Below are 60,948 nucleotides of genomic sequence, written 5' to 3'. Positions count from 1 at the left end.
CAGATCTAAGAGAACACTGGCTGTTAAGAGATGCAAGCATTGCATCTTATCTGGGAGAAGAGAAGAAGACAAAGGGCCAAGTGATCTAGTTCTAAGCTTTACATTTTATTTCATAATGTGACAATAAAATCTTGAGGATAGGTTTGCTTGCTTCAAAAGAAAAAAAACTTACTTTAGGGCCTGGGGTTGTGTCTGAGTAGTTGTTTCTAAGGGCAGAAAAAAAGTTGCCATCTGTATCTCTCAGTAGATTCCAGAATCTTCCACTCTTCAGACCATGCTGAGACCCAGGAGGAGACTGGCTGGGGCTGCTGGGCCAGACAAAAAGGGAGCAGCAGGAAAGCACAGCAAGACTAAGAACTCAGATTAGGCATAACTAAAGTGGAGAACTCCGGCCCTTAGAAGACTTTAGGCTCTAAAAAATGTGGGAGGATCTAAGCAGCTACTGGTTGATGAAGTCAGAGCCAGAGAGCTGACTAGAGAAAGAAGTTCAACATTGAGGATCTCAAAGCAGAGCCCAAACAGACAGCATGCTGGGATGGGTTCGAAATTCTCAGGCCTGGAACCTCCTTAGAGCCATGAAGCGGGAGGAGGAAACCTTCTACCATAGCAACTGCAAAGAGCCAGGCATTGTAGGACTTATGAAGATTGTGAAGGAGGCTTACCCAGACCACACACAGTTTGAGAAAAGCAATCCCAATTATGATCCATCCAGCAAAAACAACCACCACAAATGGTCCAGGGTGGATGAACAGTTTGCTTGGATGATGAAGTTTCATTCCCCTGGCTGAGCTCAAAACCCATCACCAAGCTCACAAAGCCATTGGGGGCCCTTTGAAAAATATGGTGCCCTGCCCAGTCAGTGTGACCCAGTGGTTGAGTGTCAACCTATAAACCAGGAGGTCAGGGTTCGATTCCCCGTCAGGGCACATGCCAAGTTGTGGGCTCGATCCCCAGTGTGGGGCATGCAGGAGGCAGCCAATCAATGATTCTCCCTCATCACTGATGTTTCTATCTCTCCCTCCCTCTCCTTTCCTCCCTGAAATCAAATGTATTTAAATACACACACACACACACACACACACACACACACACACACAGCTCTTCACTCTCCTGGCTCTCTCAAGTTCCACCCCTGATCCAAGAGCAGTTTAATTTTTATTTTGAGCCTGGACGAAAAGGAAACAAGTTAACTGAGATACTTGCTGGAATAGGCAAAGTATTACTCCAAAGAAATGAAGCTTTTAGGAGGCTTGCTTGTTATGTTCAGATGAACATAACACAGGTGGGTTTTCTGTACTTTTCAATAAAACATTAATATTAAAACACACACACACACACACCTAAGTTTATAGGTTAAGGCATGGATGCAAAGAATCTCTTGTGCTTTAGAGACCACATCTACCAATTTTGGCCTTAGAAAAAAAGGAGACCTTAAGGACAGAGCAATAGGTGCTAATCAGCTAAACCTCGAAGACTTGAATCTTACAGGGACTTTAAGTATAATCTAGTCCAAGGCCCTAGTTTTAAATGTGAGAAACCAAAGCTGGGAGGAAAAAGTGGCTTGCTAGAGAGAATTCTTGCTGAGGTTCGAGTTTGGCAGAAAAGACTAGGATTGATGAATGCTGCACCACACAAGTATCTGGCCCTATCAAGTTCATGCTTGTTTAATCCTCAATCTGGGGGGGTACATATTTTAGCTCCATTTAACACAGTGGTTCTCAACCTTCTGGCCCTTTAAATACAGTTCCTCATGTTGTGACCCAACCATAAAATTATTTTCGTTGCTACTTCATAACTGTAATGTTGCTACTGTTATGAATCGTAATGTAAATATCTGATATGCAGGATGGTCTTAGGCGATCCCTGTGAAAGGGTTGTTCGACCGCCAAAGGGGTCGTGACCCACAGGTTGAGAACCGCTGATTTAACAGCTGATGAAATTGAGACCAAAGAGGATAAATGACCTGTGTCACACAGCTAACATGGAACAGAGCTGAGCCTCATATACAAGCCTAAGTCCTTTTTATTTCCTATGTTACCTTTAGATGGAAAAAATAATTATGAGGCAGGACATAGAAGTAAGTGGGACTTAGCAGTGATATCAATCCTTCATAAATATGATGTCAGTGCCTGAGAGCATCTGGGAAAAGTCAAGGAGAGGACTTCAATAAAGGGCAAAACCTAGTTTAAATTACTAAATGAACCAACCCCTTAAACCTCCATATCCCAGCTGCCTTCTAAAAATTTAGGAAGTTGAAATAAATGGTCTCAAAATAAATTTGCAAAATAGAACAGGCAAAAGGAATTGAGTAGTGAGTGGCCCAGAATCCTAGAGGTCTAAACTCCTTTCCCACTTCCCTGCCCTGACCATTCCCTTCCCTGAGGTTTGGGTAGAGAGCAGCTGCGACAGGGGAACTCTCAGGCATGTGAATATGTCACTGATTTTATGAGTCATTTGACAACTGCCTGTATAATGCTCATCTACTGGCCCCTCCCTGAGTCAGAAGCATGAGAACCCTAATCATTAGGAGACTCTAAAACCCAAAGCCCATTCTCTGGTAGGAGAGTTTGACTGTTTGCTTTAAAAAAAAAAAAAAAGTTAACAGATTAAAATATAAATATCTGATTACTCCAATTCAGAGTCCAATGGACTTTGAGAGGCCTTTTCTCCAGCTCTGACTTAAGATCTGTTCTCCATGCTCTCATAAAAAGCATTCACTTGCTCAGTTTCAGGTTCCAGTTCAGCTCTGGCTGTCACATTGTATCTACTTACTTTTACAGCAACAGAACTCAATAAATTTGCCTTCTTAGCTAGAGTTAAAGTAACCATCCATATTCAACAGCTTTATTTTAATAAAACTGCTGCCTTGCCTGGCTATGATGGGACCAAGATAAAAGAGGATACTCCCTAATGGAGGAAATACTACAACCTGGCATCACAAATGTGATTTACATGTTTTTGGTCAATGATAAATCTGAATTACATAAGCAAAGAAAGGTAATTTTTTCTGGTAATAATGTCAACAATAGCCCACCTGGGAGAGGGGATGGCATGGGGCCTATCTACCTCAATACCTCACATCCTTTTTCTGGCCCCTCCAAGTCATTATTTACATTTGTTCTTCTAAAAGAGCTATTATTCAAGGTCACTGAGTAGCCTGGCTGAACAAAGAATGTAGGGGTGGTCACTCACTCTTCCAAATTTTCCTTCATTACATCTCACATATTATTACACTGTCTGTGGTACTATACACACGCTCACTAAGAAACCATTGTAGCATCTTGTTTATTTGTGAAAGAGTGACGTCAAATGTGGTCTCTATGGATTGAAATTTTCTCTCTCCAGAGAGGTTATTGTTAGGGTGGGCTTGTGTGTGTGTGTGTGTGTGTGTGTGTGTGTGTGTGTGTGTTATTTTGTCCCAATAAACTCAATAACCAAAATAATTATATCCCCAAGCAGATCAACATTCAATCAAGAAACATCAGATTTCCCTTTACCTTTAGTTCTGTTACCCAAATTTCATCCCACTGTTCTATCCAAATTCGTTCTAAGGCAGGGGTGGGCAACCCCTGGCACGCGTGCCAAACATGGCACGCCAGTAACTTTTGCTGGCACGCGAAATCTTCTCTTATAATCTTCCATTTACAATTTTTTTCTTAATATCGACTTTTTTATTTTTCAGATAAACTCAGTGTAGGTGCATCTTAGGTAAATAATTTTACATAACAAGTTATCTTAAAGACCATAGACATGGATTGACGAGAGAGGGGAAGAGCAATTTCTATGACTCTGCCTTAACTCTCCCTGCCTTTCTAGATCCGACCAGTGTTTTGGTTTCATCCACATACCCTTGTGAATCTTTGTTCTCAGTGATGAATTTTGTTAAGTCTCGTAATAGGAGTAGCCTGACGGATGAAAGTAGTAGATCGTGCATATCTCTGAAGGTCAAGAAATATAAACCTGATGTAAAATCTCTGTCATCAGTGATGCAGCAGCAAAAGTCCCACTGGTAATATCAAACGGAGTCATAAAGTTTTCTGTCAGACTATCAGTGTACATGTATACATTTAAAAATAAATGTATTTTTCATCATCATATACTGTGTTTTTGTCGCTCGAATGAATTTTATTATTTCTTCAAGGTTCTTCACATACATACACCTTAAGAGATATCAAGTAGGTGTAACATGCTCTCAAAAAATTAGGGTTGGCACGCAGAAGCATTTTGAGTCAGAGATTTTGCTGGTTTTGGCACGCACTCACAAAAAGGTTGCCCACCCCTGTTCTAAGGGGAAAATGACGCTATTGGGTTCTATGCAACTTTTTCATTAACCAACTATCTTTTCATGTATCAGAAATTACTTTGTGACTGTTAGCTAAACTGTTAGTTTCAACTACCTAGGAGAGATGCCTCAAACAAATGAACTTTATTTTCAAACAGATTCAAGCAGGCCAGCAAGAAGACTTGCTCACTGAACTGTGATGAACATATGGCTGAGTATTTCCTCACCATCCAGGAGCACCTGATACTAGAAGAAAGCCCCATCCCTCCACCCACTCACCTAGCCTGTTTGCTCAGAGTGAAGGAGAACTTAGGAGATAGACTTCCTGAGAAGGCAGTATTTGGGTGGTTTGGGATAGAAAAATATGAAAGGGACAGAAGAATCTAAGCCTCTCCATGAAGAAGGGAAAGAGAAAGAATATTACAGAACAGATTAAGATCAGAGAACAAATACAGCATAGGAAATATAATCAGTAATATTGTAATAACTGATGGTGCCAGCTGAGTACTGGAAATATCAGGGGGAACACTGTAAAGTATATGATTGTCTAACCACTATGCTGTATGCCTGAAAGTAATACAAAATAATATTGGAAGTAAAATGCAATTGAAAAAAATTTTTTAATTAAAAAAGATCAGAGAACTAAACCAATCAATGCCTTCAGGATATACAAGAGACCCCTCCAGCTGGTCTGAAGAAAGGGCACCTCGTGCCTCCGGGAGGGAGGATAAGTATAAGGAACAGAAACATACTGGTATTATCTGCCCTCTACTTCCATATCCTGCATTAGATCAGTCTGAACATGGCTTTGCTCCCATTAGAGCTGATGTGGGTCCTGGAGATAGTGGTCAGGCCTATCCCGGCCACCCTCGCCCAACCAGAGAACACATCCATGACAAACCCAAATTCCTAATTCCTGACCTATTTTGAGTCACCCCACATTTTGTCACTCAAGAATAGAACAAAATTTGTTTAAAAAAAAAAAAAAAGCCTGTATTTTTAATTTAAGAAATAAGTAAAAGTTCACAGGCAATCCAGAACAGGTGCCAGGAGTCTGCTCTAAACAATCACCATACTTGCTGCAGAAGTTCAGGTTCCACACAATCACTTGGGCCAGTGCTTCCTGAGATGCTCTTTCAGCTGAGGAATGGAAGGCAGCAGCTGCTGGCACTCATGACAACGCAGGGGCAGCTTCAAGAGCTCTGGCATACCATCTCGGACAGTCACTCTGCCTGCCTCTTGTATCATCTTGATCACATCTGCAAGCAAGGAAAAAAAGTTCAGAGCCCAGATACTCTGGAAAGCCAATACAAAGAAAAAAAAATGTGACCCCAAATAAATATATGCCAGGTATCCTGTAAATTTGAGGTTAGACTCATCGCTGGGGAAAGGGGCTTGATCAAATTCTCAATCTGAGCAACCTATTTTGGATATTACATTCCGTTGAGATACATTCTAAGCAATCCCTGTTACTATGTCAAAGCCTTATACAGTGCTTACCACTGAATGACCTTGGTCGATGGCAGCTGTCACTGTTAATCCCCCAGCATACTGAAGTTCCACAGAATGTACACTGGGAAATGTTCCTCTGCACACACGCCCTTCCCCTGTTAATTAACCACTCCTAACACAAGGTAGACCCATGTTCCTGCTCAGCTGATGGCAGAATAGACATAGAACTGTACAGAGCTTTCATATCTATGATCTCCAATAATTCTCAGAACAATTTTTAAGTACCCTGGTATTATAATAAAACACCTTTCTGACCCCGATATAACAGCTTTCTAGGTCCCCAAAGTTGGCTGCTCACAGCAAAGTGACAATCCCACTACAATTAAAATAATCCAGTTTCTTTTAGTGGGGCCCTCTTTATAGGGAATATAAAGTTAAATAGGGGTTTTTGAGACCAGATTGTTATTAAGGAAATAACTGAGTCAAGTATAAGAATAGCTGAGAAAATGAAACAATTGTGAAAACCAAAGAATACTGTTTACCTTGAGATTCTAGGAAGTATTCTGTATTAAAAGAATTCCAATGTTTTTTGTTTTTAAGGCACGGAGAATCAAAATCCTGGCTGATCACATGAAGGTGTACATGGCTAGTTGAGAGAGGGGGAGGGAAATAGACGATTAAATCCATGAAAGACTATGGTTAAATTAAAAGGACAAACAGTAAAAGTATGGGTATGTAAACTATTGACTGTTTCCATTTAATTCAATTCATTCATTCACTTAAGAATATTTAATGCTCATTATCTACCTACTAGGGCCACACACTGTTCTAGCACTGGGAATTTAGCAGTGAACAAAATGGGAAAGACCTCTGTCCTTACAGAAATTATATTATCATGAGGGGAGACAAATAAAGTATAAGTAAACCAATAAACAAGAAGATTCAAATAACATTGCTTAGAAAATAATAAAACAGAGAAATGTGATAGAGAGTGCCAAGGGGGTAGAGGTTGCCTCTTTAACTAGCTTAGGGTGTTCAGGGAAGGTCTCTCCCAGGCAGTGATTGAGCTGAGAAAGCAGTCAGGCAAGCAAAGAATTTTGAGGGAAAGAGTATTTCAGAGAGTGGGGAGGCTAAGTGCAAAAGGCCCTGAGATGAGAAAGAGCTTAGTACAACCAAGGAACAGAAAGGCAATATGGCCAGGCCCTAACTGGTTTGGCTCAATGTATAGAGCGTCGGCCTGGGGACTCAAGGGTCCCAGGTTCGATTCCGGTCAAGGGCATGTACCTTGGTTGCAGGCACATACCCAGTAGGGGGTGTGCAGGAGGCAGCTGATCGATGTTTCTCTCTCATCGATGTTTCTAACTCTCTATCCCTTTCCCTTCCTCTCTGTAAGAAATCAATAAAATATATTTTTTAAAAAAAGGTAATATGGCCAGAATGACTGGAGCCTTGGAGCAGAGATTAGGTAGGAGCCAGATCATAAGGGTCTTATAGGTCAGCAAGGGGTTTGCACTATATTCTGATTATATTGGGGAGCCATTAAGGATTTTAAGCAGAGGAGTGCTACTATCTGAGTTATACTTTTTAAAGATGATTCTTGCTGCTGGGAGAAAGGACTATGAAGTGGGTATGGATGGATACAGAGAGACCTAGCAGTCCAAGTCAGAAATAATCATGTCTTAGACTAGAGCTATAATAGTGGAGATGACAAGAAGCAATTCAATTTTTAAAATATTTTGGAACAGGACTTATTAATGGATTGGATGTGGGTTTGGGGAGGTGTCACCTACTGAGATAGAGAAGCTTATGGGGAAAGCAGATTTGAGAACGAAATCAAGAGTTTGCTGTTCAACTTGTTAAACCAAGTAGGATGCCTTTTTGTATAGCACTGACTTTTAGACTCAATAATACTTCACATTCCCCCAATAAATAATCAAAACCAACCAGTAGCCCAGACAGTGTGGCTCAGTGGTTGAACATAGACCTATGAACCAAGAGATCATGGTTCGATTCCAAGTCAGGGCACATGCCTGGCTTGTGGGCTCAATCCTAGTAGGGAGCATGCAGGAGGCAGCCAATCAATGATTCTCTCTCATCATTGATGTTTCTATCTCTCTCCCTCTCACTTCCTCTCTGAAGTCAATAAAAATATTAAAAAACAAAACAAAACAAAACAAAACAAAAACCAGTATGTGCGGAATCCAAAATGGAATATAAGCAGTAACAAACCTAACTATAAATAAAAGACCTTCTAAAGGGGGTCAGGAAGAAAATAACTAACCTAATTAACTTTGGAAAGCAATATTTTCACTGGATAGTAGAAAAAGAAAAAGAACTGTATACAGCCCTAACTGGTTTGGCTCAGTGGACAGAGCGTTGGCCTGCGAATGAAGGGTCCCAGGTTCAATTCCGGTCAAGGGCATGTACCTTGGTTGTGGGCACATCCCCAGTAGGGGGTGTGCAGGAGGCAGCTGATCGATGTTTCTCTCTCATCGATGTTTCTAACTCTCTATCCTTTTCCCTTCCTCTCTGTAAAAAATCAATAAAATATATTTTTAAAAAAACAAACAAACTGTATACAGCCCTGGACAGGTAGCTCAGTTGGTTAGAGTGTCATCCCAATACATCAAGGTTGCAGGTTCGATCCCCAGTGAGAACACATACAAAAATCGACCAATGAAAGCATAAATAAGTGAAACAACAAATCAATGTTTCTTTCTTTCTCTCTCCCCCACTTCCCTTCTCTAAAATCAATTTTTTAAATAAGAACTGTATACAAATACTGTGCTATTGTGAGTAAAAGTATTTTTCACAGGGGTATGGAATAGCAATTCTGTAACTATTTTATATGTAAAAAGTTGACCCTTAAACAATACAGGGGTTAGAGATGCTGAGCTCCATGCAGTTGAAAATCTGTAACTTTTTTTTTTTTAACTGATTTCAGAGAGGAAGGGAGAGGGAAAGATAGATAGAAATATCAATGATGAGAGAGAATCACTGATCAGCTGCCTCCTGCATGCCCCCCACTGGGGATCGAGCCCACAACCGGGGCATGTGTCCTGAGTGGGAATCAAACCTTGACCTCCTGGTTCATAAGTCGATGCTCAACCACTGAGGTACACCAGCTGGGCAAAAATGTTTAACTTCTGACTCCCCAAAAGACTAACTACTACTAGCCTACTGCTAAACAGAAGACTTACCAATAACATAAATAGTCAATTGACATATATTTTGTATGCTATATATATTATATACAGTATTCTTACAATGAAGTCAGCTAGAAAAATGTTAAGAAAATCATAAGAAAAATACGTTTACAGTACTGCACGTATTTATTTTTTAGAAATACGCATATAAGTGGACCAGCACAATTCAAACCCGTGTTGTTCAAGGGTCAACTGTACTAGGATTGAGCAAATAAGTAAATTTAGTGTAGTTAATGAGAGCCAAATTTCTCACTGTTGGAGAAAGAAGTTACAATAATGGAAATAAGAAGAATGAACCTTGTGGGGTTGGACTGGAATGAGAGGTATCACTATGAATTATGGTTTTCATATAACATACAGGTAAATAAAGAGAGAGGTATGTGTTACCAGTGCAGGTTAGGATTCATGCATTTATTTCCTAGCTCTATCTACTGAGAGGATCTAGGAGCAAAAACACCCTAGGGTCAACATCACAGAAACCTAGTACCCAAGTCTTGGTTTATAAATATCCAATAAAAGGAACAAGGGCTCTTGGCAGAAGTGGCTCATTCCAGGGCTATAATGAGCCTGGAACATCTTATTCCAGAAAATAAGTGCTCAAAACATGTTGGAGGTATGTCAAAGTGCTACAGGGGCCAGCCAAAAGGAGCGTCCAATGATCAAAGCTGGAATGACTTGAGCAACAAAATAAATAATGATAGACTGAGTTAAAACTTATAGAATAAAATAAATATCCATGAATCTGTACTGATAATTGAATAAATATATAATTGGGGCAGGGATTGGGGGGGCGCTCTTCCACATGGAAGAAATCTAATTAATAAATTAGAAGGGCCCTAGCCGGTTGCTCAGGTGTTAGAGTGCCAGTACTTGGACTGAAGGGTCTCGTGTTCGATTCCAGTCAAGGGCAGTACCTCAGTTGCAGGCTCCATCCCCGGCCCTGGTCAGGGCGCATGTGGGAGGCAACCAATCGATGTGTCTCTCTCACATAGATGTTTCTCTCTCTGTGTCTCTCCCCCTCCCTTCCACTCTCTTTAAAAATCAATAGAAAAATATTCTTGGGTGAGTATTAATAAAACACAAAAAATAAATTAGAAGGAATGAGGGAAACATAAAGTCACCATTAGGTAAACACCATAGTAATAACTATTGCAGGCCAGATCCACCAATAGAGACGCTAAAAGTACTAGGCAAAAGTTTGAACAGAAATAGGATAGTAGCATAGTCTCAAAATATTCAATAGTAACTGAGTAGAGAAACCTGGCAGACACCACCTTAACAAAGTAATCAAGGTTAACATCATGAGTAATAAACCATCTTGACTTCATGCACTCCTTGATATGAGGCACTGAAATGGACACATCACTTCTGTGGCATGTTGACAAAAAAAGAAAAAAGGATAATCTCAATCTAATTATGAAAAATCATCAGACAAACCCAAACTGAGAGATATCCTATAAGATAACTAGCCAGTACTCATCAAAAGTGTCAAGGTCATGAAAACCAGAAAAGGCCATAACCGGTTTGGCTCGGTGGATAGAGCGTCGGCCTGCAGACTCAAGAATCCCAGATTTGATTCTCGTCAAGTGCATGTACCTTGGTTGTGGGCACATACCCCGTAGGGGGTGTGCAGGAGGCAGCTGATCGATGTTTCTCTCTCATCGATGTTTCTAACTCTCTATTCCTCTCCCTTCCTCCCTAAAAAAATCAATAAAATATATTAAAAAAAGAAAACCAGAAAAGGAAGAGGAAGTATCACAGGTTAGGGGAGACTAAGGAGAGATAATAAATTCAATTGCAGAATCTTGGATCAAATCCTGGAGCAGAAAAGGATTTAAGAAAAATGGGTGAAATTCAAATAAGGTCTACAGTTTAATTAGTGGTGATGTTATGAAAGATTTTTGTCCTGCTTCACACTTTCTTTTTTTATATTTTCTAAATTTAAAATATATTACTTTTACAATAGACAAAATTATTTGTTACCTTTTCCTTTCTATAAACTTTATTCAAAATTATATCATAAAGAGTGGTCATAAAAGGATATGTAAGTGGCAACTTTACTTACTGCTCACTTTGTTTCCCACCCACACCTGCCACAGCTCTTGCTTTTATAATTCTCCTTAGCACAACAGTATTCATTATATGAAAAAGGCACGGACACCATGGTTACTATGTGAAAAGGGCTCTTTAATCATTAGCTGTTAGTCATAGGCTCTGAAGCATTAGGGAAATAGGACTATGGGTGACATGCAAGAATCTCAAAATCATTATGCTGACCAAAGAAAGCCAGAATGAAAAAGAATACACATTACATGGTTCCATTTACATGAGAACAGACAAAACCAATTATGCTGAAAGAAATTATAACAATGCTTGCGGAGGATTAACTGTAAAGAGCACAAAGGTGCTTCCTGGGATGAGATGAGAGAAATGTTCTGTATCTTGATCAGAGTGATAGTTGCATGGCACGTACATCTGTCAAAACTGATCAAACTATAAATCTTATTATGCATTTTATTCTAGATAAGTTATGCGTCCTTTTAAAAGAAAGAATATTGATGGGAAGAAATATGTGGCACAAAAATTTCATTAGGTTAAAGTAGCCAGTAATCTAAGTCATAATTACTCACCCAAAAAAAAACGTGAAAAATAATGGGTGTTTATTAAAAATAGCCTTAAGATATTCTGATACAGGAATCGAAGATGGCGGCATAGGTAAACACCGGAGACTGCTGCCGCAAACAACCACTTCAAAAATACAACTAAAAGACGGAACGGACATCAACCAGAACCACAGGAAGGCTGGCTGAGGAGAGACTCTTCAACTAGAAGGAAAAACAACAGCATTACGAGGCTCAGAGGAGGTGCAGTGTGGAAAATTTAAAGGTACGGTGGTGCGGTGGTGCGCGCGCAAAGCGGGCTGGTGGCTGAGGGCGCGGTTGTCGTTTTCAATCAGGAGGGAGTCTCAGACTCTGGGCTACAGATCCGGGCGAGTCTCTAGGGACCCAGACTCAAACGGGAGAAGCGGGACTGTCTGGCTACGATCCCTCCGAGGTTTGCAGCCGTTGCTGGGACAGAGAGGCAGAGCCCCTGGGGACGGACTGAGAGCAGCCATAGCTGCTCCCTCCCCCCGCCCTGTTGATCCCGCCCCGCCCAAGCCCTGCGCAGAGCCATTTGCCTGATCGCCTCAGGCAAAGGCTAGATTAGCACCTCCCCAGAGGACAGAAGTTTTCCCACAGCTGATTCCCACAGCGAGTCGGCCTGGTGGTCAAATCCCTCTAGTATTAACTACAACAATTAAGGCTTAACTAGAACAAGACTGCGCACAAAAGACCACAAGGGGGTGCACCAAGAAAGCATAAAAGATGCAGAGACAAAAAAACATGACAGAAATGGAGGATATGGAGCTAAAAATCGCAATTTTGAGGGCTTGCAATAAACTTGAGCAGAGCCTCACGAAAACTAATGAGACCCTCGATGCTACGATAAAGAAATTAGAAAGTAAGCATACACGGACTGAAATAAAGAATATTATACCCAATAGCAGACCAGAGGAGTGCAAGAATCAAACCAAAGATTTGAAATTCGAAGAAGCAAAAAACACCCAACTGGAAAAGCAAAATGAAAAAGAATCCGAAAGTGTGAAGATAGTGTAAGGAGCCTCTGGGACAGCTTCAAGCGGACTAATATCAGAATTATAGGAGTGCCAGAAGATGAGAGACAGCAAGATATTGAAAACCTATTTGAAGAAATAATGGCAGAAAACTTCCCCCACCTGGTGAAAGAAATGGACTTACAGGTCCAAGAAGCGCAGAGAACCCCAAACAAAAGGAATCCAAAGAGGCCCACACCAAGACACATCATAATTAAAATGCCAAGAGCAAAAGACAAAGAGAGAATCTTAAAAGCAGCAAGAGAAAGAGACTCAGTTACCTACAAGGGAATACCCATACGACTGTCAGCTGATTTCTCAACAGAAACTTTGCAGGCCAGAAGGGAGTGGCAAGAAATATTCAAAGTGCTGAATACCAAGAACCTACAACCAAGATTACTTTATCCAGCAAAGCTATCATTCAGAATTGAAGGTCAGATAAAGAGCTTCACAGATAAGGAAAAGCTAAAGGAGTTCATCACCACTAAACCAGTATTACACGAAATACTGAAAGGTATCCTTTAAGAAGAGGAAGAAGAAAAAGGTAAAGATACAAATTGTGAACAACAAACATGCCTCTATCAACAAATGAATCTAAGAATCAAGTGAATAAATAATCTGATGTACAGAATGAACTGGTGATTATAATGAATCAGGGACATAGAAAGGGAATGGACTGACTATTCTTGGGGGGGAAAGGGGAATGGGAGATTCGGGAAGAGATTGGACAAAAATCGTGCACCTATGGATGAGGACAGTGGGTGGGGAGTGAGGGCGGAGGGTGGGGCAGGAACTGGAAGGAGGGGAGTTATGGGGGGGGGGGGGGAGAGGAACAAATGTAATCTGAACAATAAAAATTTAATAAAAAAAAATAAAAAATAAAGATATTCTGATACAGCCCTAGCCAGCTTGGCTCAGTGGACAGAGCGTCGGCCTGCGGACTCAAGGGTCCCAGGTTCGATTCCGGTCGAAGGCATGTACCTTGGTTGGGGACACATACCAGTAGGGAGTGTGCAGGAGGCAGCTGATCGGTGTTTCTCTCTCATCGATGTTTCTAACTCTCTATCCCTCTCCCTTCTTCTCTGTCAAAAAATCAATAAAATATATTTTTTTTAAAAAAGATATTCTGATACATGGTACAACACGGATGAACTTTGAAGAATTACCTTAAGTGAAATAAGCCAGTCACAAAAAGACAGATCCTATATAATTCCACTTATATGAGGTACCTAAAGTAGTTAAATTCATAGAGACAGAAAGTAAATGGTGATTTTGAGGGGTTGAGGGAGGAAGGAAGATGGTAGTGTGGGAAGGAAGTTCTAGAAATAGTGGTGATGGTTGCACAATGTAAATGTACTTAATGCCATTAAACTGGACACTTGAAAATGGTTAAAGTGGTAAATTTTATGCTATATATATTTTATTACACAAAAAAAAGCAAAAAAATAAAATAACTCAAAAAACCCAAGATAAAACTCTGAAATCCATTACTCTGCTTATCTCGTTTAGGTGTAAAGACCTGTGGAGCACTGCCTTGGATGCATTTTTTGAAAAGAATCAATCATTCCTTTCTCAGTCCTTCTGGGTATGAGCCAAAAGAAAACTGGCTCTGCACTTTTCTCTCATTTTATCTTACATCTTAGATCTACTAAGCTGTTAGGACAGAAGTCAGTGATGTTTGTGTCCTTCAGAGCAATGGTCCTTAATCACTTAGGAGTTTCTGAACAGTCACTGACTACAATTCTTTAATTCTTCATCCTGGTGTAACAAAGCTACTTCGTCTAGTTCATAAATTAGGTCCTCAGAGGTTTACACTTTGAGAGGAACAAAAAAAAAAGTATGTAATTGAATTACAAGCAGAAGTAGGAACTCAAGGCTTACAGAAAAGTCAGACAGAACAGAAGTTTCAGCTCACCTGCCTTGGAAACCCCTCTGGGCCTTGCAGCTATCAGCACACTCTGCAGACCCAGGCTCATCCATCTCCACCTACACATAATCAGAATGCACCAGCATTCCCCACAGGGCTTACCTCATGCTGGGAATGGCGTGGTAGCCCAATCGGAAGCGGAGTTTGCTGGGCCCAGCAGCATCTGCAATCACCTTTTCCCCCACAGCATGCATATGTTTGAGGAGCTCAAGATGTTCCCTGGTCACAGCCTTCAGACTGGAAATTGAGGCCCATGGTAAGACCAGCCAGTGGTGACGAGCCTTGGGGTATTTATCCTTAATCACCACCACCTGCTCATCTTTGTAAACCTAGAAGAGGGGCAAAGGAGAAGGAAACAGACATTTTCCATGCATCTTCTGTGCCAGGTGCTGTTATATTCATTAACTCACTTAATCCCACTATAATCTTCTGTAAAAGTTTTTAGTATCCCAATTTTGACAGATGAAAGCACAGAGACTCAGATAAGCTGAGTGTCTTATGCAAAGTCACAGTTACAAAGTAGGAAACTAGGATTGCAACCCAACTTCAGTCTGTGTTTTAATCACCACACTACACAGAAGATGCACAATATGAAGTACAGTAGTTGCTAAGGATCTGATGAGAGATCCATCCAGGCATCAATTAAATGCTCCCTTCTCCACTCTACCACAGCAGACCATATGACATCTGCCCGTGTGTTCCAAGACACCCTATCAGATCTGGCCCCTTGTCATCCCAGTAGATAATTTAAGAACTCAAAGACCCCTCTTAGGGTGATACCGGACTATTAATCCCAGGATAAGCCAGTAACCACAGTCGTTATTATCTGATGCTCCCTTGAAAGGGACCACAGTAAGGTTAACTCAACTTCCCTTAATAGTATGCAGAAGTTTAAGAGGAACAAGGCAGAGGGGATATTCATTTGAAGAACTTAGTTTCTCTCCAAAGAATTTCAGGTGCTAACTTATTGGCAATGGGAAAAGCTACATGTTCTCACAAATAGCCCAATAAAACAAATCTCATTTGAAACACTGATCGCCTTTAATTTCATTTATAGTTATAAACTCTGCCGATTATTTCAATGCCAAAATTTTATTCTGACCTGCATTTTGGGATCCTGCATAGAAATCTTCAAGCCTTGACTCCAGTGGCCCAATGATTCCTAAAACAATAAAGAGCAATGAAAATCTCAAATGCCAATAATTAAATTTGGCATTAGTTAACACTGAATGTCAGCAAAATCCAACCAAACTTGGAAATAAAGTTAATTTTTAAGAATTAAACTATATCCTCTTTATATCAATCTTTTGCCTTTGTAATCATAAGCCATCCCCATTTTCTCCCTATATCCAGAGCTACATGTCTAGACAGAGGCTGGAAATGCCAGAGTATGAACCACATCTTTGTCCTCTCCCACTCCATCTAAGCCTGACTAGGTCTCCACTTTGACATCAGGATGTGAATCACATGATCTATGAAAAGTGTTCCGCCGAAACCGGTTTGGCTCAGTGGATAGAGCATCGGCCTGCGGACTGAAAGGTCCCAGGTTCGATTCTGGTCAAGGGCATGTGCCTGGGTTGCGGGCACATCCCCAATAGGAGATGTGCAGGAGGCAGCTGATCGATGTTTCTCTCTCATCGATGTTTCTAGCTTTCTATCTCTCTCCCTTCCTCTCTGTAAAAAATCAATAAAATATATTAAAAAAAAAAAAAAAAGAAAAAAAAAAAAGAAAAGTGTTCCAATGCTAACCTTCTAGAAATACAAATGACTGACACATTTTAGTAGCTCAGTGTTAAGTATATTCCATTATCGCCCTACCTTCAAGTGGCTTACCTCAGGACTGCAAGAGAAAAGCACATAAAGGGACATTCACCCAAGTGACTGGTGACACAGACAAGTGACTCTTTCATCTTGGTTAATAACCCCTATCATGGTTAATAACCCCTCACGTGTGCCTGGCTTTAGAGTGACAAAACATTTAAGCCGTCATTATATCCTTTAATCTCCACATCATCTATCAAGCAAAATACCCTCACCTTTTTGGTTGACTCATCTGTCCCCTTGTTTGGGGGCACAAAGCGTTGGCTAGGGTCACTCCCAGGTACCAGTCCTGTACTGGGCTCAGCTTCCTGGGCAGCATCCCTTTCTAAGGAATCGCTGTTGCCTGACCTCTTTCTCTTCCTGTGTGTTTCCAGGCCAGGGCTCTTTGCCTCTTCCTCAAACTCTACAATATATGGATAAAGTTCATTCACAATGTGGAGAACCTGGCCAGGCTGCAGCTTCACCTCTTGGTCCTTCCCAATTATGACTGAGTCAATGCTGCTGGGATTGACCCCTACCTATGAAATAATCAGAAGGTAATTACAAAAAAGCAACAATCCCATCACTAATATAGTTACTGTTATGTTAACCACTTACTATGTGCCAGGAACTATGCTTAATGTTCACTTATATTACTCCATCACTTCCACACATGACAGAGAAGACTTACTGGCTGGCACTGACACTCTAAAGTCAACAGCATAAGAAAATCGTCAAGTATAAAAATGGAAATTCAAGTCACAAACAGACATACCTGCTTTACCTTGACATATCCTTTGTTACACTCTGCTTTCAACTGCACTGAAAGAGATTGAGAAAAGTCAAACCCAAATGCCATGAAGAACCAGGCACTTGCTCCTATTCTCTCTACAGGACAATGAAGCCTCATGAAGGCAACTTGACATGGGTTTCTTCAAAGGCCTATGAGCAAAACTGCCCATTATACAGGTGACTGGGGCTCCAAATCCTTCCATAAAATGTCCAACAGGTCATCATAAATTAAAATTTGATTTTCTTCACTCAGAGAATATTAGGGTGATGGGGCTATCTGTTTATTCTCTGATATTTGTGGAATCAAACACTTAAAAATAAAAGAAGTCCAACAGTGTACATACTCCCTTAGCTACTGCTAATATCCCTCAGAGGCAGCTTCACTAAGTCCCCACAAGTCTCCCTATTCCAGAGCCCTTGGCCACCTGGGATCACAAACTCTGCAATCAGGGAAGGGGACCCACTTCTCTTACAAGCTCTTCACTCAAGATTAAATCAGGCTCCCGCTATTACATAAAACTATCAGATGCCTTTACCAGAGAAAGGGGCAAATGATACATTCCTGGAAAACAGAAGTTCAGCTGGCCTTGGGTAGGAGGAGTGGAGAGAATAATCTAGAACAGCGGTTCTCAACCTGTGGGTCGCGACCCCTTTGGCGGTCAAACGACCCTTTCACAGGGATCGCCTAAGACCATCCTGCATATCAGATATTTACATTACGATTCATAACAGTAGCAACATTACAGTTATGAAGTAGCAACGAAAATAATTTTATGGTTGGGTCACAACGTGAGAAACTGTATTTAAAGGGCCAGAGGTTGAGAACCACTGGTCTAGAAAGAGGAACAGTCAGAACAATCTGAGCATGTGTGGGAAGAAGTAACATTTATCACTCATGCTCAGGTAAGTGAGACAGGGAACAAAGAGGAGAGACACCACAGCTGCTCTCCAGAGAGGACAGGCGGACACACACCTATTGTGACCAGGGGGACAGAGAGTGAGAAGCAGCGTCTGTTTCTGTATCTTGGGCCTAGCCAGGTCAAGCATGACTTTTTTTCACCCATTTAGATTAACTCATGTGGCAAAACCAATAATCAGGGCTATAACTCCAAGCCTCGGGAAACCCTGCTATGGGGAATGTACTGCACTGGGAGGCCTGGTAGCAATGAGCATGTCCAGAAGTTTACGGGCAAAAAAATGAGGTATATGGTAAGGCTTTTTCCTAAGGACTTTCATTTCATTAAATCCCAGGGATGGTACTTCAAGAGCTAGATACTATCATCTTATAAAGATACCACCCTCTGGGAAAGATAGAGGTGGGAAGGTAGATGGGGGAGATTAACTGGGAAACTTATACGCATATATGCATAACCCATGGACACAGACAATGGTGTGGTGAATGCCTGGGAAGGGTGGGTGCCGGGTAGAGGGGGTCAGTGAGGAAAAAAACAAAGGGGACATCTGTAATACTTTCAACAATAAAGATAAATTTTTAAAATAAATTTTAAAAGCACCCTCTGTATGAGGCAATATGTAAAGGATGGAACCATCCCATCACTTCTCAGACACAGCTTCAGCCTGGAGATCCTAGAATTCAACTGTCTCACTCCCAACTCGGACCCTTCCTAGACAAAGCAGGGTACAGAACTCCACCACCAATAGTGACAGGAAGGACCCGTTGTTGCCAACACTGAATAGTTACTGCTTTCGGAGGGTGGAGTCAGGAGTGAATAGGGCCTGGTGTTGGCTAAAAGAGCCCTGTTCCTGAGTTTTGTTTATGGCAGACCAAAGGTTTTCCATCATGACCACCCAGAAAATGCGCACCTTTGGTTATCACTACTCTAAGGCTCTCCACATTCTTGTGACCAGTTAGTTACCTTGCTGTCGAGAACATTTCTTATCAGTGATCTTGGTCTCTGGGCCACGCCCAACCACCACTGCTTCCAAATGTGGAAGTTTGATTCGCTGGTGCCTGTTGTCCTGTCTCACCAACCAGCACACCCGCATCATTACTCTGAGAGACAAAACAGAAGAGAATCATGGAAAAACTAGCACAAGTCCTCCAGGGCCACACCCCGGATACCACACATGCCATATACCATCTGTTCACCTTGAGGCAAGTGACTTCACCTCCCTAGTCTCAATTTCCTCACATGTAAAATGTGACAATGACAGGATTCATAAGGCTGTTGTGGGAATTAACTAAGAAAATGTGGGTAAAGTATTCACCTCTGTGCCTGAATCATGCCAAGCAATCAAATATTTGTTATATTTATTGACATGCTTTATGTGCTGGTCATTAGGCAACAGGTTGAGGATCAAAGAATGATTATACATTGTCCCTATTCTTCTGGGGCCTGGAGTACAGTGGGACAGATAGACTCATATACCATTTATTAAAATATAATGTGATAAGCATTGTAAGAGGGAAGTAACCAAATACGGCATTAGCTCAGGCAAAGGAATGACTGACTCTTGCAGAGAGTATCAAAAAAGACTTTATGTATAATGGGTTTTAAAGGACCGAAAAGGAGTTTGCCTGGCAGAAAACTAAGAACATAAAAACAGAAGATATTCTTCAGTCTACAGGCACTTTTTGTGTATTTGAAGGTTTCCCTTCTTTAACTGTCATTAACATACTGATGTTAGAATGATGTTTTGCTGCCATCTGCCAGAAGACTGTCATAATAAATTGCAAACATGCAATTTCCAAAGTATGACTGCAGCACCTTTGTGCAATACACAACCTGCACAATAGTGGAGGTGCTGGCATTCTTTTGAAAAACAGCCCTTAAGACCATGTAGAGTTTCAGCAGAAGAAAAAGAGACAAAAAATTCTGCCTGAGCAAAGGCAGAACAAAGGGGAGGGAGAGGAAGAACAGCCAGAAGAAATCATGAAGGTAGACTTAATTACTGACTGCATTTGGGGAATGACAAAGGAGGAAAGGGAGATAACCAGGATTCCTAATTTGGAAATATCCATTAACCAAAAGGAAGAATATACAAAGAGACATAATTTGGGGATAAGCAGTAGGTAAAGAAGAGATGATTTAAGATTAAAACACAATTAGATTAAGTTGCCTATGAAAGATCCAAGGGTCAAGGTGGGATGGATGGATACAGATGATAATTAAATCTCCTTGTATATAGACTGCATCACTGTCCATCCATTCAGAAAATTTGGAGGAAGGGTCTTTGGAGATCATTGCCCTGGGTTAGGCCTGGTTTTCAGCATACTTTTCTTCTATTGCCCCTGGTGTTCAGCATGCTTTTATCAAGTGCATACTATGTGCTAGGCATTTGCTAAATATCTTACTTATATCATCTCATTTAATCTTCACAACAACTCTCATTGCAAGGAAGCAAAAATTTAAGGCTTAGAGAAGATAAGTAATGTGTTCAAGTCATACAGCCAATGTGTGCCAGAGACAGGATTTGAGTTAATTCCAAATAACAGGCTCTTTTTTTAAAATATATTTTTTATTGATTTCAGAGAGGGAGAGAGATAGATAGAAACATCAATGATGAGAGAGAATCACTGATCGGCTGCCTTATGCACACCCCCTACTGGGGATCGAGCTCACAACCCGGGTATATGCCCTTGACCGGAATCAAACCAGGGACCCTTCCGTTCACATGCCAACACTCTATCCACTGAGCCGAACCATCTAGGGCTAAAGAACAGGTTCTTAATCTGCACCATATACCTTTTGTCTTCACTTATTTGATCATTCAGTCAAAATTACTGCATGCCCACTATGTTCCTTGTGCCAAACTAGTGCTGGGAGTAAAAACATAATACATTTCACTTGCATTGTATGATACAGGTATAATACATCATACCTGCCGTCACAAAGATAGGGCACAAAGGTGAAGTACCCAACCCAGAGTTGGAGAAAGGTGTCAAGAAAGGTTTCCTATAAGAGCTGAGCCCACAATGAGTCCTATATATATAAAAACCTGGTTAATTAGGTGAAAGGGAACAGCCTAACTAAGTGAGGAGAAGTGGAGAAAGAGCCTGGCTGGTGTGGCTTGGTGGTTGAGCTTCGACCTATGAACCAGGTCACAGTTCGATTCCTGGTCAGAGCACATGCCCAAGTTTCGGGTTCAATCCCCAGTAGGGGGCATGCATGAGGCAGATCAAGGATTCTCTCTCATCATTGTTTCTATCTCTCTCTACCTTCCTCTCTGAAATCAATAAAAAGATATTTTTAAAAAAAAAGAAGAAAGAAATCTGGGAGAAGACTCCAATAAAAGTGAACAGCAAGGGCAAGTGCACAAAGGAGCAGCACTGTACATATGAAGAAGCAGTTCAGTGTTGCTGCAACCCAAAGTATGAGGCAGAAAAGAGGCTGAAGATTCAAGCAGGTCCAATTGAAGCAGGGCCCTGGATGACTGGCTGAGAAGCTCATATTTTAGAAGTTCCAATGAATTTTGCAATTCAGTAAACAATAAGTATGTGCTGAATGAAAGAGCAAACAGATGAAAGAACAGAAAGCACTTTAAAGATTATTAAGCAGGTCTTTGACACAGATTTGTTTTCAAAGATCATTTGGGGGAGGAGGTAGGTAGTGTGGACAAAAGATATGTGGAGAACAGAACTAGAGGCAGGGAAACCAGTTAGAAGCCCATTGTATTTCAGGTGAGAGATGATGAGGCCTGAAGTAGGACAATGGAGAGATAAAGTAGAGAGCACAGACTTGAGAAACATTTAGGGGGTAAAATCATCAGGATTTAGTGATGGGTGTGATAAAGTAAGTTCAGGGAAGATGCCAAGTTCAGTTTTGGGCCTCTGAATTTGAACTGCCTGTGGGAGTTGCAGGCAGAGCTGTCCAGCAGGGTAGTCAGAAGTGAGGGTGAAACTCAGAAAAGAGTCTAATATGACAACTTCTATTTGAAAGCATGTAGGGAGTTAAAACCAAGCCAGTTGATGTGTTCACTCAGGCATTAGGTACAGAATGAAAAGAACGGCCTGGCCAGCATGGCTTAAGTGGTTGAGTGTCGACCTATGAACCAGGGAGGTCATGGTTCGACTCCCAGTCAGGGCACATGCCTAGGTTGGGGGCTCTATCTCCAGTAGGGAGCGTGCAGTAGGCAGCCGATCAATGATTCTCTCTCATTACTTATGTTTCTATCTCTCTCCACCTCTCCTTTTCTCTCTGAAATAAATAAAAATATTTTTTTAAAAAAAGTACAGCGGCCCAAAGTGGCAAGCATTGGAAATACCCAACGTTTTGGGTGGAGGAAAAAAGACTATCCACAGGAGAAATGACTGGTGAGAGAGGAACATGGAGAAACAGCTAGAATATAAGCTCCTTAAGGAAAGGCACATTGTTTTGCTCATCTCTGTATCACAATAAATGTTCACTGAATAAATCAACTGAGTGTATTATGGGAGTGAGCCCTAGCCAGTTTAGCATCAGCCTGTGGACTGAAGGGTCCCAGGTTCAATTCCAGTCAAGGGCATGTACCTAGGTTGCAAGCTCGATCCCTGGCCCTGGTCAGGACGCGTGTGGGAGGCAACCAACCAGTGTGTCTCTCTCACATCAAGGTTTCACTCTCTCTCTCTGTCCCCCTCTCTTCCACTCTCTCTAAAAAATCAATGGAGCCATGACCGGTTTGGCTCAGTGGATATGGCGTCGGCCTGCGGACTGAAGGGTCCCAGGTTTGATTCCGGTCAAGGGCATGTACCTTGGTTGTGGGCACATCCCCAGTGGGGGGTGTGCAGGGGCAGCTGATCAATGTTTCTCTCTTATAGATGTTTCTAACTCTCTATCCCTCTCCCTTCCTCTCTGTAAAAAAACAATAAAATATATTTTAAAAAATCAATGGAAAAATATCCTCGGGTGAGGATTAACAAAAATAAAAATAAAAAAGGGAGTGAGAGGTATCAAGTCTCAAAAGCAGCAAGGGAATCAAGTGATGATTTTTAAATGACTATCTGGTTTGAGGAACAATCACTGGTGACCTAAGGGTAAGATTTCAGAGGAATAATAGGTCTGAAAGCAGACTGCATGAAGGGAATGGGAGTTGAGAAAATGGAGACAGAATTTAGAATACCCTTTAAAACAGTTTGGATAAGAAGGGGGAAGAGTCACTGGATGACAGCTAAAGGAAGATGATCACCAAGAACTTTTTTCTTTCTAGCTTGCATAGTGGAAGTGGGGATAAGAGATGGCCAGGGATCTGAGAAACCTGGCCTTGTTTATACATGACAGGGACAGGGGCAGAAACGACAAATGAAAACAAGCTCTCATAGGTGAGTGTATAAAAGATCAGGAACACAGGTAAAGGGATTTGCTTTGATCAGAGGATACAGCTCATCCTCATCCTCTGAGACTTAAGATCAACATGAATGTAAATCTAGATGGTTTTGTAAATGGGAAAGCAAAAGCAGAAATGTGAGGAAAGGCACCTCTGATGACCTCAATTTTCTCCATAAAATAGTAGATAACAGCAGAGTGAGGTGCTCGAGCACTTGGCGAACAGTTGGACAAAATCAGCATAGAATAGTGGGCAACACCCAGGCCTCTAAAGTCCAAATGCTGGAGTTCAAATCGTGGCGCCACAACCTCCTCACTGTGTGACTTGAGGTCAGTTATTTGACGTCAGCCTTTATTTCTTCGGCTGTAAAACAATATTAATAACTGCTCTATACTACACGGGCTAAATGAGTTAGTATGTAAAGATCAGTGTCTGGCCAAAAGTAAGCATTATCACTCTTGTTAATAGTACGGGCAGGATGAAAGCAGGAGCTCAGGGTCATCGACAGCAGACCGTGCAGCTAACGTGAAAAGGCACCAATCTGCACTGTCTCCCCCCATGGAGAGGCCTGTCCCGTGTTCTAACGATCCCCAATACGTCAAATGCCCAGAAGGCCCCAAACCTGGGCCACATTATTCCCAATGAAATTAGACCTCGCTGTGTGGAACGGCTATCGCTGGTCCGCGTGGGAATAGCCTTGCTTCTGGCCTTCCCACCGGCCTGTTGAGGACGCTGTGAGGCCCTCAAGCTCCTTTCAGGGAGCGTTTGCGAAGGAACAATGTCCTACCTGACAGCCCACGGGCTGGACAGTGCCCACGCTCTAATAGTTTCTCTGCTTGTGTTGCGACCAAGCTGGGCACGGGTGTCAGGGGCACAGGTGAACGGACGCCAACTGGGGCGAAGACCAACGTGAGCGCCGCCAAACACGGTCCAAGGGGGCCGGAGGCAGCCGAGAGCCCCGGAGCCCGAGGAAGGAGCAACGCCGGCCGGGAAAGAAGCCGTGAGAGCGTTTTTCAAGGCACGTCACTCAAAGACAGAAGCGAGCCGGCATGAGGTCCACGCCCACGGCTTCCATCACGGACAACACAGGAGGTAGGCCCAAACTGCCTTACCTCAAACAGCCGTGACGGATGAGTTCGCGGTACTCCTTTGACACGCTACTTCCGGCGCTGTGGGATGACGTCACCAGACAAACTGGCGAGCAACGATGTTCGTCACCACCGCCTGCCATCAGATTGGCTGAGTGTCTCGCCTAACGCCCGCCCCTATTGGTCCCTCATGGGGCGTGGTCCAAGCGTGGTTCCTGGGAATTCCCCAGCTTCTCTCTCCTCTGAGTCGGGAGACGTCGGGCTGCTACCCCTGTGGCCTTTTCCAGGCAGCGTGCGCCTCTGGACACTCCCTTCATAAGGAGAAACTCACAACCTTTATTAAGGCTAAATATTCAAATATAATGTTTTAAATTTTTCATGAGGAACTTGAGCATGTTTCTGTGAATATTACTTTTTTGACATTAGGTTTCATGATTAAATAGATATATAATTTCTGATTTAATTTTTCATTTTTTAAATTTTATTTATTTAATTCTTCATTGTTGAAAGTATTACATGTCATTTTCCCCCCATTGACCTCTCCCAGTCTGCTCCTCCCCAATCCCCCACCCAAGCACAGGTCCTTAACCCCCTATTGTCTGTGCCCACCTTCCCCTGCCTTCCCTCTGAGGTTTGAGCATCTGATCGATGCTTCTATGTCTCTGGATCTATTTTTGTTCATCAATTTATGTTGTTCATTATATTCCACAAATGAGTGAGATCATGTGATATTTATCTTTCTCCGAATGGCTTATTTCACTTAGCATAATGCTCTCCAGGTCCATCCATCCTTTTGCAAATGGTAGGAGTTCTTTTTTACAGGAACGTAGTATTCCATTGCATAGATGTGCCACAGGTGTTTTTTTTAATATTTTATTGATTTTTTTTTACAGAGAGGAAGGGAGAGGGACAGAGAGCTAGAAACATCGATGAGAGAGAAACATCGATCAGCTGCCTCCTGCACACCCACCACTGTGGTTGTGCCTGCAGCCAAGGTACATGCCCTTGACCGGAATCAAACCCGGGACCCTTCAGTCCGCAGGCCGACGCTCTATCCACTGAGCCAAACTGGTCAGGGCCACAGGTGTTTAATCCACTCATCTGCTGATGGGCACTTAGGCTGTTTCCAAATCTTAGCTATTGTAAATTGTGCTGCTATGAACATAGAGATGCATATATTCTTTCTGATTGGTGTTTCTGATTTCTTGGGATATATTCCTAGAAGTGGGATTACTGGGTCAAATGGGAGTTCCATTTTTAATTTTTTGAGGAAACTTCATACTCTTTTCCACAGTGGCTGCACCAGTCTGCCTTCCCACCAGCAGTGTACGAGGATTCCTTTTTTAAAAAAATATATTTTTATTTATTTCCAAAAGAAAGGGAGAGTGGAGAGATAGAAACATCAATGATGAGAATCATAGATTGGCTGCCTCCTGCACACCCCCTACTGGGAATCGAGCCCACAACCTGGACATGTGCCCTTGACTGGAATCAAACCCAGGACTCTTCAGTCCGTAGGCCGACATTCTATCCACTGAGCCAAACCAGCTAGGGCCCTTTTTCTCCACATCCTCGCCAGCACTTGTCATTTGTTGATTTTGATGATAGCCATTCTGACTGATTAAAAATTTTTAATAATCTTTTCAAATTCTTGATAGTCGTATCTATAATTGGTACACCAGTAGAGTTCCACATCATAGTATAAACATGCTAATGTATCAACTATAACCTATAATTTAAAAGCTTCCATCTATAATTTACACATTATTGTTTTCAACTCCTGCTATTAGGTTAATTTCTCCATAACCATAGCTGGTTAATCAACTATGTGTTGATTTCATAGCTTAACTCTCTCAAGATTCTAAATTTTTAAGAGTTTAGGAGATTGTCACAATAATCCCAAGTACTGGCATTTATACCATTGATGGTTCAAGTTAGACTTTATTTCAATTTAGTTCTTCTTATTTGTGTAAATCATGGATGTTGTGGTGGTCTCTCCTGAAAGTTCTTATAAACATTAAAAAGAAAGTCACAGAAAGCCCTTCTAACTTATCCTGCCCTACCTCCCACCTCTCTTCATTCCCAGGCTTGTACCAGCAATAGTCTTCAAACTCCTTCTCCCCCGTACTGTAGTGAGATAAATGAAAGATCTTTGCTAAGCCCTGGCCCAACTGCAATACTCTATTGTGTTCCTTGATGTTCATGCTACTTCCTCTGAAATGTTATTTTTTCCATAATTCACTCTGACCTCCTCCAATCCATTCACACTTCAGCTAGAGAAAATATTTCTTTTTTTATTATTATTAATATTGATTTTAGAGAGAGAGGAAGGGAGAGGGATAGAGAGATAAAAATATCAATTGGCTGCCTCCTGCACGCCCCCTACTGGGGATCAAGCCCGCAACCTGGCATGTACCCTGACCAGGAATTAAACCAGCGACCTCTTGATTCAGGGGTCGACGCGCAATCCATGAGCCACACTGTCTGGGCAAGACAATATTTCAAAACACAAATCTGACCATATCATTCCCCTGCTTAAATTCTTTCATGGGTTTCCACTCCTCATCCACTTCATACTAAACACATTTGTTTAGTCTTACTTTTATTAGAGAGGTCCTATCTATTTCTATGTATCATTCTCTCCTTGTCTATCCTCATACCCAAACACAGGGCCTTTCTTTCAATTTCTTGAACCTATTCAGTCAAGGTTTTTGGATTGGAAGCCAGAAAACTACTCTAGCTAACTTTAAGATTGATGGGACTGCCCTCTGTACCATTCCCAAACTAAATGAATCCTGTACTATCTAGGCCCTCAACCTTACAATTACAGATCGTTAACAGTAACTCCCAGGGGGGCTTGGGTTCTTGGCATTGTCAGCTCTTCCCATTAGTCTAGTAGGAGAGACACAGCTATAGGAGTCCATGTGGACACCTTCATTACACATTCTCCAGTGTTTTGGCCTCTAGCCAGATGAACCAAAAAAGTTCTAGCTCTCCATTGGTTGGTACATTTATTCATTCAGTCAATAAGTGTTTTTGAGTACCTTCTACATGTCAGGCATTGTTTTAGGTGCTGGGGCTACCACAGTGAACAAAACAAAGTTCCCGCTTTCAAGGAGTTTACAATCTAGTGGGGAGAGGCAGACAATAAACAAAGAAATATACAGGTTATGTGGGGATAAATTCTATTTAAAAAAAGCAGAGTAGAAAGTGATGTGGAGCCTGGGTTGGGCCGTCAGATGGGTGGAAAAGGGTGGCCACTGAGGCAGGATGGCAGCAGCAAGGCATGTGAGGGCACAGGAGGTGGCAATGCTATGCCTGCAGTGCTGAGTGCCAGCAGCACTATAGTCAACAAGGTGATCCTGAGCACCTTCTCATTCCCTGTAACCCTGTGGCTGTGCCACATCCTGGTGCTGTCACAGGCCACCCACTGCTGCTGCATGCTTGGCACGTGTCTCCCCCAAACCCCAGCCACCCATCATGTGAATCAGCAAAAGCACCTCCTGCCCATCGTGACAGGAGACCCTCCTATTCCTGGAAGATGCCAAAGCCAAGCATGGAGGAGGCTTTTTAAGACAAGACAACTTTGTCTTGCCAAAAGACAAATCATCTACTTTCCTCTATGAGGCAGATAGCAACTTCAAGCCCTGGATGGATTGAGACCTGCACAGGCCTCCATCAAAATCCATATTCTTAACCACTATACTCCCTCTCCCAGTTTCCTATCCCAGGTCTGGCAGTGACACTGCTGTTGAAACAAGAACAAGGTAAAGTTATACACCAGAAGACAAGCATCTTCATCATCATTGTGACTGCAGGTAGAAAGCTGCACATAGGGTCCACGTTCCTACTCTGAAGCATCTTTACAATGTCAATGACAACAGGAAGATAACAGTCAGAACTGAGAGGTGGTGACACCCACCCGGAAGAAAAACCCTTACACCAAGCCCTACTCCCAAGCCTCTAACTCCACCAACTGAAATGACTAAACCTTAACCTGCGAACTCAACTCAACCCCAGTTCCCCTACAGGACTGTAAAGAGCCCTGGGTCAGTAGCTACTAGCTCAGCACTCAGTCTCTTGTAATGCCAGTGATACCATTACCTGTGACTGGGTCTTTCTGTTGCTCAGCAGAGACCCATGGCAAAAGGCCCACGGTGGCACCGTGACCCACCCTGCTTCAGCTCTGAAGGACAGCCTGGATGTGGGAGTCTGGGTCTAAGTCAATAGTACTCTCAAGGTGACCTGCAAACTGGTCTTCCAATTTGATGAGTACAGTACTTTCTAGACCTAACACTTCCACCACCACCACCAACAACAACAACTATGTGCACACACATACAAATATCCCTGGCCTCATTCCCATATTTGGGGAAGACATGAGAAATTTAATGTCAAAATATTGAAATGGCAGTTTAACCCAACAGTAGGAGAAACATTGCATAACTGTATTTATTGCTTGATAGCTACAAAAGGGGTGCAAAGTTGGGGAGCAGGATTTTAGGTCTTGGTAATTGGAAGACCTTTCTAGAGGGAGTCTTCGAACTGGTCTTCTTCAATTGACATTCACTCAGAAATACTTCTTGATACCTGCTATATGCCAGTAACTGCAGTCCAGGAGGTAAAAACATTGTGCAGCCATGACCACTGAGCCAGTCCTCTGCCTCAGAAGTATTGCTTTAACCCATGGACTCGCTTTCTGGTGTGTAGCCATCAGGCTCTAAGAGGCATCCTTGTGAACTGGTCACCCTGTCAGGGATGCTGTCAAGGACACTGCCGCTCATATAACACAATGTTCTCTCTCTGAGTGTCCCTGGGAGACAGTCCAATCTGATCTCAGTTCCGGGAATAGTTTTACTTCTCCAGAGTAACGGGTTTGTTTTTTATCCATAGATATCATGAATTGTGGGACCAATGAAACTGTCAGCTTAGAGACAAATTCATGGCCCAGCTGTAGCAAATGTGAAGGTCATTCCTATATTCATTTTTAGCTTTGCCTCCATTTTGTCTCTACCCATGTTTTTATTTCTTCATTCTCTGCAGTTCTTTTTTTTTTTCATTCTCTAATTCAGGGGTCCTCAAACTTTTTAAACAGGGGGCCAGTTCACTGTCCCTCAGACCGTTGGAGGGCCGAACTATAGTTTAAAAAAAAACTATGAACAAATTCCTATGCACACTGCACATATCTTATTTTGAAGTAAAAAAACAAAACGGGAACAAATACAATATTTGTATTTGCATGTGGCCCGCGGGCCGTAGTTTGAGGACCCCTGCTCTAATTTATGGCATCTTGGAGTGTATGTGAGTGAGTCTTGCTTTGGGGGGTTTTCTTGTACCTTTGGAAATGGCTATGAATCCTTTCTGGAAGAAGGTGTATCACCATCAGTGTTTATAATGTATATACCTATTTACATAAATACTAGGACAGAGATGTGTCCACAGGTCAATGTGAGCACTCTAAAGGGCTCATAAATCAGTCAAGAGCATTACAAGAGACTTTACATAGAGCTCATCACTTGAGTTTTTCTTTTGTTCTTTGTTTTATTGAGGATGTTTTAGAGTTTACTCACAATGCAACAATTGTTACACAAACTTAAGTTGTTACCAAGTGCAAGAAGATGCTAAAAATAATCTTGCAGAGTAGATTTTTATATCATATCATGGGTGTATGGGACATCATAGAAACTGTTCACAATAAATTGAGGCTACAGTCCCAAGAGTTTCCTTTATCAATATTTTTTCTGACAAAAGGATTATGGGGCAAAACAATTCATACCTGCAGAATTAAAATAATTATTTAGAAAATATATCTACACAAAATGTTATCAACTGGATTATTCAAATAAATGAGGACAAACGGGATTTAGGAATTTAAATTATCAAGATCAAAAGTCTCAGATTTGGAAGGGATATTAAAAATCATTTAGTTCAGCTGCATACCTGTGAGCAACGTTCTTCCTTAATTCTTCATCCCGTCTTACAGAGTTTCCCTGGATTGCGTTGTGTTTCCCTGGTTGCCTATGTGAGAACACAGTGAGAGAAAGAACAGTTGCTGACATATAGTTTTAAGTGTGCCGGATCAGCAGATTATTTTTAAATATACTCAATTTAATCTTTTGTTTTCTCTTTTCTTAAGAAAGAGTTCTAGCAATATAAAAACTCCTATTGACAAACTGCATTGAGAGGACCTCAAGAAACAGGTCAGGATCTCATGAATGAAGCATTCCAAAATTTTTCAAAAACACAGCAATAAACATGTTTATTGCACATCCTCTCATTCTTCAATAATATGAAAAATTACAGCCATCTTCCTTCAGATGAAAGAAGAGGGGTGGCGAGAGAAAGAAAAAAAAAAAAAAGAAGGAAGGGAGGGAGGGAAGGAGAAAGGGAGGGAGGGAAAACAAGTTAAACCAGATATACCCCCATGACCTCTTTCAGCTACCTGCAAGGCCCAGCACTTTAAAGGAAATACTTGTATTCTTCTTTGCATTCGGGAAAATTCTTGACTTTTAACTTAGAATAACTAAATAGAATGCATTACTCTCTTCCTGTCCTTCTATTGTAATTTTTTTTAACCTAAAAGCAAAACTATCTGAAAATTGCTCACCGCTAAGAGGAAAGGCCACTCTGAACTCAGCTATTAGTCACTCTGACGTTTCCCAGAGGAGGACAGCCCAGGCGGGCAGAAAAACCACCAGACAATAATGCCAGGCTGGATGTTCCATGAGGGCTGAAACCAGCTCTTCTTTTCACAACTGCATACCCAGAGCCTGGCTAAAAGTCTGGCACAATGCATATTCATTCATTTGTTCAATAAATGCCCCTGGTTCAGTTCCTACTCTGTACCAGGCAGTGTTCTACATGCCTGGGATACATCATAAAACAAAACAAAGATCCCTGCCCAAATGACATTTAAATTCTAGTGGGAAGGGGGTGTGGAGAGAAGAGACAATAGGTAAATATTGTGTTACATCATAAGTGTAGTGGAGGAAAAGGAGAGCAGGTGAAGGAGGACTAGCCGTGCTGAGCAGCAGCAGGTTGCAACTTGGAATAGGGCAGACATTGTAGACCTCACTGAGAAGGTAACATTTAAACAAAGACTTGAGGGAAGTGAGGTGCTCGATAAACATTTGTTGATTAAATAAATGAATCAGAGCAGTATTAAGGAGGCAGGAGAGTACAAGGCACATTCTGGGGATGGTGAGAAAACGAGTTTAAGAAGGGAGGAGATGATTCTGGGAAGGAGGTGAGGTGGGAAGCTCACTAAGAAAGGTCCTGGGTACAAAACTAAAAAAGGTATGAATTTATAAAATTTAGAGTTTACAAACAACTTTCATTTATAGTCTCATTTAATTTTCACATCTCTAATAAGGTTATCTTCATCTCCATTTACCAATAAGGAAAGCATGCTCAGAGAAGCTGGGTAATTTTCCCAAGATCACACAGCCAACAAGAGGCAGAGGCAGAACTCCAATGTGAGCTTCGGACTTCTATCTTCAGGCTTTCCCTATCACCTCCCCAAAGAAAAAATACACAGGTAATGTAATCCAAAGAAAAAAGCATTATACAATATACTACTAAAATATGGAAATGCTCCTATGTCAGTTATCAAAAAGCATAAAGATACAAGGTAAAACTAAAGTTTAATGTAATTTTTCAAAGTTATACAACCTGTAGAGGAACCAATTGATTGTGGATACTCAATAACAGTTTAAAAAGTAAACTAAGAGTCTATTTTGAGACACATGTAGTGTGGTATTGGCAACAGAAAATATGTGGTTGCAAATCTATTTCTATCATAAATGCCTTTCGTATTACTATAAACTTTTGAAACTTTTACTTTCAGATTGACTCTATTTCTCTTACAAAGTACAATAATATGTTGTGACTTGATTTCCATTTAAAAGTTATTTCTCAGTTATACAAGAAATACATGAATACTTTCTTTAAAAGATGGAAGTCCTCAACCAATTATCCCCCTTCATCTTGGTCCTCAACCTCAGAATAAGTAAGCAGCACTATCATTTTGGAGAGTATACCCCAGCTTTTTCTATGGCTACTTATATATCCAAGTGCTTCCTGAATATCTACACTTGGATGTTAATGTTTAAAACTGAACTCATCATTTTCCCCTCAAGGCCAGTCTGGTCCTCTTTGATTTCCTGTGCCAGTGAATGGCCTCACCCAATCAGAAACTTTACATTCCATATTTTATCGGCCCACTCACTCATCACAACTAATCATCAATCAATTCCTATAGATTTACCTCTTGAATATACTGTGTAACCACCCTCCATTCTCCATTCCCACTTCCACTGCTTTAATATTGGCCCTCTTTACCTCCTACTTCTACTACTGCAGGGCCAACTTCATGGACATGTGACCTGTACCCTCACACAGGTCTCATGCTTAGAAGGGCCTCCTGTTTGGTATAATGCTCTGCTGTCAATGTATTGGAATTCTTATTAATCCTCACCCGAGGATATTGTTTTTCCCCATTGATTTTAGAGAGAGTGGAAGGGAGGGGGAGAGAGACAGAGAGAAATATCGATGTGCGGGAGACACATCGATTGACTGCTTCCTGCACATGCCCGGACCAGGACCGGGGATGGAGCCTGCAACCGAGGTACATACCCTTGACCAGAATTGAACTCGAGACCCTTCTATCCAAGGACTGATGCTCTAACACCTAAGCAAAACCCACTACAGCTGGAATTTTTAATGATTTCTGAACAAGGGGCACTGTTTTCATTTTGCACTGCCTCACAAAATATAAAAACAGTCCTATACTACTGTAACATCTGAACTGTACCCACTTTCCCAGGAAGGCCCTGCTGTAACCCACTCTTCATAACTCTATAGAGAATTAAAGAGAAGATATTATATTAAAATTGGATCGAGCAATACTGAGCACAGAGATCTGCCCAATTCAAGACTGAGAGTTCTAAGGTATAACTTTAAACTGAAAGGAGGAATTAAATTTCCATATAACGAGTCTAACCGCATTATCTATGGACAATTTTGCATAATAAGTACTTAGGGAAGATGGCCAAAGTAAATACAACCCTCTGTAAAGCCAAATGGTGCAGGCCAAGACCACAGGCTTTGTATTCAGAAGGACTGGGTTCAAATTCCAATTTGACTACTTACTGTGCTACTTTGAGCAAGTTACTCAAATTCTCTAATTTTTATTTTCCTATTGATAAAATAGAAAAAAATATCTGGCAGAACTTCTGTGAGACAAAATAATAGGGACCCAGTTCAGTTCAGCAAATACTACTCTGTGCCTTCAAGCCTATGACATCAAGATAAGTAAGACTTCCTTCTAAAGGGTATAGTATGGAAAAGCAGAGAGCAGAGGAATAACTTCACAATGGAGAAACTTGACAAAAACTACCTCAGCCAGGTGGGTGATCAAGGTCAACATTGATAGTAATAAGTTATGTTCATAGCATGTAGCTGGGATACATGATGAAACTAGCACTTTACCTCTGTAGTGTTCCTCCCTAAAACCCGTAAACCCACTCAAACCATGAGAAAAATACACTAGATAACCCAAACTGAAGGGCAGTCTACAAAACACCTGGCCAGCACTCCTTAAAACTGCCAAGGTCATCAAAAACAAGGCAAATCTAAGAAATTGTCACAGTCAAGAGGAGCCTAAGGAGACATGACGACTAAAAGTAATGTGATATCCTGCCCTGGCCAGCCAGCTCGGTTGCTTGGAGCACCATCCTGTATACCAAAAGGTTTTGGATTTGATTTCTGGTCCCTGGATTGCAGGTTTGAGCCCAATAAATGTTTCTGTCTTACATCAATGATTCATTCTCTCCCCCTCCCCCCGCTTCCCCTCTCTAAACACATCCTCTGGTAAGGATTAAAAGAAAAAAGATAAAAGTAATGTGATATCCTGGATAGGGTCCAGGGACAGAAAAGAGACAATAAGTAAAAACTAAGGAAATTCAAATAAAGAACGGGCTCTAGTTATTAATAATGTATCAAAATTGGTTGATTAGTAGTGACAACTGTATCACTTTAACACAAGATGCTAATAATACAGAAAACTGGGTGCCAGTTATATGGGAATTCTCTGTACTATCCTTGCAACATTTCTGTAAATCTAAAACTACTCTAAAATTAAAAGTTTAATTTAAAAATAACAATTGGGCCAAACCGGTTTGGCTCAGTGGATAGAGCATCGGCCTGCGGACTGAAGGGTCCCAGGTTCGATTCCGGTCAGGGGCGTGTACCTTGGTTGCGGGCACATCCCCAGTGGGAGGTGTGCAGGAGGCAGCTGGTCGATGTTTCTCTCTCATTGATGTTTCTGGCTCTCTGTCCCTCTCCCTTCCTCTCTGTAAAAAAATCAATAAAATATATTTTAAAAAAAAAATAACAATTGGGGGTTGGGGGTTGGAAGGAAGGAGAACAGCTCATAGAGGAGACTGAAACCGTGGGCATTCACAGTGATAAGAGGAGCACCAGCACAAACTGGTGACACTGAAAACAATTTCCAGCCCTACTAGGCCTCACAGTCAATTAAAACCTAAATGCTGCAAGAAATTTAATTTATACAAGCATAAAAATAGCACTGTGACTACAATTTACTTCCCATTTTGTATTTGCCAATAAAATGTTTTTCTTTTTTAAATTAAAGAAAAAAGGATAGCAGTAATTCTACATATCCAAAACTGGATTCATCTTGCCCCCTTTTCCAATTCTGCCCCCACCACAGCCTCCTCTTCCTCCTCTTTCTAGGTCAGTGATGGCGAACCTATGACACGCATTACAGAGGTGACACGCGAACTCATTTTTTTGGTTGATTTTTCTTTGTTAAATGGCATTTAAATATATAAAATAAATATCAAAAATATACATCTTTGTTTTACTATGGTTGCAAATATCAAAAAATTTCTATATGTGACACGGCACCAGAGTTAAGTTAGGGTTTTTCAAAATGCTGACACGCCGAGCTCAAAAGGTTCACCATCACTATTCTAGGTTGTCCGTATCAGGAAGGGCATCTGCAACTATCCTACTGCTCAGTCCAGAAAGGGGGATGTCAGTGATGACACCCTTTCCCGCATCTCTGCATTCAGTCACCAAGACCTGAAGACTTCACCTTTGTATTTATACTTCCCTCCCTTTCCATTTCTCCTGTTTTGGCCTTATCACTTACTAATCTCATCCTCATCATAAAAGATTTCTAAGAATCCATCCTTCACATTAGCACCCAAATGACTGTTCTAAAAAGTACGTATGATCAAATCATCTGTAAAACAGAGCTGTGAGGATTAAAATATGACACTTATAGAGTTTAGCGCAGTGCCTGATAGGAGCTAAAAAAACAACAACAAAAAAATCAGCTGTTAGAGGTTATATTACCCCATCCTTAAAGTCTTCCAGTATCTCTTAAGAGCTCTCAAGGTAAAATTCAAACTAATAACATAATGCTCAAGCCCCTATGACTTGGCTCTGGCCATGCCTCCAGCCATCTCCAGCTACCTGCATGGACATCTGTGACCTGGTCACATGGTTACTGAGAGTGCACCGAGCACAGGCACTGAAATAAAATACAATGGTAAGAAAAGAGGCCATTTGTGAAAGCAACGCGAAGACAATGCCTAGTGACATCTTTAAGAAGAAATAAGCAGGACCTAAATTTTTTAAAAGCATAAACACAATAAAGAAAGTGAACACACAGTTATATGCACTATATACCTTTTTCATGGGTAGGAAGATTCAATACCATAAGCATTTTTATTCTCCCCAAACTGACTGATATTTAAAAGCACTATAATCACAATCAAAATGACAGTGGGAATGGGGGAAATCTTCTAGAAATATTTTTACATTTACCTGAAAGAATAAAAATCCTAGAAAGTGCCAGGAAAATTGTAAAAAGAAGGAGCAATAAGGGGAACTACCAGAAATTAAAATGTATTTTAGTGGGAGTTTAGTATACAGTAAAAGTGGCATTTCACATTAGTCATGAAAAAAAATAAAGTACTAAAATAGTGTTAGATAAACTAGCCCTCCATTTGGACAAAAATAAATCTCAATTACTTAAAAATAATCCTCAGCCCTTACACCAAAATAAATTTCAGGTGGATTAAAATTTTTAATGTAAAAAATGGAACCATAAAAGTACTAGAGAAAAACCTGGGAGAATATATTTATAATGGATTTGTGAAGGCTTTCTATGTGTAACAAATAAAGTTAAAGGAGAAGGGGAAAAGAAGGGAGAAGAAACGCAAAAGCCAAAAAGAAAGTGTTGCAACTTATCTAACCTAGTCATTGCATAGCTAAGCTGGATAGAGCATTGTTCCAGTACCTGAAGATTTCAGGTTCAATCAAGAATCAAGGGGGGAAAAAAAGAATCAAGGGCACATATAAGAATCAACCAACGAATCATAACTAAGTGGAACAACGAATAGATGTTTCTCTTCCTCTCTCTCTCTCTCTCTCTCTCTCTCTCTCAAAACCAATAAATTTAAAAAAAAGAAAATTTAGCCCTGGCGGGGTAGCTCAGTTAGTAAGAGCATTATCCTCATATGCCAAGGTTGTGAGTTTAATTCCCCGGTCAGGGCACATACAATAAGCAACCAATAAATCAATTAAAAAAATTTTTTTAAATGTATCTACATAAAAATTAAAACCTTCATATGGCATACACACACACACACGTATTTATATATGCACACACTATCTCTAATATAAAGGTGCTATTATATCACATTAAAATAGTGGAGTTACACTACAGAAAAATGATCAAATAACAAGAAGGACCATTGACAGACGAAGAGTTGATAAATACTATTTAGAAGATGCTTAACCACACTATTAAAGAAATTCAAATTGAAACAATAGATACCACTTTTTAATCTCCATGGTTAGCAAAGACTAAAAAAAGGTAAAATCCCCCATATTGGCAAGGCCCACTCACACTGCTGGCAGCAATACAAACTGTTATAGAAAATTATTTATTACAATTTAAAATCTGCATTTACGTTGGCTCAACTATTTCAATTCTAGATGTCTGTCTTACAGAAATACTTGCATTAATGCCCAAAGATGGATTTGAGAACTTCTCAACAATAAACGATATTTGCTATTTAACACTGTTTGTAAAACATCGGCAATTGTCAAAATGTTCATCAATAGGACAATGGTTAAATTATAGTGCCTGCATCCTACATTCTATGAAGTCGTTAAAAATAGGGTAGGTTTATTTATCCGAACATGATAAGATGACAATAAATTAAAAGGGCAAGGAACAAGCAGCATGTATATGATCCCATTTCTTAAAAAAAAAAAAAATCACGTAATTATTGTTACTCTTTTTGTTTTATGTAAATAAGAATGCGCCTTAAAAATGTTAAGCCAGAATATTCATCAGTACATATTTTCAGCATCATTGACATAAATTTCTATGAAGAAAAAAATGACAAACAGATCATATGATGTTTTTTAATGTTCAAATAAGTGCTACATTCAAATGGGTTAAATATTCCAAAGTCACAAAAGGTTATTTTGTAATACTGTATGCCTTCCTTCCATCTGCCTCTCTCCAATACCCAGCTCTCTCACACAGGCAACCATATTACAAGTTTTGGGTATCCTTCTGAAATATTTTATGCACATACAAGCAAATAAATGGTTTTCCTTTTTTAAAAAATCAACTTATATACCCCTTATCTTTATTCTTAATAAAGAATTAAGCTCACTTAGTGAGCTTGCAGATTTTTAAAGTATTTTCAATATCATATTTCATGGCCTTATATTGATGGTCTCAAGAAGGTATCTTCATGTTTGTATCATACCTCCATCTTTCTAAAAGCTGTGGGAATTTCAATTGGGTCCCTCAGGCAAAAAGAAACACTAAACATGGTTATATTTAAGAAACACGAGGCATGGTAATATGCATTGTGGAAACTCTTGAAGTGTTTTGTTATACTGAAGTGTTTTGCTTAACCAGTGTTAGATTCACTAACGTTTTAAAGCCAAGTATAGACTTTAGAACGATAATGCCTACATAACACATGAACAGTGTGTGTGGTTCTTTTCTCTTAACTGTTCATGCTTTCACAGCTGCTGGTCTCTCGACCTGGGATATTTATTTAGATGGTGCAGATTTTCCCTACTGAGCACCTCAATATACTCTTTCTTGTTGGGGTATATTCCTCAACTTCTTCTTCTTTATATGGTGAACTCCTTGAGGACAGGGGCCATGACTTGCGTGATTTTTATGTTACCAAACCCTAGTGCCTTCCAGGAAGTATTAGACTTTCAGTAACTGATCAGAAGAAGAAGGAGAAAAAAACAACAACTTTATACCAGGGGTAGTATTTGAGAAGGTAACATGTAAGACTGGGAAAATTAGGTGTTTGTCAGCCAGAGTACAGCACAGAGAGGTGAAAACGTGCATTTGGGAAACTGAAAATAGTTCGGTGCAACTGGTGCACACAATTTAAGAGATAAGGCTGAAGAGATACACATGGGGGTACCTCCAGGGTAAAGTTCAGAATCCTTAGTTTAGCAAGATATACCCCAATTGGCTCTGTAGCCTCACCTCCTGCTATTTCAGATCCCTTAGGTCTGGCTATATCCAATTGCTTGCAATTTCCTAAAAACACCATATTCTTCCACACCTTCCCCTTGTCCTTTGTCCTTTACTGCGAAAGCTCTTCTCCCTTCAAAACTCAGCTCCACTACCACTTTCCCAGGGAAGCTTTCCCTGTTCCATCAGATTAATATACAGGGGCCTCTCTCCTGCTAACCTCTGTATCGGGGTTCACGTACAGTACGGCCGCCTACTAAAATCTAAGCCATGTGAACCGGCCTTTTTTTTTTTCAATTTCAGTTTCCTTGGAGCCAGATAGTACTCCTGAGTTTGTTGTGTTAATGAATAAGAAAAAACGGCCCCCTCTTCCCAATATGTCCCCCTCCCAACATTTGAAAGCCCAGAGACTCACTTTGCAGACAGTAGATCCAGGTTCAGAGACTGGTGGTACTTAAAACATCAAATAAAACAACCTGTCAGTCACTCTTGGTGCTACTCTGTGTCTCCCGCTGGCCAACCAAGTGAACACCCGGCCAGACAAGAGTTCACGGCCCTCCGTTTGCACAAAGACATTGCAAACGTTTCTGGTTTGGCGCTGGCCTGAGCCCAGCGTATAGGAGGCTGCAGCGCGTGCACAGGAGCCTGGACTTGCAAAGCGCTCTTCCAGCCTCGCAGTTTGCATGATCAGGTCAGGGGCTGCGTGTGACAAGGAACAAGATCCAAGGCCTGTGACACTGCCTTGGGGCCCAGGCCCATCCTGCTCAGCGCTGCTTGCTCAGCAGTTCCCAGAACCTCAGCGCTCAAGAACTAAGCCGGTAGGAGTCGCCGAAAGAGGCAGAGGAGGCGCCGGCGGGGAGGAAGCGCTGCAGGGCTTTGTTCTGCGAGACACCCGCTCTGCACACGGCACCCGCCCGCGGTCCCGGCCTCGCAGGCGGCGGCGGCGGCGGCCGCCCCGCCCCCCCCCCCAGGTTTGGAAACTCCGAGTTGGCGCGGAGTTGCCACGCTCCTGGGCAATCCCTGTCCCCGCCTGACCATCCCGACCTCTTGGACCGACCCGGTGGAAGAAACGGCTCCAGAAAGTTCCAGGAGCACTAGGAACCCAACCCCACAAGGCTGTTCGGCACAGGCCCCTCCAGCCCGAGCTCCCCCGCGCCGTTGCCCGGGTAACCGCGGGGCGGTGGCAGCGGCGGGAAGGGCGGGACTTCCTGCGGGTGACGCGTCCGGGCTCGGCTACAAAAGACGACGGCTGCGGCGTGCCGGGCGGAACTTTCCAGAACGCTCGGTGAGAGGTGGAGGAGCGGCGGCTGCCTGAGCTGCGCGCAGCAACGCGCTCTTTCCAGCTCCTCCACACCTGCCTCGGCCCGCTCACCGGTGAGTGTCCGTCCTGGCGCCTCCCCTCGACCCAAGGCCGGCGCCATCGGCGGCGCCGAGAAGCCGGACGGAGCCGCGGTCGGGAGGCGGTTGGCTCCGCGTGGGCGGGAAGGGTATGGTTCTAGGATCCACGATTCCCTTTTGGGGGGGGGGGGGGGGAGGGCGAGCCATCCCCGGCTCGTAGGGAGTGGGCCCGAGACCCTCCGCAAAGCTGCTCCTGCTCCCCATCCCGCCCGGGGTCTCCGGGCCCAGCCGCCTGGGGCTCTCCTCCCGGTGCCCCTGCCCCCGCGCTCCCGGGGGGGTGGGCGACCCTGCGCGCAAGCGCAGAAGCAGCTGCGGGTGAGGGGCTGCGGGAGGAGCGGGCGGCGGCCGCGGTTTCGCTTCTCGGCCTCCCCTCCTCTTTGTTGCGGGCTGGCCTCTCCCACCCCTTCTCTCCCTGGTGAGCGGGGAGGGGGGGCGGGGGGAGGAAGGAAACCTCAACGATCGGCGCCCAGTGCAGGGGACACCTAACGACGTGTCAGCTGCGCGGCCGGTGGGAGCGAGGGGTTCGGCGGCCGGCGTGGAGGCGCTGTGGGCCCTGGAACTGAGACGCAGACGTGGGCTCGCCATATACATTGGTCCATACACCACCCCCTGGCCCCTGGTGCCCAGATGTCTTTTTTCTAGGGAGCGTGTGTCTTGTATTGACCAGAGGCCCCGGTAATGTAGGACCCAGCGGACTGAACCTGTTGGTGCTCCTTTGATTCCGTCTGTCACTGCTGGGGGCGGGGAACAGGAAGAACCCAGACCGGGTGGAGGCTCTGGTGTGGGAGAACGGGAGCCAGCTGCTATAGGGAGCTTCGGAATTGTTCCCTGGTAATTATTAGCTTATCTGCAATTTGTTAGAGTTTTATTGCTGAATTGTCAAAGGAATTGTTACCTCCTCTGCAGGTTAGGGAAGGCAGGGTTTTTATAATCAGATTTGGCAAAGAACAGATTTCTCGGCCATATCTGTGATTTAACGAATTACAGCTACCAGTTAAAAGTCAGTTAAAATTGCTTTTTTTTTTTAAATTTCAGGCTGTCAAAAATGGTGAAAGAAACCACTTACTATGATGTTTTGGGGGTCAAACCCAATGCCACCCAGGAAGAACTGAAAAAGGCTTATAGGAAGCTGGCCTTGAAGTACCACCCTGATAAGAATCCAAATGAAGGAGAGAAGGCAAGTTGTATATTCATACTCAAGCACAGCTTGAATCGTTTTTTTGGTCAGGTGCATGGTAGTTCCATAACAACCTGAAATTGAGTATGCCTAATATAGTAGCTATGCTTCGTAATACTTTTTTAAAGTTAGATTTATTCTTTCTCAAACAGTTTAAACAGATTTCTCAAGCTTACGAAGTGCTCTCTGATGCAAAGAAAAGGGACTTGTATGACAAAGGAGGAGAACAAGCAATTAAGGAAGGTGGAGCAGGTGGTGGTTTTGGTTCCCCCATGGACATCTTTGATATGTTTTTTGGAGGAGGAGGAAGGATGCAGAGAGAAAGGAGAGGTAAGAATAATCCAGTCTATATGCAGCAATTCACAGTAGCCCCTTGGTCAAAGCAAATTCTTGCCTATTTTAAATGTTGGTTTACATGTTGTTACAATTTTGCAAACTACACTGCCATTTCTATTTGTATCGTTTTTTAAAATAAGATTTGATGTAACTAAAACTATCTAGACCAGGCGCTAACAAGTGAGTGCTTCTAAAGCTCTTTGACACTGGGACACAAACTTCAATAAGATTGTCAAGCATTAATTAAAGGAACAAAGTAGCAGAACATTTTCAAAGCCCTTTTTTAAGCTATTATTTGACACCCCCCCCCCACCCCCCACACCCTAATGGGAGGCACTCAGTTGAAAGTGGGTTAAAGTTCAGAAACCTAAACTTCTCTCCAGGTTATACAGCAAGGCATCAGTAGTCAGGATTGGAGCATAGATTCATTACTTCCAAATAGCCTGCTATCTGTTAATTTTGCTTCAGCTTTATTATATCTATATTTGTGCCCTTAACATTTATCAGAAATGCCGTTTCCTGGTTGTAGAAATATTCTTAATAGGAAAACAATGTTCAGGTCAGAGTCAATCTCATTTGTTCCCAGTATAGTTTACATAAATAATGGCCAATGGGTAGAGTCCATTTTAGAAGGAATAGGGAAGCCATTAAATTCCACTGTGAGCTTTTTAAAATTCAGAAAGACTAGAAATAGTTTACTTTTTCCTGAAAGGAAAGCGATATGTTTTTATAATTATATTTTTAATAATGAATTGACTGGCAAACTCTTCTATGTGATTTAGATCAATGAAAGGCCTCTGTGTGGGACACCAAAAAATACTTGCCTAATCAAATTTAATAAGCTTTTTTCCCTTATACTCTCAAAACTTTAAAGCTAAAGTAAGAAAGGCAGCTTTCAATGTGCTGGAACCAACTGTATGGGGCTATATTTGTGATACAGAACCCAAAGATGAAGCTATGAGCAGAAGGATATAGTTAATGGTGCTTCACACTTCATTGGAAACTAAAAATGTTCACAACAGGCATATTGTGCAGATAAGAGTTTGAGAACTTGTTTTCACTTGGGCATAAGGCAATACTGTTTTGTGGTGGATAAAGTCTTTGTGAAAGAATTACTAGCTGGGAACATATTAACCATTGACAGGTGACTTCATTTCTGTAGCCTGTGTCCTCATATGATCTCTAACCTTCTACTTCCTATTCTGAAATGAGTTACAGCACTCCTTTGTAGCCACTGGCCACAATAAATTTAGATCCATTAAAAACAAAGACAAAAATTCAGTTTTCATCTGCAATAGCTACATGTGATTAGTGGCTACTGTGTGGGATAGCACAAATATAAAACATTGCTATCACTGCTGCAACTTCTTTTGGACAGCACTATGATAAAGGATATGAGAAACCTAGTCGTTAAACTAGTGCTAGTCAAACAGTAAATGTGCTATTCCTGCTTCATGTAGAAGTAGGAATTGATATTCTGTGGAGGTTGAATATATGCATCAGCTTCCCCAGCCAATCTTGATTGGTTGGAACTTGGAACTTAGTGTGCTGAAGAATTTTTGGATGAAGTAATAGGCCATGTTGCTCAATATCATAGTAAGTGAAAGATTCAAAGAATATATTGGGACAGAAATGTAGTTTAAAATAATTATTATGAAATGTGCCTCTATAAATGACATTGGTTCTCAACTGATTTTACTGTTCATGTTTTTGATTGCCATAATTTGTAAGATAGTCACAGCTACATTCTTAGGCAAATTACTTAATCTCGCCCAATTTTTCTTATCTGAAATTAATTGCAGTTTGTGGGTAATGTGGCCAAACTGTATATAATATGTACTTAACAAATTCTATGTATGTAATACAAGTTACTTAACAAATGTACCTTGTGAGCCTTATCTTTTATTATTATTTGTAATTTTGATGGTGCATTGAACACAAATAAGGTACGTACATCTTCGATTTTTAATGAGCATTATTTTGTTCTAGGTAAAAACGTGGTGCATCAGCTCTCTGTAACCTTAGAAGACTTATATAATGGTGCAACGAGAAAACTAGCTCTACAAAAGAATGTGATTTGTGACAAATGTGAAGGTATGGTCTTCTAACATCTTAAATAAACTGAAAATTGAACTTAAGCCTTTCTGAAGATATAAAACTGATGAATAATACACTACCTAAGTATTGGAGGGTGCAAACATAAAGAACTATCTATATCTACCATCTAGAGAATATTAACAAAACGTGAGCACTTCTTTATGTGTATACTAGAGACCCGGTACACGAAATTCAGGCACAGGTAGGTTCCCTAGGCCTGGCCAGCAATCAGGGCCAATCTGTGGGGTGACTGGCAGGGCGATTGGGGCCCCTGCTTGCACCCACCTTGGCCTGGCACCACCCGCTCACCTGCTGTACCATCCCACTGCGGTCCTGCACTTATCAGGGCCCATTGGAGCCTGGCAGCGCTTCCACTACTACCTGCTGCCAGTGCTGCAGCGCCAAAGCTCATCATGTTCCTTGCTGCCCCCTGCTGGTCAGTGCACCTCTAGTTCCTGGTTGGTCCTGCTCCTGGGGACAATTTGCATATTAGCCTTTTATTTAGGATTTTAAATGCAGTTGGAATCTAAGGTAGTGTCATTTTTTTTTCAACAGAGTTCAAATGAGCACATCATATTGTCTCTAACACTTAATCATTCCAAAGCTTCATGATCTGTAATAGGATTTAAACAGTGACTTCTTTGCACACTAAGCTGTTCCATATAGAGACAAGTTATTGGCTCTGATCCTCTAAGCCTTTTATAAGTACAAGTTATTTTTTTGGAAATATGGTATCTTCTAAAGAGAATAAACTCCTTACTGTTCTCGTCTCTCAGATTAGGTATGTCCAGTGAATTGTGATTTGGGAGCACGTTTAAAATTCACAATTCTAAAATGGTTCTTTGGGAAGACAACAGTCAATGTTTATAGATGACTGAAGCTGGCTGCAGCTGTATTTTATCAAATAAAAAGGCTAAATTTTAGTTCTTGATGGACAAGCATTTCATCACACTTGCAAATGTTAATACAGTGTTGTGTCTATTAAAACTATCTTATTAAAGCATTCATCATTGTGTCCGATACTAAGTTCAAACATAATTCAATTTCTTTTTAAACTATTTAGGCCGAGGTGGTAAGAAAGGAGCAGTAGAGTGCTGTCCCAATTGCCGAGGTACTGGAATGCAAATAAGAATTCATCAGATAGGCCCTGGAATGGTTCAGCAAATTCAGTCTGTGTGCATGGAGTGCCAGGGCCATGGGGAAAGGATCAGTCCTAAAGATAGATGTAAAAGCTGCAATGGAAGGAAGATAGTTCGAGAGAAGAAGATTCTAGAAGTTCATATTGATAAAGGTGAGTTCTCAGCCACTTCTGAATTCTTGAGTGCAATGGCAAGATTATTTAGATTTTATAGTTGTTAAAAATGATTCTCAATAGGGTTCTATGCATGGTCTTATCACGCAGAGATATCTGGGCTACATAGTAAAAACTTTCTCCATCCAGACATTTTTGCATATTTGTAAGGAATATATTAAGAATCTCCTCATTTACTATAACACTGACATCAGTAAATGATTAAATAGTGTTCCAAACTTAATTCATTTGCATTAAATTACTAGTTCTACCTCTTTTTAAATTGTAATTAATTTTTGCACATGTTAAGTTCCTTAGGAACTGTTAGGGTAAGGAATATATGTACTTTCATACTTGGGGGAAGGAGATTTAGGTGAATTTAAATTATTTCCTTGAAATTTTTCTAAACTAATGAAATGTGTTATATTTTTATTGATTTGTAAGAGCTTAGATTAAAAATATTGCTTTTTTAGCCCTGGCCAGTGTGGCTCAGTTGTTAGGGCATGGTCTGTACACTAAGGGTTGCCAGTTCAATTCTCAGTCAGGGCATATGCCTGGGTTGCAGGCTGGATCCCTGATGGGGAGCATGCAGGAGGTGGCCAATTGATGTTCTGCTCTCACATCGATGTTTGTCTTTCTCCCTCTCTCTCGAAAATCTTCAAAAAGACAAAAAAAAATAGTGCTTTTAAAAATGTTTTGGTCAACTTATGCACTAAAAGGTCACATGCCCAGGTTGTGGGCTTAACCTCCAGTGGGGAGTATACAGGAGGCAGCCAATGATGGTTCTCTCTCATTATTGATGTTTCTCTCTGCTTCCCTCCCTCTCTGAAATCAATAAAAGTGTTTTTTAATGTTTTTTATAGACTGTAAACCCACCTGTAGGTTTCTGGCTCTGGGGCTCTAGTTTATAACTATGTAACTTTTTTCAGAAATGTATATAACTCCAGAGTAAATTAAAGTTTCTAATTTTGCTATTCTGAAATAGTAAACGTTGTAATCTTCAGACTTTGCAACTAGTATTATACTGTACATACTGATTTGGAACTATTAATATTATGAACATCTCATATTAGTACATATATACATTATGTAAGCCCTGCAATAGTACTTACCCATGTGAATCATGATACTTCCCTCCTTCCATTTATCCCCCACTTAATTGGCCCATTTGGGATTGGTGGTTGTTGTTTTTTCTTCCAGTAAGATGCCCCACCTCGCTACCAATAGTATGTACTTAGGAGGGCATTAATTGCGATTAAAGCCATTTATTTTGCCCTTAACCATGCTCTTCACAGTACTGAAACAGCCAGCAAAATACAGCTGAGTTTGTTACACTAGTGTAACTAGTCATACTGCCTCGTGATGATTGAAGCCACAGTATGTTTAGTTTTGTTGGTGTATAACACTGGTATTGTGGTTTAAGATTTTATTTTTCTAGAGGTACTGAAGTATTTGTGGGTTAATTCATGTCTGGATTTTGCTTCAGATATTGGGGGGTTGGACAAGGATGAAGGTATATATGAAATATTAGTAATGAGTTAACTGCTGGATCTAGATTGTTATATAGAAATCCATTGTACTGGCTGTGTTTATATAGGTTTAATTTTTCCCATAAATTGTTCTCTTTGGGTGATGTCACTGATTGGTTCAGGAAATTATCAGGAGGTACTGCTGTAGTATAATCTGCAAACACATTACATGAGTTAAGTTTATAGAGATGTTGTCTAAGGCCTCACTGAACTAAAAATATATGGGTTAGAGGTATGAGGGAGGGAATGTCTCTATAAAATAAGTTTAATAAGTTAAATAATAAACACTGCCTTTTTTAAACATTTTTAAATTTCTATTTTATTTATTGATTTGAGAGAGACATTAATTTGTTGTTCCACTTTCTTATCACTTATTGGTTGCTTTTTGTATATGCCCTGACTGGGGATTGAACCTTAAACCTTGGCACGTTGGGACGACGCTCTAACCAACTGAACTATCCAGCTAGGGCTAACACTGTATAATTATCCAAAGTGTGTGCATACATTTTTGAGGGACATCCTATACTTCCTATATGTAAATACTGCTAATACAATAGAGAAAAGAGAGTCTTGATTTATGTTACTGTTAGGCTTAATAGAAATAATTTGATACAGGTTCTTTTAAGTAAGTAATGAAATTGGAATAGTTAACATTTATGGTTAAAGTGTTTGCCCGTCACGGATTTGTTGCCAGCATGGGTCTTTTTATTCAGTCCTCACAACAATCCTCATGAAGTAGGTCTCTGTGGGACAGTTGATGGTTAGGAGTTAAGCAGCTTGCTTCCCTGGGGTAATCCAGCTGGTAGTAAGTAGCAGCTGAGAATTGAGGCCTGATCTCTTTGCCTCTAGAGTTTGTGTTCTTCTTTGTGATATCTTTCTTCAGTAAGAAATTGGACTGGTCTAATCATGTGGGCATTCTTAGTCATCTTTGTAAACCTTAGCATCCACAAAAACTTGAACTTGCTTTTTTTGTGCACAAACATGCATCTGTGTTTCTTAATATATTGAGAATCTGACCTTAGTTGGATGTTAAATAAAAGTATAAAATGAACCTTCTGTTTTTAGGCATGAAAGATGGCCAGAAGATAACATTCCATGGTGAAGGAGACCAGGAACCAGGACTGGAGCCAGGAGATATTATCATTGTTTTAGATCAGAAGGACCATGCTGTTTTCACTCGGTAAAAATTTTAATCAACTACTCAAACTGACATCGTGCATACTTGGAGTGTTTTTTTTAATGAGCTTTTCATTACTCTTAGAACATACTTCCTAGAAATACTCTGGAAAAATATAGTGGGAGAGTTAGGCTATGTATATCTTTCCTAAAATGTCGTTAATCAATAATGTTTTCATCTGGAAAGAGGCTGAGAACAGAAAGGATCAGATTTTAGTTTTTTGTCCAAATTTAGGTAAATTGATTACCTAATCTGGAATTTGAAGAATATACTTCAGTTAGATGATGTTTTGCATGAATATAATAAACAGGTGGATTGTGGGAAACTTCCCTAGACAAAATTTTGTCCTAAAGTTCTCACCACTTTAAATCCTAGAGTTCACGATATGTTCAGTTGCTTTTAATTGTAAATAAGTGTCTAGAACCATCTCTATTAAAATCTGTAAATTCAGGCCTATTGCTGTGAAATATTTAATATTATTTACAATGAACTTATAGGGAAGCAAAGAAAAATTGATAGTAAACAGAGAATATGTCAATTATATACCCATGGCTGACTTTAAAACAGACTGGATTGGGGTTCTGATAAATCTTGTCAGGATTTACATCCGAAGGAACTGGTTTTAAGTTAATTATAATAGAACATTCCCCAAGTGTTCCTACAATGGAAAATACTATTAAACTCGGGATTTTAATGCCATCATTTGAGGTGAATCCTCAGGAGGTTTTCTGGAGAGTATCCTGTTATTAATATGGATGGGAAAAGGAAAAAAGTCTAAACACCAAGAGGAGGAAATGGGCTGTTATTAAATATAAAAGATTGTGTTCATAATGTTCCAAGCACTATGTTACTTAATTTATGTACGTCAGAAAATTTTATAGAGCCCATAATCCAGGGCCAGCTGAGGTCTGTTCATATTATACTATAATCTCCCTAATGTATGTTTGCTTTTTTTTTAAAGCCTCACTGTTACTAGAATTTTTTCTTCTCTATGTGAGCAACTAAATTTAAAATTAGGTGATGGGACAATTCAGGGATGGTAAATGGTAGAGACTACCTAGAGTGTGGGTAAGGATTCCGAAGTGTTGTCCAGGAAACGGGCCTGGCAGGTTCCATATATTTGCTGCTCCTGGTTCTCAGCTCTGTTTTTAGAATGGGGAAGAAAGGACACCTTTGTAAAAGATACCTTGCTCTTATTAAGAAAACAATTGCCTGCTGTGGTACTTAAAATAATTGGTGATTTGAAAGATCTAAGTATGTGCTAAATTTATATTAATACAGACGAGGAGAAGACCTTTTCATGTGTATGGACATACAGCTGGTTGAAGCTTTGTGTGGCTTCCAAAAGCCAATAGCTACTCTTGACAACCGAACCATAGTCATCACCTCTCATCCAGGTAAGGTATTGAAAGATGAGCTTCTTTCTATTCTAGTAATTTATTTTCATTGTCTGCAGATAGCTGTTTAGGCACTGAGGAAATGGGTATTTTACTTGCTCAGTTACATATCCCTTTCATGAGCTGAGCTGAAATTGTATGATCTTGGCTCTTTCTTTGGAAGCCCCTAGAAAACCCATAAATGAGAAATAAAGGATTGCTTCACATAACTTTACCTCCTGTCAATGAGCTAGGACATTTTTCTCTGTTCCTTATTCTCTCTACATGAAAATGTGGCTGTATTTAAGGAAGAACCTGCCTTCAATGTTTTTAGGTCAGATTGTCAAGCATGGAGATATCAAGTGTGTATTAAATGAAGGCATGCCAATTTATCGTAGACCATATGAAAAGGGTCGCCTAATCATCGAATTTAAGGTAAGCTATAAAGTACTTTAGGAATATTTGAGTGGTTACTTACTAAAATCTGATATCAGTTACATCTTCTGAATGTCAAAGAAACATCAAATTTCTATTCTCCCTTATCCAGAAAGAAATACATTTATCTAATACTTCTGTCAGGTTGGGATTGGGTTTGTTTACATCATCATTTGGCTACTTAAAACTTGGTGAAGGGAGAGGTTACAAGACTATAACTGGGATCTTAAAGTTCAGCAGAAGGACTTAAAATAACTTGTGGATTTTTAGCAAAAGACAGTGGTTGGTTTGTTAATAGGGTGGTTCATAAAATGTGTTTTAGGAAGGATTCTCGTGTATAATGTATTTTCTGAATAGAACAATGGTTGTTACAGAGCTATTTTACTAGGATCATTATTTTTTTAAAAGACCTTACTTGTGCCATATGCTCTAAACTAATTCAGAGCACTGGATGCTGTGCCTTTTAGAGCATGTATCCTAACCTTGGGATGGGCAAATTCACTGAAAAATAGTGTTGTGGTTACATGTGTTTTTCTGCGGGAAATGGGTTGACAGTAATTCAAGGAACTAATGATGAAGTAAATAAATCAAACTTACAGTAGAAGTTCTTTTTTTTATAGGTAAACTTTCCTGAGAATGGCTTTCTCTCTCCTGATAAACTCTCTTTGCTGGAAAAACTCCTACCTGAAAGGAAGGAAGTAGAAGAGACTGATGAAATGGACCAGGTAGAACTGGTGGACTTTGATCCAAATCAAGAAAGACGGCGCCATTACAATGGAGAAGCATACGAGGATGATGAACATCATCCTAGGGGTGGTGTTCAGTGTCAGACCTCTTAATGGGGCCAGTGAATAACACTCACTGCTGGCATTTTATATACAGTAGTGAATGAGTGAAGGACTGTAACCATAATATGCTCACTACTTGCTATTGTTTTTGTTTTAATATTCAAGTATAGTAGTGTTTTAAAAGTTAAATGAAGAATAAACTCAAATATAAAAGCTCTGACTTTGCCCTGTATGTATGATGACTTGTGTGCAAGATAATACCTGTAAAAAAATTCCCCTAGCATTTGCTAGGCCATACTTTGTAATTAATTTCAGTTATGTACATGGAATAGCTTAGACTGAAATGCTAGATAGATGTATTGACTTTGGTGTGTGACCCTTAATTGTTAAGCTATGAAGTTAAAATTCTGTATTTAACTGGCAGTCAGACAAAGAACTGAATTTGTAGAGAAGTGTTAGTTTGTATAGTTGTATTAAGTGGGATTCATTGTGATGCCTCTGCATTTATTCTGTTGCCTCAACTGTTACTTGAAGGTGGCATGCCATATAATTTAACCTGTGGTATCAGTGATAGAAATGATACCTTTCCAAAGAAGGGGTTTATCATAATCTGCTTCTTGAGGGCTTGCACTTGTAGAATTGCATTCCCTTCTGTTGTGCCATCTTTTTTTTATTATATATCAGTCCTTGGTTACATTTTTTCCCCCTTCTCTTTGGAGCATAAGCCTTAGAGTAGTGACTTCTGGAATAGGCTAACTTAGAAGTTGAGTGATGAAACCTTTACATGGAGAAGTAATTTGCATGTATGAGATAGGAAGGTGTGTTTTAGGTATGTTACCGGCTTACTTTAAACCATTTAACTTATGCTCCAAAGTAACTGTAATTTAATGTTGGTAGTATAGCAAATTATGAATAGCTTTAATTGTATGTTTAAAGTCATATGTTCACAAGCTTAAATCTGGATATCAGAATTTAAGCAATTCTTGAAATGTATGAATGTTTCCTTAATACACTGATTACAAAGTATTTCCAGTGTGTCACTATAGGCTTTTTTATTTTTCCCCAGAAGAAAACATTAGCTGGTCACTAAGATAGGTAACTTTTCACTAAACTAGTTAAAATGTTAACACCCAAAAATATCAACTGTAGTTAAATATTTTCTATTTAAATGGGTGGAGAGTGAAAAGTATCAGTCATGAGGGAAAATGCAAATCAACCCACACTGAGCTACTACTTCACATCAGCTAATCCAAAATCTAACTCAAAATGAAAGCAAATGAGAATGGAGAAGTTGGAACCCTGCACATTGCTCATGGGAATATTAAATGTTATACCTGCTATACAAAAGTTGGGCAGCTCCTCAAAAACCCAAACATGGAATTGCCATATGACCCAGTAATTAACACTCCTTGATTCAGATACTTTGCATGCCCTTTGCTGCAGCAGCATTCACAATAGCCAAAGGGAAAACAACCATTTAGCCAACAGATAGTAAACAAGATGATATGTATATAGGGGTTAGCAAAAAGTGGGTTTACAGTTGTATGCAAAAGTTTGAATTTTTTTATTAATTTTTTAGAAACATCGAAGAGGGAGAGACATTGATCTTGGCTGCCTCCTGCATTCCCCCTACTGAGAATCAAGCCCACAACCCAGGCACGTGCCCTGACCAGGAATTGAACCAGTGACTTGGTTCATGGGTCAATGCTCAACCACTGAGCCACACCGGTCAGGCAAAAGTATTGTATTTTTCATATGAAGAACTGTAAACCTTTTGTTCACCCCAAAATGACACACAAAGGGACAGATACTATATGCTTCCAGCTATGTGAAATACCTAGGCAAATTCAGAGACAGATTACCAAGGGCTGGGGGGCAAGAGGAACAGTGAGTTGGTGCTTAATTGTCTCTAGGGTGATGAAAAAGTTTTAGAAATGATGGTTGTATAATGCTACTGAATTCTACGCTTAAAAATGGTTAAAAGTTATTTTACATATCTTACCACAGTAAAACCTTTAAAAGAAAATAGAAATGACTAAAAGAAAATAGTTATGTCTGGAAAGGCAGAAACTGACAAGTCTAGTAAAAAGAAAAAAATACCTCTTAGAACACTGACACAGGTAATCACAGAAATAAAGCCCATCCACACAAGTGCAGTTCCTGGTCCTAGCACAACTGCTTTTTGAGAGATTAAGAATTATGTCCCATGCTGTGTAACGTCGTGACCAACCTTCCTGTATGTGAAATTAGCATCTTTTCTGCATATGGCACTGGTTTTCAACCTTGGCTACAAGTGGAATTACCTGGGAAGCTTTAAAATTGACTTTAGTTCCATCCTCCAGGGATTTTGGTGTAACTGAACTGGATGTAGCCTAAGCAACTGGATGGTCAAGTACTGCCAAGTTTCAGCACTACCAACATGGGGACATACTTGTATTAACCTAACCACCTAGGACAGAAATGCCACTTAGAATTAATGTGGAAGTTCAAATAGTGGCATCACATGCTATTGCAAGTGAGAGTTTGAGGCTCAGGACGAGGGAGCATCCAAGCTTAGAAATAACACTTCATCACGGTTTTTCTTTTGAAATAACGTGGGAAAATAAAGCATAGGCTCTAAAAGCAGGGAATGGAAATGCTAGTAAGCTTCAGCAATACAGATAGACTCAAGAGTTTCTGAAGTCCTGTACCTTTATCACTTAATTTGGTTTCCACAACCTTGTGAGACTGACAGAACAAGAATCAAAACACACAGCCCTGTGTATTCTCAGATTCTGCATCCATGGATTCAATAAATTGGAGTGAAAATATTCGGGGAGGAAATCCCAGAACGATCCAAAAAGCAAAACTTGAATTTGCACAAGAATAAGGCGATGTGCAGCTATACCTGCGGTAGCCTATATACAAATGTCATTTTATATAAGGGTCTTGAGCATTTTCTGGTTTTGGGTCTCTATCTGCCAGAGGTCTGGGAACCAACCCCTTGAGGAACAGTTATACTTTATAGGTGAGGAAACTGCTGTCCAGTCTACTAGTTCCCAAATTTGTGTGTGCTTGCTGAGTGCCACTGTCACAGTTTCTGATTTTGTAGGTCTTAGGGTAGGACCTGAGATTTTGCTTTTTCAAACAAGTTGCCAGGTAAGAGAGCCATTGTTTTGGCCCAAATAAAAGACTGGAATCCAGATTCTTGTAATTTAGTTCTTTCTACTCATCTCGCTGCCTGTGGCCAATTTAGATAAGTTTTAACAATGTGGAAAAACAAGCCATGGATTCTTTCTTCACTTTTGCCCAAACCTAGACAGAGAAGAAACTGACAGCAGTTTGAGAATAAAGAAATTGCATTTTGGAATCACCTGGTTTTCAGTGTCAGCTCCATGAGCAACGTGTGGAACCTTTCTTCCTGTGCATCATGGGAATAATAGGCTGTTCTTCATAAAATGGTCCTGAGAATTAAATAAGGCTGCTTACATAGGAAGTACTGTTTATTAGTGGCAGCAATACACGTTGAAAATTTTAACTGCCTGAAGATACAGAATTGTTCCTGAGACTGTTTATTAGAAAGAAAGAAAAAATTGGATATTTTCCAGAGTCTAAACAACTGAGAAATAGGGCCAATACCCTTTCTCTCATGGGCTTAACTTCAATGCCAGGTATTTTAAGTTTTAAGACCTAAAGAGGAATATCAGTTAAGTCATCAAGCTGCAGCAGAACGCTTCCCTAGGAACCTGACATCATACACTGTTTCACGAGGGAGTAGCCACTGATTATCGGTATCCAACTACCATTCGTTGAGCTTCTACAACTGGCATTGTGGTAGGAGAGGCCAATAACATGATCTCTGACTGCCAATTTATGTAACATGCAAAGCAGCCAGTGGTGCCGTCAGAGGCCTCCAGCCGCTGTCGGCTGGTTCCAAGGAGGGTGCAGGGTGCACCAGCAGCTGGTAAGGGCCTCCACTGGCGCTGCTCAGCCTGGTCCACCAGACCAGGGACCACCTCAGGGGTGTACTGAGGCACCTTGGGCATGTGAGGCATGCCCTCTTCAGCCATCTCCCCCTCTTTGCGCAAGACAGCAGGGCAGAACAGCAGTTGTTGCATGAACTTCCCTTCTCCCATCTGGGCCTCTGTCCCTGGAGCTCCCCCTGCCTTCTGTACTTAAATGGCCACATGAGCCTTAAGAAGAAAATTTAGCCCTAACCGGTTTGGCTCAGTGGACAGAGCGTTGGCCTGGGGACTGAAAGGTCCCAGGTTCGATTCCAGTCAAGGGCATGTACCTTGGTTGCGGGCACATCCCCAGTGGGGGTGTGCAGGAAGCAGCTGATTGATGTTTCTAACTATCCCTCTCCCTTCCTCTCTGTAAAAAAATCAATAAAATATATTACAAAAATTAAAAATAAACCTTTAGAAAAAAAAAAAAGAGAAAATTTAAGCGCAGAGTAAGAAGCACCGGTTTTCACTTTTGAATAAAAGTTAACACTGTTTTTAGGTTAAGTTGTAGACAGGTGCCTAAAGGTTACTGGGAAAAGTAGATTCCTTTTCTTTTTCAGCTTTGTATTTACTTATTACACTAATGTATTACTTTACTAAAAAGTAAAAAAAAAATACATACTTAATGGCTCCCAATCCAGGTCTCTCCTCTTTGCCTGGTCTCGCCATACACTACTACTTAGACTGCCAAATCCCTTTACCTGCAGTTCCTGATGGTACTTTTATGCTCAACTCCAGGAAGCCTTTCCTAACTCAGTAGGGCTGGATTAGGTGCCCTTCCATTACCAAAAAAAAACAACTGAAGATTTTCTCTTACTCCACTATTTTTATTACTCCTTTTAACTTGCTTTTCTTCCCTATCCTATGCCAGAAACTGGCCTTTTTAAAACAAAAAACAAAAAAAAACCATCCTCAGCACTAGGTGCTGGAACAGAAGAGGTGTTTGATAAAAAGTTCCTAGAAGGAATAAGCAACATGTGCTGACTGGATCCTTGCCCTTCATGAGCCTGGGCACAAAGCATGCATCTCACAACTGCCAGTTCATGAGGCCATGGGCTAAATTTAAAAAATCCAATTTCATGAAAGTTTTCTAAGAACTTTACAGAAGCTGTTTCTTTCCCACTTTAAACTTCTTTTACTAGTACTTAAGCAAAGGCTTCTTTTCACTGGGATGGCAGGCTACATTCACATGAATTCATGGATTTACGGCTGTGTTCAAATCTCAAAATGGCAGCATATGACAGACACTCTGTTAATAAAAAAACCACAGGTTTTGTGGCTACAGGAAAAATTTTTAGTTTGGGGAATGTGACTGCAAAGGGGGATTTCTTACTGCTATTAAGAATTAATTTAGCCAATATGGAACAATTTGTTTTGAATATCAAAACAAAAACAAAATTGAAGCTGAGGGCTCAATTCATGTGACAATTTGTATTTCAAATTACAAAGATAAATTATAAGACTGCAAAACTTTTAAAAATCTCTCTCCAGCCCTAGCTGGTTTGGCTCAATGGATAGAGTGTTGGCCTACGGAATGAAGGGTCCCGGGTTCGATTCCAGTCAAGGGCACATGCCTGGGTTGCAGGCTCGATCCCCAGTGGGAGGCGTGCAGGAGGCAGCCGACCATTGATTCTCTCCCATCATTGATGTTTCTATTTCTCCCTCCCTCTCCCCTCCTCTCTGAATTCTAAAATATATTTAAAAACAAACAAACAAACAAAAACTCCATTAGTTTGTACCTAATAAATGCTAAAATTACATAGGGGCATAAAAGGCCTATACAAACTAATCTCACTTTCTTGAAATGGTACCTAACACAATACCTTCATACATTAACACAGATGCTCCATCTTCCAACATTTTTGGCTTAAACATAAAAAAGGCACCCACATGCAAAATACTTTCAAGGATTTTGTTGGCTTTTAACTTTTTTTTTCACTAACTGGTAATGATGTACATAGCAAAGACTTTTCTAAATCTCAGGTTCTTTATTAAATTTTCTTCAGAACAACACATTTGCAATGCCAAACCCTCCTTCAACAAAGGGAGGTGCCAAAACTGAATTCGTATAATGGATCCTGCAACTAGTTCTATCCAGAAGATTCAGATGATATTCCCTGGAATTGGCCAGAACATGTGCGAAGGCACAGCTAATAAGAATGAGTGGGAAAAAAGAGAACCAAGATGGCAGCGTAAGTAAATGCCTGTACTCGCTGCCTCCCACAACCACACCAAAATTTTAACTAAAATACAAAACCACGATCATTCAGAACCGCCTGAAAACTGGCTGAATGGAAGTCCTACAGATAGAGAAGAAAGCACATTGAGACTGGTAGGAGGGGCGGAGGGGCTGGTCCAACACCCACGTGTGCCTTTTTTTTTTTTTTTAACCGAGAGAGAGATCATCTCTGCAGAGGCCACACATGAAGAGCAAGGGATCCCAGCTCCACACCAGACCTACAGCCCAGGGTCCTAGAGCTGGATGGAGAAGTCCCCACAACTATGGAACTGTGAGCGACATGGAGGCTGCTGGAATCCCTGGTGTTCCTCTTAAAGGGTCTGCGCACAAACTTACAGTCCTGCTTCTTCCGAGCTCCAGTGCTGGGGAGCCCAGACACATATGGGGAGTAACTGGACTGTCTGGCATCGGGGCAGGAACTCAGGGGTGGCTTTCTCCCAAAAGGGGGTGCTCACAGGGGTCATTGTTCCTGTCGCAGAGCTGACTGGCAGCCATATCTGAGACTCAATCTGCCTGGCGCACACTGTTTGCTCCATCCCGGTGATTCCCTGAGACCCTGCCCCATCCAATCTGCAGCCCCACCCAGGCTGTTTGCAGCAGCTTTTCCACATGAATGGCCTGTCCTGGCTCAGGCTTCAGACTTTACTAAAATCTCACTAACAAGGTGCAGCTGGTGATAGCATTCCCCAAGCCTACCAATAAAAGGCCAAGACCAGGCTCTAGCACCAGCCTGCCTTGCTTCACAGCTGGGCCTCACCTCTTGCACAACAGCCCTCCCACTGTAGTCACAGTTGGTCCTCAAATCCAATTGGCCTGGAGGTCAATTCCTCCCAGAGACACCAACAGCAATCAAGGGTCAGCTACAAGGCTGTGCACACAGTCCACACTGGGGCATACCTAAAGTGCCCAGCTCAGGTGACTGGGGAGGCTGAGCCACTGGGCCCTACAGGACACCTATTACACAAGGCCACTCTACCAATTCCAGGAGACATAGCAGCTCTACCTGATACACAAAAACAAACACAGGGAGCAGCCAAAATGCAGAGACAAAGAAACATCACAAATGAAAGAAATGGAAGCAAGCAAATTACTGGATATAGAGCTCAAAACCATGGTTATAAAGTTACTCAAGGATCTTCATGAAACTTTCAAGGATCTTAGTGAGAATTTCAAAGACATGAAAAAGGACCAGTCAGAAATTAAGCATACACTAACTAAAATAAAGAATAATTTACAGGGATTCAACAGTAGAGTAGAGGATTCTGAGAATCAAATCAACGATTTGAAATATAAGGAAGCAAAAAAAACCCAATCAGAAGAACAAAAAGAAAAAAGAATCCAAAAATATGAAGATTAAAAAAAAAAAATGAAGATAGTGTAAGGAGCCTCTGGGACAATTTCAAGCATACCAACATTCAAATTATGAGGGTGTCAAGAGAAGAGAGAGCAAGATATTGAAAACCTATTTGAAGAAATAATGACAGAAAACTTCCCCTACCTGGTGAAAGAAATAGACTTTCAAGTCCAGGAAGCACAGAGTCCCAAACAAGAAGAACCCAAAGAGGCCCATACCATGACACATCATAATTAAAATGTCAAGGGTTAAGGACAGAGAACCTTAAAGCAGCAAAAGCAGTTAGTTACCTACAAGGGAGTGCCTATACAACTGTCAATTGATTCCTCAGCAGAAACTTTGCAGGCCAGAAGGGAGTGGCAAGAAATATTCAAATGATGAATAGTAAGGACCTACAACCAAGATACTCTACCCAGCAAAGCTCTCATTTAGATTTGAGTCAGATAAAGAGCTTCACAAACAAGAAAAAGCTAAAGGAGTTCATCACCACCAAACCAGTATTATATGAAATGTTGAAGGGTATCTATATAATAAAAGCGTAAGTGACCATTATGGTGGGACGACCGGTCACTATGTGTACTGGCCACCAGGGGGCAGACGCTCAATGCAGGAGCTGCCCCACAGGGGGAGCACCACTCAGCCAGAAGTTGGGCTCATGGCTGGCGAGCACAGAGGCAGTGGCAGGAGCCTCTCCCACTTCCGCGGCAGTGCTAAGGAAGGAGCAGCAAGCTGAGCAGTAAGGAGCAGGGAGCAGGCGGGCAGTTAAGGAGGGAGGGGTCCCGAACTGCGAGAGGGATGTCCAACTGCCGGCTTAGGTCCAATCCCCTTGGGTAGCGGGCCTAAGCTGGCAGGCAGACATCCCCTGAGGAGTCCCGGACTGTGAGAGGGCACAGGCCAGGCTGAGACCTCATTGCTGCTCCCCCTGCCCAGTGCACAGATTTCATGCACCAGGCCTCTAGTTATTTAAGAAGAGATAAAAAATATGAACAATAAAATGGCAATAAATACATATCTATCAACAATCAAATCCAATAATCAAAATAAATGAATAAGAAATCTGATGAACAAAATAAACTGGTGAATAAAATAGAATTAGAGGCATGGAAGCAGAGAACAAACTGACAAATCTCAGAGGGAAGAAGAGAGGGAGGGCAGGAAGAGATTAACCAAAGATCTTATCTATGGCCAGACAGTAGGGTGATGAAGGCCTGGGGTGGGCGGGAACCAGGCGGAGGGGGATAGTGGGGGAGAAAAGAGGGGACATCTATAATACTCTCAACAATAAAGATTTTTTAAAAAATATATATTTTATTGATTTTTTACAGAGAGGAAGGGAGAGGGAGAGTTAGAAACATGGATGAGAGAGAAACATCCATCAGCCGCCTCCTGCACAACGACCACTGGGGATGTGCCCACAACCAAGGTACATGCCCTTGACCGGAATCGAACCTGGGACCCTTCAGTCCGCAGGCTGACGCTCTATCCACTGAGCCAAACCGGTTACGACAACAATAAAGATTTTTTTAAAAATTACTTAGAATAAAAAAATGCTGAAACCAGTTTGGCTCAGTGGATAGAGCGTCGGCCTGCGGACTCAAGGGTCCCGGGTTCGATTCCGGTCAAGGGCATGTACCTGGGTTGCGGGCACATCCCCAGTGGGAGATGTGCAGGAGGCGGCTGATCGATGTTTCTTTCTCATCGATGTTTCTGACTCTCTCTCTCCCTTCCTCTCTGTAAAAAATCAATAAAATATATTAAAAAAAAAAAATTACTTAGAATAAAAAAAGCTATTCATTTAAAATTTTAAAAAAAAGAATGGAAGGGTAAAGGCAGTGAAATGTGATCCTATGTAACATCCAACCTTTTCAAATACAGTTTCTTCTTCTACCCAGAAGTTGACTTCCTACTGTATTTAAGATTCGGGCATAATAATGTCCATGTCCCACCCACCTCATTAGATACTAATATGCTAACTAGATAAGCAACTTTCACATTTAAAAACAAAGACTCCAGAAAGGTATAAAGTTTATTACCATCTACAAAAAAAAAAAAAAAAAAAAAAAAAAAAAGACTAGGTACTGAATACGGGATAGTTCCTATTTACAAGTTTACTGCAAGGAGGCACATTTTAATCAGCATTGCAATAATCAAAGGATAATCATTTTTTTAGAACTATCAATTATTTCACTCTCCAGGTAAAAGATAATTGAAAACATTAAATGACTGCCCCAATTAGAAAGACAAATGAATACCTTAAAAATGTGTAAAAAAGGGTAACTGCTAACTTAAACATGAACTTACACAAAATTATTCTTGTGCCTAATTCAGACAAGTTAGTCAGAGAAACTGGCAAAAAAAAAAAGCAACACATGAATATGTCTTCATTTAAGTACATGCTCTCAAGCTAGTTTAACGAAAAAAGTCTAATTAGGGTTTCCAGAGTTTTAGGAGTCCATCTTCACTGTAGGTAGCAATCAGGTTCTGATGAGGATGATGTGCAATACCAATCACATCCTTCTCATGAACCTGGAAAAAGTAAAACAGAGGGTTAGGGCACATAATTCTATTAAAAAAAAAAACAAAAAACCACTTTGAAGAGGTTTTCAGAGCCGAGTGGGAGAGAATAAGAGTGAAGTTCCCACTTTCCACCAAAGGAATCTAGCCTAAGGCAACACACAAACCAAAAGCTCAAACGAGGCTATCACATTGTTGTTCATATTTTTTGTACTGTTTTTCATAATGTGT

The 60,948-nt window shown here is 41.0% G+C and overlaps 3 protein-coding genes, 1 non-coding gene and 1 pseudogene across 8 annotated transcripts in view; 3 read left to right on the top strand and 2 right to left on the bottom strand.

Moving 5' to 3' along the window:
• Positions 1-274: 274 nt before the first annotated feature.
• Positions 275-891, top strand: LOC139021095 (thymocyte nuclear protein 1 pseudogene; annotated as a pseudogene).
• Positions 892-4,883: 3,992 nt separating this feature from the next.
• Positions 4,884-40,126, bottom strand: APTX (aprataxin). 4 transcript variants are annotated; one of them, XM_070431378.1, is made up of 10 exons: positions 40,078-40,126; positions 39,436-39,473; positions 30,404-30,481; positions 18,989-19,125; positions 17,095-17,141; positions 16,556-16,858; positions 15,622-15,681; positions 14,622-14,848; positions 6,277-6,380; positions 4,884-5,541 (listed from the first exon to the last, which is right to left on the bottom strand). In XM_070431378.1, the coding sequence occupies exons 4-10, from the start codon at positions 19,119-19,121 to the stop codon at positions 5,387-5,389; spliced, it is 1,029 nt and encodes a 342-aa protein (XP_070287479.1). In that variant the 5' UTR covers positions 19,122-19,125; positions 30,404-30,481; positions 39,436-39,473; positions 40,078-40,126; the 3' UTR covers positions 4,884-5,386. The 4 variants fall into 4 exon arrangements, with proteins under 4 accessions (XP_070287479.1, XP_070287476.1, XP_070287477.1 ...); XM_070431375.1 differs by lacking the exons at positions 30,404-30,481; positions 39,436-39,473; positions 40,078-40,126 and adding an exon at positions 24,488-24,538; XM_070431376.1 differs by lacking the exons at positions 30,404-30,481; positions 39,436-39,473; positions 40,078-40,126 and adding an exon at positions 24,163-24,472.
• Positions 17,287-17,424, top strand: LOC139021351 (small nucleolar RNA SNORA79). The gene has a single exon (XR_011473466.1). It is a non-coding gene; the product is annotated as a small nucleolar RNA SNORA79 (small nucleolar RNA).
• Positions 40,127-40,270: 144 nt separating the features above from the next.
• On the top strand, positions 40,271-50,844 carry DNAJA1 (DnaJ heat shock protein family (Hsp40) member A1). Of its 2 annotated transcripts, none has more exons than XM_070431373.1 (9): positions 40,271-40,394; positions 41,454-41,595; positions 41,748-41,925; positions 43,921-44,025; positions 45,092-45,319; positions 47,914-48,028; positions 49,307-49,422; positions 49,736-49,836; positions 50,457-50,844. In XM_070431373.1, the coding sequence occupies exons 2-9, from the start codon at positions 41,464-41,466 to the stop codon at positions 50,673-50,675; spliced, it is 1,194 nt and encodes a 397-aa protein (XP_070287474.1). In that variant the 5' UTR covers positions 40,271-40,394; positions 41,454-41,463; the 3' UTR covers positions 50,676-50,844. The 2 variants fall into 2 exon arrangements, with proteins under 2 accessions (XP_070287474.1, XP_070287475.1); XM_070431374.1 differs by lacking the exon at positions 40,271-40,394 and adding an exon at positions 41,163-41,249.
• Positions 50,845-60,211: 9,367 nt separating this feature from the next.
• Positions 60,212-60,948, bottom strand: part of SMU1 (SMU1 DNA replication regulator and spliceosomal factor) — a 22,838-nt gene continuing 22,101 nt past the window's right edge. The window contains exon 12 of the mRNA XM_070431372.1: positions 60,212-60,729. Coding sequence (XP_070287473.1) covers positions 60,631-60,729 — 99 coding nt within the window. The 3' untranslated portion in view covers positions 60,212-60,630. The remainder of the gene's footprint in view (positions 60,730-60,948) is intronic.

This window comes from Myotis yumanensis, unplaced genomic scaffold (assembly GCF_028538775.1).
Source record: "Myotis yumanensis isolate MYYU_CA2020_CCGP unplaced genomic scaffold, mMyoYum1.0.hap1 SCAF_12, whole genome shotgun sequence".
Lineage (NCBI taxonomy): Eukaryota > Metazoa > Chordata > Mammalia > Chiroptera > Vespertilionidae > Myotis > Myotis yumanensis.
The sequence above is the reverse complement of the archived record's forward strand: the minus strand, read 5'-3'. Positions and strand labels throughout refer to the sequence as shown.

Coding starts and splice junctions, on each gene's coding strand:
- APTX (XM_070431378.1), bottom strand. CDS start 19,121: ATGATGCGGGTGTGCTGGTTGGTGAGACAGGACAACAGGCACCAGCGA. Junction 14,849..15,621: donor TGCAGGATCCCAAAATGCAG/GTCAGAATAAAA, acceptor CCCCTCTTCTAG/GTTTACAAAGATGAGCAGGT. Junction 6,381..14,621: donor CACGCCATTCCCAGCATGAG/GTAAGCCCTGTG, acceptor TCTCTCAACTAG/CCATGTACACCTTCATGTGA.
- DNAJA1 (XM_070431373.1), top strand. CDS start 41,464: ATGGTGAAAGAAACCACTTACTATGATGTTTTGGGGGTCAAACCCAAT. Junction 45,320..47,913: donor AGAAGTTCATATTGATAAAG/GTGAGTTCTCAG, acceptor TTCTGTTTTTAG/GCATGAAAGATGGCCAGAAG. Junction 49,837..50,456: donor GCCTAATCATCGAATTTAAG/GTAAGCTATAAA, acceptor TTTTTTTTATAG/GTAAACTTTCCTGAGAATGG.